At 53.2% G+C, this 69,012-nt stretch overlaps 4 protein-coding genes and 1 long non-coding RNA gene across 6 annotated transcripts; all 5 read left to right on the top strand.

Annotated features, from left to right (window-relative positions):
* Positions 1-3,803: 3,803 nt before the first annotated feature.
* Positions 3,804-17,262, top strand: LOC144739872 (phospholipase A-2-activating protein-like). The gene is made up of 5 exons (XM_078622761.1): positions 3,804-3,983; positions 7,123-7,197; positions 12,197-12,364; positions 14,851-15,128; positions 16,030-17,262. Exons 1-5 carry the CDS (start codon positions 3,977-3,979, stop codon positions 16,396-16,398), a joined length of 897 nt encoding a protein of 298 aa, XP_078478887.1. The 5' UTR covers positions 3,804-3,976; the 3' UTR covers positions 16,399-17,262.
* A 3,165-nt stretch (positions 17,263-20,427) lies between these two features.
* Positions 20,428-29,218, top strand: LOC144739871 (leptin receptor overlapping transcript-like 1). Of its 2 annotated transcripts, XM_078622759.1 has the most exons (5): positions 20,494-20,515; positions 23,651-23,755; positions 26,530-26,605; positions 27,202-27,394; positions 29,046-29,218. In XM_078622759.1, the coding sequence occupies exons 3-5, from the start codon at positions 26,568-26,570 to the stop codon at positions 29,160-29,162; spliced, it is 348 nt and encodes a 115-aa protein (XP_078478885.1). In that variant the 5' UTR covers positions 20,494-20,515; positions 23,651-23,755; positions 26,530-26,567; the 3' UTR covers positions 29,163-29,218. The 2 variants fall into 2 exon arrangements, with proteins under 2 accessions (XP_078478884.1, XP_078478885.1); XM_078622758.1 differs by lacking the exon at positions 23,651-23,755 and having other exon boundaries at positions 20,428-20,515.
* Positions 29,219-32,027: 2,809 nt separating this feature from the next.
* LOC144739870 (uncharacterized) lies at positions 32,028-35,249 on the top strand. Its single transcript, XR_013589529.1, has 2 exons — positions 32,028-34,079; positions 34,337-35,249. It is a non-coding gene; the product is annotated as an uncharacterized LOC144739870 (long non-coding RNA).
* A 9,009-nt stretch (positions 35,250-44,258) lies between these two features.
* On the top strand, positions 44,259-55,639 carry LOC144739868 (protein mago nashi homolog). The gene is made up of 5 exons (XM_078622756.1): positions 44,259-44,404; positions 48,206-48,264; positions 49,819-49,929; positions 52,251-52,333; positions 52,888-55,639. Exons 1-5 carry the CDS (start codon positions 44,308-44,310, stop codon positions 52,985-52,987), a joined length of 450 nt encoding a protein of 149 aa, XP_078478882.1. The 5' UTR covers positions 44,259-44,307; the 3' UTR covers positions 52,988-55,639.
* An 8,408-nt stretch (positions 55,640-64,047) lies between these two features.
* Positions 64,048-68,704, top strand: WDR83OS (WD repeat domain 83 opposite strand). The gene is made up of 3 exons (XM_078622757.1): positions 64,048-64,438; positions 67,267-67,372; positions 67,829-68,704. The coding sequence occupies exons 1-3, from the start codon at positions 64,362-64,364 to the stop codon at positions 67,928-67,930; spliced, it is 285 nt and encodes a 94-aa protein (XP_078478883.1). The 5' UTR covers positions 64,048-64,361; the 3' UTR covers positions 67,931-68,704.
* The last annotated feature ends 308 nt before the right edge of the window (positions 68,705-69,012 follow it).

Below are 69,012 nucleotides of genomic sequence, written 5' to 3'. Positions count from 1 at the left end.
AGGTCACGGGACAGACCCAGCAGGCGCCATGGGTTGTACTGCTGTGCCAGGCTAGGTGCAGGAGGAGGTCACGGGACAAACCCAGCAGGTGCCATGGGTTGTACTGCTGTGCCAGGCTAGGTGCAGGAGGAGGTCACGGGACAGACCCAGCAGGTGCCGTGGGTTGACTGCTGCTGTGCCAGGCTAGGTGCAGGAGGAGGTCACGGGACAGACCCAGCAGGTGCCATGGGTTGTACTGCTGCTGTGCCAGGCTAGGTGCAGGAGGAGGTCACGGGACAGACCCAGCAGGTGCCATGGGTTGACTGCTGCTGTGCCAGGCTAGGTGCAGAAGGAGGTCACGGGACAGACCCAGCAGGTGCCATGGGTTGACTGCTGTGCCAGGCTAGGTGCAGGAGGAGGTCACGGGACAGACCCAGCAGGCGCCATGGGTTGTACTGCTGTGCCAGGCTAGGTGCAGGAGGAGGTCACGGGACAGACCCAGCAGGCGCCATGGGTTGTACTGCTGTGCCAGGCTAGGTGCAGGAGGAGGTCACGGGACAGACCCAGCAGGCGCCATGGGGTTGACTGACTGAGATGGCTGTCCCATGCACCACCTGCGCCCCCTACCGTGCCAACTTGCTCACACACACACAGACACACACACACAGACACACACACACAGACACACACACAGACACACACACACACAGACACACACAGAGACACACACAGACACACACACAGACACACACAGACACACACACACACACAGACACACGGACACACACAGACACACACAGACACACACACAGACACACACACACAGACCAGCACACACACACACAGACCAGCACACACACAGACACACACACACACAGACCAGCACACACACACAGACCAGCACACACACACAGACCAGCTCACACACACAGACCAGCACACACAAACAGACACACACACACAGACACACAGACCAGCACACACACACACAGACCAGCACACACACACACAGACCAGCACACACACACAGACCAGCACACACACACACAGACCAGCACACACACACACAGACCAACACACACACAGACCAGCACACACACACAGACACACAGACACAGACCAGCACACACAGACCTGCACACACACACAGAGACCAGCACACACATAGAGAGACCAGCACACACACAGACCAGCACACACACACAGACACACACACACAGACCAGCACACACACACAGACACACACACACAGACCAACACACGCACAGACCAGCACACACACACAGACACACACACAGAGACCAGCACACACACAGAGAGACCAGCACACACACACAGACCAGCACACACACACAGACACACACAGACCGCACACACATACAGACACACACACAGACCAGCACACACACACAGACACACACAGACCGCACACACATACAGACACACACACAGACCAGCACACACACACAGACACACACAGACCGCACACACATACAGACACACACACAGACCAGCACACACACACACAGACCAGCACACACACACGCACACAGACCAGCACACACACACACGCACACAGACCAGCACACACACACACACACAGACCTGTTCTTCACCTTGCGTTGTGGCCGAAACGTCGTGAGAATTTTATTTTATTATGTTTAATTTTTATTATATCATTACTTCCCTTCTACGTGACTTTACCGAAAGAACCAAGAAGATGAATCCCTGCAGTCACGAAAGCTTTAAATCGTGGGTGGTTCAGTTTACCACGAGGTATGTGCCCGCGTTGATTTGTTGAACCTTTCTTGCTACTATTTGCACGACGACCGTGCGCGTTGCTTTGTCGCTGTTGCACATGTGTTTTGTACTAACGTTGCACTTGTGACCAAGAGAGCCTTGAAGCTCATCTCTCTATCTCTATAAATAAATAAAAGGCAAAGTTGTGATTATGTGCGTCTGTTCACAGTGTTTTGCGTACTTCCCGACATACAACAAACTTGAAATTTGGGTACTTTCCAGACTGTACACCACGCAAACATTATAAAAAAACACTTTTGTGTTTTTTTTTTTTGGGGGGGGGAGCTCAATAATGCACATTTCTTTTGCACGGCAAGTGAGCTGTGACGTCACATATGTCACGTGACCCGCGCACGTGGAAGCGTCACGCGTTGTAGTGTAGCGGGCAGCGCTACGCTGCGCTGCGAACCCGGCGACCCGAGTTCGATTCCCGCTCACGGCCATCACCGGTGACGATTATTTGAACCGGTCCTGGGCCTCCACTAGGGCGACTCAGCAGAGGTGGGACAAAGTCATTGTTATGCAAGTCACAAGTAAGTCTCAAGTCTTTGCTCTCGAGTCCCGAGTCAAGTCGAGTCAAAGATGAGGCAAGTCCAAGTCGAGTCTGAAGTCATCAAAATCATGACTCGAGTCTGACTCGAGTCCAAGTCGCATGACTCGAGTCCACACCTCTGCGACTCAGCCTCAAACGAGTCCCAGGCGTAGCCGGGTAGTAAAGCTCGTCTCTATATGTAACACATTCCTGCGGAGGGAGCTGGTAGGAACGTTGGGTTGCTCGGTCAATGGCCTGCAGGGTCAACGGCGGCGTGGTGTATTCCGCAAATATGGCCGACTGTGAGGGCGGGCACAAGCCGGCGTGAGTAGGTGAAACGTTGAGTTTTATAAGGGCACCACGGGGTGGCCAGCCCCTCCCCACCCAGCCCCACCCTCTCCTCCCCTGCCAGCCCCTCCCTCCCCACCCAGCCCCTCCCTGCACGACGGACGGACACAATAATCCCATGTGGGCTGGTGTAACCAGGAGGTTCCTACCAGTAAAAGGGAAATTAGTGATTATGTGTGTTTGTTCAAAATGTTTAGCATACTTCCCGACATGCAACAAACTGCAAATTTGCCATGTGGGTAGTTTCCAGACTGTACACCATGCAAACATTATAAAAATACACTTTTGTATTTTAGGAGGGGGGGGGGGGCGCAATAATGCAAATATTTTGCACGGCAATTGAGCGGTGCCGGTCACATCTGTGATGTCACACGCAGTGGGTCTGCTGATGTCACGCGTAGGCCGTGTATTAATCCAAGACAAGTATCCAAGTGCCGGGCGTAAAGCCGAGCAGTGAAGCTCCAACAGTTATAACTAGACAGACCTTGCTGCTATCGCTGTTATTGTTGTTGTTGTTATACTGGTAGGAACGAAGTGAACCAGCCTACAATACATTATATCGTCCGTCCGTCCGTCCGATGTCCGATTAGGTGTAGCAACATCGCCCCCCTACTGCAAACACTTGGCAGGACCCTACAAAAACCTTGAGACTCAGTGAGGCTTTCCTGGCTAAACAAGTGTAACATTCCCTTATAATAATTCCCTGAGATAGTTTTTAATTAAAACATTTAAATTCAAAATTAACTCGCAGCGGCCTAAAGCCTACAGCTAGGCCTAAAGCCTAGAACTAGGCCTCAAACTCTCCCTTTCGTATCGTACCCCCGCCATTTCATTTTATTACAGCCATTCATTTGTTCGTTCCTACAAGCCCACCCCGCAGGGACCTGTTAAATAGAGAGACCGTGCTGCTATTGCTGCTGTTATTGCTCTTGCTATTGCGACGATGATTCTGTAAAGAGAAGTGAAACACATTCGCGCGCGTCGATCGCATGGGCGTCTCCCATTGGTCAGTTCGTCACGCGGTGGCGGTGGCGGTTGTGGGTGGGGTAAGTGGGGGCGGGGGCGGGCGGGGGCAGGGGGAGGGGCTTGTGGTGCGGCTCGACCAATGGGGAGGGCGCAAGATGACGCGTCGGGTCGATGCACGTGACCACCCCCCCCCGCCACCAGCACGTGACTTCAAGGACCATCTCACCGAGTTGAGTGATTCTTGCAGTCACGAAAGTTTCGATCCCGGAGGGACTCTCATCTCGTTCGACGGAGCGCCCCAGAGGGAGAGAGGCAGAGGAGGAGAAGGGGGGGAGGTGGGGGACGTCGACCATGGCAGGTCAGGGAGAGAGCGAAGCGGTCAAAGGGGGGAGGAGGAGGAGGAGGGTTGGTGGGGCGGTGGGGGATTTCCGTGGGGATTTCCGTGCGGATTGTCCCTCGCTCTCTCTCTCCTTTTTTGTTAAAGTTACACGGTTTGAAGTTTAAAAATAATAATGCAAAAGCGCTTCAGCTTTTAATTGTAAACAAAGTAAACGTTGACAGGAAGTCGTGGGTTCGATCCCGATCTCTGACGACGCCTGCTGCTGCTGTATATTTGGAGTTTGCGTGTCTCTCTCTCTCTCATCATCACGGTGGCTAGGAGATGTTGACTACCTCGCCTGGTGTACAGGAAGTCGTGGGTTCGATCCCGATCTCTGACTTTGCCTGCTGCTGTATATTTGGAGTTTGCGTCTCTCTCATCATCATCTACTACACGTGTAGTAGTAGCTACTACTCGTGTAGTAGCTACTACTACACTTAGTAGTAGTAGCAGCTGCATGTGTAGTAGCTACTACACGTGTAGTAGTAGCTACTACACGTGTAGTAGTGTAGTAGTAGCTACTACACGTGTAGTAGTGTAGTAGTAGCTACTACACGTGTAGTAGTGTAGTAGTAGCTACTACACGTGTAGTAGCAGCTACTACACGTGTAGTAGTGTAGTAGTAGCTACTACACGTGTAGTAGCAGCTACTACACGTGTAGTAGTGTAGTAGTAGCTACTACACGTGTAGTAGCAGCTACTACACGTGTAGTAGTGTAGTAGTAGCTACTACTCGTGTAGTAGCAGCTACTACACGTGTAGTAGTGTAGTAGCAGCTACTACACGTGTAGTAGTGTAGTAGTAGCTACTACTCGTGTAGTAGCAGCTACTACACGTGTAGTAGTGTAGTAGTAGCTACTACACGTGTAGTAGCAGCTACTACACGTGTAGTAGTGTAGTAGTAGCTACTACACGTGTAGTAGCAGCTACTACACGTGTAGTAGTGTAGTAGTAGCTACTACACGTGTAGTAGCAGCTACTACACGTGTAGTAGTGTAGTAGCAGCTACTACACGTGTAGTAGTGTAGTAGCAGCTACTACACGTGTAGTAGTGTAGTAGCAGCTACTACACGTGTAGTAGTGTAGTAGCAGCTACTACACGTGTAGTAGCAGCTACTACACGTGTAGTAGTGTAGTAGTAGCTACTACTACTAGTGTAGTAGTAGCTACTACTACTAGTGTAGTAGTAGCTACTACTACTAGTGTAGTAGTAGCTACTACTACTAGTGTAGTAGTAGCTACTACTCGTGTAGTAGCAGCTACTACACGTGTAGTAGTGTAGTAGTAGCTACTACTCGTGTAGTAGCAGCTACTACACGTGTAGTAGTGTAGTAGCAGCTACTACACGTGTAGTAGTGTAGTAGTAGCTACTACTCGTGTAGTAGCAGCTACTACACGTGTAGTAGCAGCTACTACACGTGTAGTAGCAGCTACTACACGTGTAGTAGTGTAGTAGCAGCTACTACACGTGTAGTAGCAGCTACTACACGTGTAGTAGCAGCTACTACACGTGTAGTAGTGTAGTAGCAGCTACTACACGTGTAGTAGTGTAGTAGTAGCTACTACTCGTGTAGTAGCAGCTACTACACGTGTAGTAGCAGCTACTACACGTGTAGTAGCAGCTACTACACGTGTAGTAGCAGCTACTACACGTGTAGTAGCAGCTACTACACGAGTAGTAGCTACTACTACACTAGTAGTAGTAGCTACTACTACACTAGTAGTAGTAGCTACTACTACACTAGTAGTAGTAGCTACTACTACACTACTACACGTGTAGTAGCTGCTACTACACGTGTAGTAGCTGCTACTACACGTGTAGTAGCTACTACTACACTACTACACGTGTAGTAGCTGCTACTACACTACTACACGTGTAGTAGCAGCTACTACACGTGTAGTAGTGTAGTAGTAGTAGCTGCTACTACACGTGTAGCTGCTTGTGCTACTGGGATAATCCGGCACTGCACGGCAACGCGTAGCACGTGACCCCCCGTAGCACGTGACCCCCCCCCCCAGCACGTGACCCCCCCGTAGCACGTGACCCCCCCCCCCAGCACGTGACCCCCCCCGTGGCACGTGACCCCCCCCCAGCACGTGCCCCCCCCCCGTGGCACGTGACCCCCCCAGCACGTGACCCCTCCCAGCACGTGCCTCCCCCCAGCACGTGACCCCTCCCAGCACGTGACCCCTTCCAGCACGTGACCCCTCCCAGCACGTGCCCCCCCCCCCCAGCACGTGACCCCTCCCAGCACGTGACCCCCCCCCCAGCACGTGACCCCTTCCAGCACGTGACCCCTCCCAGCACGTGCCCCCCCCCCCAGCACGTGACCCCTCCCAGCACGTGACCCCTCCCAGCACGTGACCCCTCCCAGCACGTGACCCCCCCCCCCAGCACGTGACCCCCCCCCCCAGCACGTACCCTCCCCAGCACGTGACCCCTCCCAGCACGTGACCCCCCCCCCAGCACGTGACCCCTCCCAGCACGTGACCCCTCCCAGCACGTGACCCCCCCCCAGCACGTGACCCCTCCCAGCACGTGACCCCTCCCAGCACGTGCCCCCCCCCAGCACGTGACCCCCCGCAGCACGTGACCCCCCCCAGCACGTGACCCCTCCCCAGCACGTGACCCCCCCCAGCACGTGCCCCCCCCCCCCCGCAGCACGTGACCCCCCCCAGCACGTGACCCCCCCCATCACGTGCCCCCCCCCCTGCAGCACGTGACCCCCCCCCCAGCACGTGACCCCTCCCAGCACGTGACCCCCCCCCAGCACGTGACCCCCCCCAGCACGTGCCCCCCCCCAGCACGTGACCCCCCCCCAGCACGTGCCCCCCCCCCCCCGCAGCACGTGACCCCCCCCCAGCACGTGACCCCCCCCCAGCACGTGCCCCCCCCCCCGCAGCACGTGACCCCTCCCAGCACGTGACCCCTCCCAGCACGTGACCCCCCCCCCAGCACGTGACCCCCCCCCAGCACGTGCCCCCCCCCCCCCCCCGCAGCACGTGACCCCCCCCAGCACGTGACCCCCCGTCGCGAGTTGTCTTCGTGGTCGATGGAAGCCGGCGGCGAGCGGTGGTGGGTGACCCTCCGTGGGTGACGGGTGACGATGCCTTGCAGGCGACAAGCTGTGCGACTACTTTCCCCAGACAGAGGTGGTCACCTTCGACCAAGCCAATCCCTCGGCCATTCTTGGTGAGTGCCCGGTTTGTGTGTGTAGGTGTGGGTGTGTAGGTGTGGGTGTGTAGGTGTGGGTGTGTAGGTGTGGGTGTGTAGGTGTGGGTGTGTGTGTGTGGGTGTGTAGGTGTGGGTGTGTAGGTGTGGGTGTGTAGGTGTGTGTGTGTAGGTGTGGGTGTGTAGGTGTGGGTGTGAGTGTGTGGGTGTGAGTGTGTGGGTGTGTAGGTGTGGGTGTGTAGGTGTGGGTGTGAGTGTGTGGGTGTGTAGGTGTGGGTGTGTAGGTGTGGGTGTGAGTGTGTGGGTGTGTAGGTGTGGGTGTGAGTGGGTGTGTGTGAGTACCGGTGTGAGTGTGGGTGTGTGAGTGTGGGTGGGTGTGAGTGTGGGTGTGAGTGCGGGTGTGTGTCAGTACCGGTGTGAGTATGGGTGTGTGTATCAGTGTGACTGTGAGTGAGTGTGTGAGTGTGGGGGTGAGTGTGGGTGTGTGTATCAGTGTGACTGTGAGTGAGTGTGTGAGTGTGGGTGTGAGTGTGGGTGTGTGTATCAGTGTGACTGTGAGTGAGTGTGTGAGTGTGGGTGTGTGTATCAGTGTGACTGTGAGTGAGTGTGTGAGTGTGGGTGTGAGTGTGGGTGTGTGTATCAGTGTGACTGTGAGTGAGTGTGTAAGTGTGGGTGTGAGTGTGGGTGTGTGTATCAGTGTGACTGTGAGTGAGTGTGTGAGTGTGGGTGTGTGTATCAGTGTGACTGTGAGTGAGTGTGTGAGTGTGAGGGTGAGTGTGGGTGTGTGTATCAGTGTGACTGTGAGTGAGTGTGTGAGTGTGGGGGTGAGTGTGGGTGTGTGTATCAGTGTGACTGTGAGTGAGTGTGTGAGTGTGGGTGTGAGTGTGGGTGTGTGTATCAGTGTGACTGTGAGTGAGTGTGTGAGTGTGGGTGTGAGTGTGGGTGTGTGTATCAGTGTGACTGTGAATGAGTGTGTGAGTGTGGGGGTGAGTGTGGGTGTGTGTATCAGTGTGACTGTGAGTGAGTGTGTGAGTGTGGGGGTGAGTGTGGGTGTGTGTATCAGTGTGACTGTGAGTGAGTGTGTGAGTGTGGGGGTGAGTGTGGGTGTGTGTATCAGTGTGACTGTGAGTGAGTGTGTGAGTGTGGGGGTGAGTGTGGGTGTGTGTATCAGTGTGACTGTGAGTGAGTGTGGGTGTGAGTGTGGGTGTGTGTATCAGTGTGACTGTGAGTGAGTGTGTGAGTGTGGGGGTGAGTGTGGGTGTGTGTATCAGTGTGACTGTGAGTGAGTGTGTGAGTGTGGGGGTGAGTGTGGGTGTGTGTATCAGTGTGACTGTGAGTGAGTGTGTGAGTGTGGGTGTGAGTGTGGGTGTGTGTATCAGTGTGACTGTGAGTGAGTGTGTGAGTGTGGGGGTGAGTGTGGGTGTATGTATCAGTGTGACTGTGAGTGAGTGTGTGAGGGTGGGTGGGTATGAGTGTGGGTGTGAGTGTGGATGTTAGTATCGGTGCGGGTGTGAGTGCGGGTGTGGGTGTGAGTGTGGGTGTGAGTGTGGGTGTGAGTGTGGGTGTTAGTGTGGGTGTGAGTGTGGGTGTGAGTGTGGGTGTGAGTGGGTGTGAGTACTGGTGTCGGTGTGAGTGTGGATGTGAGTGTGGGTGTGAGTGTGAGTGGGTGTGAGTGTGGATGTTAGTATCGGTGTAGGGTGGGTGTGGGTGGGTGTGAGTATGAGTGTGGGTGTGAGTGTGCGTGTGAGTGTGGATGTTAGTGCGGGTGTGAGTGTGAGTGGGTGTGAGTGTGAGTGGGTGTGAGTACTGGTGTGGGTGTGAGTGGGTGTGAGTACTGGTGTGGGTGTGAGTGGGTGTGAGTACTGGTGTGGGTGTGAGTGTGGGTGTGGGTGTGGGTGTGAGTGTGGGTGTGGGTGTGGGTGTGAGTGTGGGTGTGGGTGTGGGTGTGGGTGTGGGTGTGGGTGTGAGTGTGGGTGTGAGTGTGGGTGTGGGTGTGAGTGTGGGTGTGGGTGTGGGTGTGAGTGTGGGTGTGGGTGTGGGTGTGAGTGTGGGTGTGAGTGTGGGTGTGAGTGTGGGTGTGAGTGTGGGTGTGAGTGTGGGTGTGAGTGTGGGTGTGAGTGTGGGTGTGAGTGTGGGTGTGAGTGTGGGTGTGGGTGTGGGTGTGAGTGTGGGTGTGAGTGTGGGTGTGAGTGTGAGTGTGGGTGTGAGTGTGGGTGTGAGTGTGGGTGTGAGTGTGGGTGTGGGTGTGAGTGTGGGTGTGGGTGTGGGTGTGAGTGTGAGTGTGGGTGTGAGTGTGGGTGTGAGTGTGGGTGTGGGTGTGAGTGTGGGTGTGGGTGTGAGTGTGGGTGTGAGTGTGGGTGTGAGTGTGGGTGTGAGTGTGGGTGTGGGTGTGAGTGTGGGTGTGGGTGTGGGTGTGAGTGTGGGTGTGAGTGTGGGTGTGAGTGTGGGTGTGAGTGTGAGTGTGGGTGTGAGTGTGGGTGTGGGTGTGAGTGTGGGTGTGAGTGTGGGTGTGAGTGTGGGTGTGAGTGTGGGTGTGAGTGGGTGTGAGTACTGGTGTGGGTGTGAGTGGGTGTGAGTGTGGGTGTGGGTGTGGGTGTGAGTGTGAGTGTGGGTGTGAGTGTGGGTGTGGGTGTGAGTGTGGGTGTGGGTGTGAGTGTGGGTGTGGGTGTGAGTGTGGGTGTGAGTGTGGGTGTGAGTGTGGGTGTGGGTGTGGGTGTGAGTGTGGGTGTGGGTGTGGGTGTGAGTGTGGGTGTGAGTGTGGGTGTGAGTGTGGGTGTGAGTGTGGGTGTGAGTGTGGGTGTGAGTGTGGGTGTGAGTGTGGGTGTGAGTGTGGGTGTGGGTGTGGGTGTGGGTGTGAGTGTGGGTGTGAGTGTGGGTGTGAGTGTGAGTGTGGGTGTGAGTGTGGGTGTGAGTGTGGGTGTGAGTGTGGGTGTGGGTGTGAGTGTGGGGTGTGGGTGTGGGTGTGAGTGTGGGTGTGAGTGTGGGTGTGAGTGTGGGTGTGAGTGTGAGTGTGGGTGTGAGTGTGGGTGTGGGTGTGAGTGTGGGTGTGAGTGTGGGTGTGAGTGTGGGTGTGAGTGTGGGTGTGAGTGTGGGTGTGAGTGTGGGTGTGAGTGGGTGTGAGTACTGGTGTGGGTGTGAGTGGGTGTGAGTGTGGTGTGGGTGTGGGTGTGAGTGTGAGTGTGGGTGTGAGTGTGGGTGTGGGTGTGAGTGTGGGTGTGGGTGTGAGTGTGGGTGTGGGTGTGAGTGTGGGTGTGAGTGTGGGTGTGAGTGTGGGTGTGGGTGTGAGTGTGAGTGTGGGTGTGGGTGTGGGTGTGAGTGTGGGTGTGAGTGTGGGTGCGAGTGTGGGTGTGGGTGTGAGTGTGGGTGTGGGTGTGGGTGTGAGTGTGGGTGTGGGTGTGAGTGTGGGTGTGAGTGTGGGTGTGGGTGTGAGTGTGGGTGTGGGTGTGAGTGTGGGTGTGGGTGTGAGTGTGGGTGTGAGTGTGGGTGCGAGTGTGGGTGGGTGTGTGTGGGTGTGAGTACTGGTGTGGGTGTGGGTGTGAGTGTGGGTGTGAGTGTGGGTGTGAGTGTGAGTGTGGGTGGGTGCGAGTGTGAGTGTGGGTGCTAGTGTGAGTGTGGGTGCTAGTGTGAGTGTGGGTGAGTGTGAGTGAGTGTGTGAGTGTGTGTGAGTACTGGTGTGGGTGTGAGAACGCTACCAGCGGTGTCAAGATCGGCCTCTATGGAGGAGGCTCGTGAACGACGCTGCTGCTGCTGCTGGGAAATTAGAGGCAGTCGCCCTCCACCAACAACAACGGAGGGCAGAGGAGCGACGCTCACAACAACGTGCGGAGCGCTTGGCGGCTAAAGCGCAGCGAGTTGGCACAGTAGGGGGGGTACAGCTGGTGGTGCATCTACCGGTCATCTCAGTCAGTCTGTCCCGTGACCTCCTCCTGCACCTAGCCTGGCACAGCAGCACAACCCATGGCACCTGCTGGGTCTGCCCCGTGACCTCCTCCTGCACCTAGCCTGGCACAGCAGCAGTCGACCCATGGCACCTGCTGGGTCTGTCCCGAGACCTCCTCCTGCACCTAGCCTGGCACAGCAGCACAACCCATGGCATCTGCTGGGTCTGTCCCGTGACCTCCTCCTGCACCTAGCCTGGCACAGCAGCAGTCGACCCATAGCACCTGCTGGGTCTGTCCCGTGACCTCCTCCTGCACCTAGCCTGGCACAGCAGCAGTCGACCCATGGCACCTGCTGGGTCTGTCCCGTGACCTCCTCCTGCACCTAGCCTGGCACAGCAGCAGTCGACCCATGGCACCTGCTGGGTCTGTCCCGAGACCTCCTCCTGCACCTAGCCTGGCACAGCAGCAGTCAACCCACGGCACCTGCTGGGTCTGTCCCGTGACCTCCTCCTGCACCTAGCCTGGCACAGCAGCAGTCGACCCATGGCACCTGCTGGGTCTGTCCCGTGACCTCCTCCTGCACCTAGCCTGGCACAGCAGCAGTCGACCCATGGCACCTGCTGGGTCTGTCCCGAGACCTCCTCCTGCACCTAGCCTGGCACAGCAGCAGTCGACCCACGGCACCTGCTGGGTCTGTCCCGAGACCTCCTCCTGCACCTAGCCTGGCACAGCAGCAGTCGACCCACGGCACCTGCTGGGTCTGTCCCGTGACCTCCTCCTGTCAGCAGCGAGCTTTCGACACTTCACGTGGCCTCAACGTGCACCTAGCCTGGCACAGGCGCCGTGGTGACGTCACCGCCACTTAGCGGCGAATGGGTGTGAGTGTCGGTGTGAGTGTCAGAGTTCCGAGTGTGAGCGTGTTGGTGTGTGTGCGGCTTGCGTGTTGGTGTGTGTCCGTGTGCGCGTGCACTCCCGTGCCGAACCGGGAGCGGTGGCGCAGCGGTTAGCGCTCGTTCACGGCCCACAACCGGCGACGATTTTTATCTGAAACCGGCCCTGGGGGCTCCCCTAGGTCGACTCGGCCTCAAATGAGTGCCTGGGCGTGCGGTGCGTGCGTCTTTGCGTGCGTGCGTCGACAGCCAAGATCAACGACCTCAACAAAAAGGTTCCCCAGCTCCTCCGCGCTTCGGACAGCGACCTGCGGGACCTGCGCTCCCTCATGGAACGCGCCATCGACCCCGGCAGGGAGGACGCCGTCACAGAGACCCAGCTCGACGCGCTCGAGCTCCTGCTCAACTGGCCGGATGGTACGACCCAGAACCACCTTTCCGCCCAACCACCCAACCACCCAACCACCCAACCACCAAACCACCAAACCACCAAACCACCCAACCACCAAACCACCAAACCACCCAACCACCCAGCCACCAAACCACCAAACCACCAAACCACCAAACCACCAAACCACCAAACCACCCAACCACCCAACCACCCAACCACCAAACCACCAAACCACCCAACCACCAAACCACCAAACCGCCCAACCGCCCAACCGCCAAACCGCCAAACCGCCCAACCGCCCAACCGCCCAACCACCAAACCACCAAACCACCAAACCACCCAACCACCCAACCACCAAACCACCCAACCACCCAACCGCCCAACCGCCCAACCGCCCAACCGCCCAACCGCCAAACCGCCCAACCGCCCAACCGCCCAACCGCCCAACCACCCAACCACCCAACCACCAAACCACCAAACCACCCAACCACCCAACCACCCAACCACCAAACCACCCAACCACCAAACCGCCCAACCGCCCAACCGCCCAACCGCCCAACCGCCACAAACTGCCAGAAACCGCCAAACCGCTAAAAACCGGCGTCGTTCACAGGAGGGCTCACCCAATCGCACGCGAGATGATGGTTTGACCCCAGTGGGCCCACAGATACCGAATTGCACTATTTTCATATTCTTTGGATCTTTCGGTAAAGTCACGTAGATAGGTTCAAAACATTATGAAATAAACGTAACACGATCGTCGGCAGGTCATCGGGTGACGATCGCTCGTGTTGCGATGGAGACGTCGTAGTTTTTTTTTCCGTTTATTTTATTATTTTTTGAACCTATCTACGTGACTTTACCCAAAGACCCAAAGAATATGATTTCCTGCAGTCACGAAAGCTTTAAGTCAAGAACTTATTGAACTATAAACAAATTGTTATTTTATTTCACCAGATAGCTGGGCCTAACTGAGGCTTTCTTACCTGGTCAAAGAAAGAGGGGCGCTACGGTGGGCTAGTAGATGTTAACTACCTCGCCTGGTACACAGGAGGTCGTGGGTTCGATCACGACCCTGACGCCTGCTGCTGTATATTTCGAGTGTGCGTGTGTCTCTCTCTCATCATCATCATCATCACGGTGGCTGGGAGATGTTAACCACCTCGCCTGGTACACAGGAGGTCGTGGTTTTGATCCCGACCCTGACAATGCCTGCTGCTGTATATTTGGAGTGTGCGTGTCTCTCTCTCTCATCATCATCATCATCACGGTGGCTAGTAGATGTTAACTACCTCGCCTGGTACACAGGAGGTCGTGGTTTTGATCCCGACCCTGACAATGCCTGCTGCTGTATATTTGGAGTGTGCGTGTCTCTCTCTCTCATCATCATCATCATCACGGTGGCTAGGAGATGTTAACTACCTCGCCTGGTACACAGGAGGTCGTGGGTTCGATCACGACCCTGACGCCTGCTGCTGTATATTTCGAGTGTGCGTGTGTCTCTCTCTCATCATCATCATCATCACGGTGGCTGGGAGATGTTAACTACCTCGCCTGGTACACAGGAGGTCGTGGTTTTGATCCCGACCCTGACAATGCCTGCTGCTGTATATTTGGAGTGTGCGTGTCTCTCTCTCTCATCATCATCATCATCACGGTGGCTAGTAGATGTTAACCACCTCGCCTGGTACACAGGAGGTCGTGGGTTCGATCACGACCCTGACAATGCCTGCTGCTGTATATTTGGAGTGTGCGTGTCTCTCATCATCATCATCATCACGGTGGGCTAGGAGATGTTAACTATCTCGCCTGGTACACAGGAGGTCGTGGGTTCGATCACGACCCTGACAATGCCTGCTGCTGTATATTTGGAGTGTGCGTGTCGCTCTCTCTCATCATCATCATCACGGTGGCTAGGAGATGTTGACTACCTCGCCTGGTACACAGGAGGTCGTGGTTTTGATCCCGACCCTGACAATGCCTGCTGCTGTATATTTGGAGTGTGCGTGTCTCTCTCTCTCATCATCATCATCACGGTGGCTAGTAGATGTTAACCACCTCACCTGGTGTACAGGAGGTCGTGGGTTCGATCACGACCCTGACGCCTGCTGCTGTATATTTGGAGTCTGCGTCTCTATCATCATCATCATCAACCCTCGCGTTCTCTTCTCTCCGAGCTCTTCCGTCTCCCTGTCGCCGTGTTCCAACGTCCCCTCCTCTCCCTCTCCCCGTGCCCCCCCCCCCCCCCGTGTCTCGGCCTTCCCGCGTCACACCCTTCGTGTGTCTGTGTCTGTGTCCCCCCTGCCTGCCCCCTGTTCTCTCCCCGTCTATCCCCGTGCCCCCCGTGCCACCAACCCACCACCCTCCCCGTGCCCCCCCCCCCCGTGTCTCACCCTCCCCCCGTGTCTCACCCTCCCCCCGTGTCTCACCCTCCCCCCGTGTCTCACCCCCCCCCCCCCCGTGTCTCACCCCCCCCCGTGCCCCCCCCCCCCCCCCGTGTCTCCCCCCCCAGAGTTCCTCTTCCCCGCGCTGGACATCCTGCGCCTCTGCCTGCGCCTGGACGTCCCCAACAAGCACTTCCTGGGCGCCGCCTGCGGCCCAGCGCAGCTCTCCCGCCTCCTGGCGCTGATCTCGGCGCCCGGAGCCGGCGCCGCCGCCCCGATGCTGGCGCTGCGAGCGCTTTGCAACGCCTGCAGCCGCGAGCCCGGGCGCCGGCTCATGCGGGAGCGGCGCTCGCGGGTGGTGGAGGGGGCGCTGGAGCTCGTCGGCTCCGACAACCGCAACGTGCAGGTGCCCACAGCGCTGGCACCGAGACTGTGGCACAGGGATTATGGCACAGAGACTGTGGCACAGAGACTGTGGCACAGGGATTATGGCACAGAGACTGTGGCACAGGGATTATGGCAGAGACTGTGGCACAGGGATTATGGCACAGAGACTGTGGCACAGGGATTATGGCACAGAGACTGTGGCACAGAGACTGTGGCACAGGGATTATGGCACAGAGACTGTGGCACAGGGATTATGGCACAGAGACTGTGGCACAGGGATTATGGCAGAGACTGTGGCACAGGGATTATGGCACAGAGACTGTGGCACAGGGATTATGGCACAGAGACTGTGGCACAGGGATTATGGCACAGAGACTGTGGCACAGAGACTGTGGCACAGAGACTGTGGCACAGGGATTATGGCACGGAGACTGTGGCACAGGGATTATGGCACAGAGACTGTGGCACAGGGATTATGGCACAGAGACTGTGGCACAGGGATTATGGCACAGAGACTGTGGCACAGAGACTGTGGCACGGGGATTATGGCACAGAGACTGTGGCACCGAGACTGTGGCACAGGGATTATGGCACAGAGACTGTGGCACAGAGACTGTGGCACAGGGATTATGGCTCTGGCACTGAGACGATGGTACAATGACTCTAAAGCAAATGATTCTGACCCGAGCTGTAACTTGGAAGGTGCCTTCACGAGGTGCCCCCATGTCCCCACGTCCCCACTTCCCTATGTGACCATCTCCTATCGTTTACACTTTCCTGCTATCTCCGTGTCTCCCGCCGCATCTCCCCCTGCATCCCCCCCCCCCCCCCCGCGTCTCCCTGCGTGTCCCCAACCCATACCCCCACGTGTCCTCCCTTCATCTCTCCCCGTGTCACCACCCCACTCCGTGCCTCTCCAGGTCGCGCTGGCCACGCTGTTGCTCAACTACGCCGTGCTGCACAGCGAGCCCTCCTCCTCCTTCTCCGCCATCTTCGCGTCCAGGAGGAACGCCGCCGCCACCGGCGACGAGGCCGACGAGGCGATGACCCAGCTGCTGTCGGCGGCCGTGGCGCTGCTGGAGCGGCGGCCGGACCCCGAGGCGTCGTTCCGACTGCTCGTGTGCGTCGCCACGCTGGTGCTACGCCGCGGCGGCCGCGACGGCGGCGACGCCGCCCGCAGGCTGAGCGACGCGCTGGGGGTGAGGGCCCACGCCGAGCGGTGCGCCGGCCTGCCGGGGGCGCCGGCCAAGCTCGCCGAGTGCGCGCGCTCGCTGCTGGCCTTCCTGTGATCGGCGCGGGTTGGTAGCGGTTTGGCGGTTGCTGGCAGTTTTTGGCGGTTGGGTGGTTTTGGTGGATTTTGTGGTTGGGTGGTTTGGTGGTTTGGTGTTTTTGGTGGATTTTGTGGTTTTGGTGTTTTTGGTGGTTGAGTGGTTTGGTAGTTTAGTGGTTGGGTGGTTGGGCGGTTTGGCAGTTGGGCGGTTTGGTGGTTTGGTAGTTTAATGGTTGGGTAGTTTGGCGGTTGGGTGGTTGGGCGGTTGGGCGGTTGGGCGGTTTGGCAGTTGGGCGGTTTGGTAGTTTAATGGTTGGGTAGTTTGGCGATTGGTTGGTTGGGTGGTTGGGCGGTTGGGCGGTTTGGCAGTTGGGCGGTTTGGTAGTTTAATGGTTGGGTAGTTTGGCGGTTTGGTGGTTGAGTAGTTTGGCGGTTTGGTGGTTGGGTGGTTAGGTGGTTTGCGATTTAGTGGTTGACGGTTTGGCGGTTTGGCAGTTGTTGGCGTTTTGGCGGTTGTAGGGCGGTTTAGTGGTTTGGCGGTTGGCTTACGACTCGGGCATTCCATGCTCGGAGGAGTGTCCTATACCGCTGTATCCTAGTGGCGGTGTGGATGTGGGGGGGGGCCTCACGATTCATCCAATTAACCAAAATGTAATCATCTTTTCTGGCTCTGATGTTAAAGGTCAGGAGCAGAGCGTGGCGACGTCTCCATGCCATGCTGGGTTTTAAACCCCACGGGGTCTCCTCTACCGATGGATAGGGGTGGTGGTGGGGGGGGAGGGGCAGGAGGAGATTTCGTACCAAGTCATTAAAAAGTTCATGGTCTCACGATAAAGTGCAGTAACATCTGGACTTAGCCTTGAAAGCGTGGGGGTTGTTAGAGTTGAGGGGGGGGGGGTGGGGGGGGGGAGTGTGTGGGGGTGGGGTGGTGGGAATCTGTCAGAGGTCACAACCGGGTACCCGATACCCGTATCCTACCCGATAGCCGGCTACCCGTACCCAGCCGGGTACGGGTACCCATTTGCGACCCTGGTGCGGCCGGGTACGGGTACCCGTTTGCGACCCTGGTGCGGCCGGGTACGGGTACAGGTAGACCGTGAGTCACTGGTGAGTCACCGTGTGTCACTCATTTCCCAACGTCTTGTCTCTTCTCACAATTCAAGTTCCTAGAATCAACCCAGCCGCGCCTGCAACATGGCTTCATCCCAGAGGTCGCAATCAGGTACCCGATACCCTACCCATACCCGTACCCGGCCGGGTACGGTTAGGGTACGGGTACGGCCGGGTACGGGTAGGGTACCCGTTTGCGACCCTGGTGCGGCCGGGTACGGGTAAGGAATCAAAACCCGTTTGCGACCTCTGGACCTCCGTAAAAGTTGCGCTGGTTTATTTGGTTTATTTGGTTTGTTTGGTTAATTTGGCCGTGAGCGTTAAACGGGTCTCTGCTGGGGTTCGTAGCGCAGCGACGCTAACTCGCTACCACACTCCCGCTCCCCACACGAATAAGCACGCGTACTCTCTGACACGCACACACACACATATGTACGTGTGCACACGCATCGAGGTATGCTCTTGACTGTCTATAACTGAATTTGCACTTTGCCGGTGGATTGTGTGTGCAGTACCCGAATGACAGTTCGCATTTAGTCTGCACCCTGTGTCGTCTGAACGTGATTGCATGTGTACGTGCTATGGACGTACACGTGATGTGGAGCAATCTAAATAAAAATTAACCCGATAAAACAAAGTTTTTCACTATAAATCTTTTATATGCGTGGCATCGGTTTTATTTTATTATTCATTTCTGTTTTTCTTGAGTAAGAGTTTAATTTTTATTTTATTTTTCCTAAAAAGTGGAAAATTTTGGAAAAAAATTTCACGAAAAAAATTGTCACGCACAACGAGTCTGTGTGCAAAATGTCAGCTCGATTGGATCACGGGAAGTGGGTTAAAAAACGACCGAAAGATTTGCACGGTCGTAAGCGCGCAAGCAAGCAAGCAAGCGAACTTAATATAAAGGATTTCAAAAAAACGTCCGTCGGCTATAATTATCTGTACACTGCCTACCGTGGCATAGCGACATCTCCCCAGTGGCGATGTTTACCACACACCGCACCAGGTACTCATTTGCGGCTGAGTCGACCTAGTGGAGGCCCAGGACCGGCTCAGATGCCCGTCACCGATGGTGTTGGCCGCGAGCGAGAATCGAACCCGGGTCGCCGGGTTCTTAGCGCGGCGTAGCGCTAACCGCTACGCCACCGCTCCTCGCACGCACACAGGTAGACACACACGTAGACAAAGACACAGACACACAGACACACGTCTGCGTGCGCAAGATCTCACACCGTGCCCGTGCGGTGCTCCCCAAGCTGCGTTGGCTCCCGGTCGCCGGACGAACTCGTCACGGGGTCACGGGGGGGTCACGCTCGTTGCACGCGGTTCGAGGTGCTCGCCGGAAATGAACCGAGACGCCTCGCCGAGGAGCCGAAGCCATCGTCGCGCGAACTCCGGTGGTCATCTCCGCGGAGGCCGCGGCGGCGGGTTTTGCTTGGCCGTCGAGCAAAGACGGTGGCCGCCGCATCATCGCGCGCGGCGCTTTCACGTGCGCCTCTGCGGCCGTCTGGAACGCTCTTCCGATGTGAAATCATCTGGATTGAACGTGGATTTCTTCAGGGCTGCTTTTTGTAGGTTTAGTTCGTTGGCCTTCCCCCCCCACCGCATATTGGCACGGTTGGCTCGCGTACGGTTCGGAAGAAGTTCAGCGTCTTGGTTCTTTCGGTAAAGTCACGTAGAAGGGAAGTAATAAAATAGTAAAAATAAAACATAATAAAATAATTCTCACGACGTTTCGGCCACAACGCAAGCAGCCATCCTCAGGTGAAGAATGAATTCATTTTTATACCAGGTAAAGGCCCTTACCGAAAGAACCAAGAAGATGAATCCCTGCAGTCACGAAAGCTTTAAATCGAAATTTATTTTTATCATTTTATTACTTCCCTTCTACGTGACTTTACCGAAAGAATCAAGAAGATGAATCCCTGCAGTCACGAAAGCTTTAAATCGAAATTTATTTTTCTTATTTTATTACTTCCCTTCTACGTGACTTTACCGAAAGAACCAAGAAGATGAATCCCTGCAGTCACGAAAGCTTTACATCGAGGGGGGGTTAAGAAATGTGACGTCACATCAAAATGTGCAACTTTAACTAAATATAGACAACACGTTCTACTTAATTAAACCCAACTCGCTCGTCATGAATCGTGGAACCAAATCTTCGTATAAATGACATTGTGAATATGATGATTCAGAGCCGTTCATCTTCTTAACCTGGGAGATGCCCTTTCTGTGTGTGTGGGGGGGGTAGTGAGTCATTGGCAGATTTTTTTGTGGACGGAAAAATCGAAATCGCAAATTAAGCCACGGGAAACGAAAGTTTTCATTAAACCCCGACGCAGTTGTGTCACGCACCTCCCAATGTATTCATTGGCATTGTTACAGTTATTTAACGATCGTTAAAGCAAAGGGGTGCAAGGCTACAGTCAAGGTTTAAAGAACCTCTGATCGATAGTAACATCGATGTCAAATTTATGCAAATTTTATGCGCGGAATGTAATTTATGCTAATTTATGCTAATTTATGCGCGAGCTTCCGAACCCCGCCCCCCTCATTACAATTCATAGCGCGCACAAGTCCGCCGCCGTCCTCTGATTGGCCAAGGCTTGCGTGACGTGCGACGTTGGCGCGACCAATGAGCGGCGGTGACGGGCGGGGGCGATGCGCATCTGCACTGGGAAATCGAGAGGGTCGCCGTTCTCGCACCATTATAATTCACAGCGCGCACAAGCCCGCACGCTGTCCCCTCATTGGCCGAGGCTTGCGTCACGTGTTACCTTGGCGCGACCAATGAGCGGCGGTGACGGTGGGTGGGGGAGGGGGGCGGGAAGTTTCACCGTACCCGCCCCCTCATTACAATTCGTAACGCGCACAAGCCCGCACGCTGCCCCCTCATTGGCCGAGGCTTGCGTCACGTGTTACCTTGGCGCGACCAATGAACGGCGGTGACGGGCGGGGGCGATGCGCATCTGCACTGGGAAATCTAGAGGGTGGCCCTGGACGGACAATGGCGGGCATCAGAGGTGAGGGAGGGAAATTTTCTTCCTCAGCGGGTTCTGTAACAAGATTGGCGATGGTTGTGGGCTCTTAAATGCACGTTTTTATTTACTCGTCGTATTGCTGTGTCACGAGGCGTATCGCGTGCTGGGTTTTTATTTTTAAACAAAACTGTTGATTTTTTTTTTTATCGAGGGATAGGCCCTCACTAAAGCTACGTGAAATCTATGTTTATACCAGGTAAAGACCCTCACTAAAGCTCCATCAAATCTATGTTTATACCAGGTAAAGACCCTCACTAAAGCTTCATCAAATCTATGTTTATACCAGGTAAAAACCTTCACTAAAGCTCCATCAAATCTATGTTTATACCAGGTAAAGACCCTTACTAAAGCTTCATCAAATCTATGTTTATACCAGGTAAAGACCCTCACTAAAGCTCCATCAAATCTATGTTTATACCAGGTAAAGACCCTCACTAAAGCTTCATCAAATCTATGTTTATACCAGGTAAAAACCTTCACTAAAGCTCCATCAAATCTATGTTTATACCAGGTAAAGACCCTTACTAAAGCTTCATCAAATCTATGTTTATACCAGGCAAAGACCCTTACTAAAGCTCCATCAAATCTATGTTTATACCAGGTAAAGACCCTCACTAAAGCTTCATCAAATCTATGTTTATACCAGGTAAAGACCCTTACTAAAGCTTCATCAAATCTATGTTTATACCAGGTAAAGACCCTCACTAAAGCTTCATAAAATCTATGTTTATACCAGGTAAAGACCCTTACTAAAGCTTCATCAAATCTATGTTTATACCAGGTAAAGACCCTCACTAAAGCTCCATCAAATCTATGTTTATACCAGGTAAAGACCCTCACTAAAGCTTCATCAAATCTATGTTTATACCAGGTAAAAACCTTCACTAAAGCTCCATCAAATCTATGTTTATACCAGGTAAAGACCCTTACTAAAGCTTCATCAAATCTATGTTTATACCAGGTAAAGACCCTCACTAAAGCTCCATCAAATCTATGTTTATACCAGGCAAAGACCCTTACTAAAGCTCCATCAAATCTATGTTTATACCAGGTAAAGACCCTCACTAAAGCTTCATCAAATCTATGTTTATACCAGGTAAAGACCCTTACTAAAGCTTCATCAAATCTATGTTTATACCAGGTAAAGACCCTTACTAAAGCTTCATCAAATCTATGTTTATACCAGGTAAAGACCCTCACTAAAGCTTCATCAAATCTATGTTTATACCAGGTAAAGACCCTCACTAAAGCTTCATCAAATCTATGTTTATGCCAGGTAAAGACCCTCACTAAAGCTTCATCAAATCTATGTTTATACCAGGTAAAGACCCTTACTAAAGCTTCATCAAATCTATGTTTATGCCAGGTAAAGACCCTTACTAAAGCTTCATCAAATCTATGTTTATACCAGGTAAAGACCCTTACTAAAGCTTCATCAAATCTATGTTTATACCAGGTAAAGACCCTTACTAAAGCTTCATCAAATCTATGTTTATACCAGGTAAAGACCCTTACTAAAGCTTCATCAAATCTATGATTATACCAGGTAAAGACCCTCACTAAAGCTACATCAAATCTATGTTTATACCAGGTAAAGACCCTCACTAAAGCTCCATCAAATCTATGTTTATACCAGGTAAAGACCCTCACTAAAGCTTCATCAAATCTATGTTTATACCAGGTAAATACCCTTACTAAAGCTTCATCAAATCTATGTTTATACCAGGTAAAGACCCTCACTAAAGCTGCATCAAATCTATGTTTATACCAGGCAAAGACCCTCACTAAAGCTGCATCAAATCTATGTTTATACCAGGTAAAGACCCTTACTAAAGCTCCATCAAATCTATGTTTATACCAGGTAAAATCCCTCACTAAAGCTACATCAAATCTATGTTTATACCAGGTAAAGACCCTTACTAAAGCTTCATCAAATCTATGTTTATACCAGGTAAAGACCCTCACTAAAGCTGCATCAAATCTATGTTTATACCAGGTAAAGACCCTCACTAAAGCTCCATCAAATCTATGTTTATGCCAGGTAAAGACCCTTACTAAAGCTACATCAAATCTATGTTTATACCAGGTAAAGACCCTTACTAAAGCTCCATCAAATCTATGTTTATACCAGATAAAGACCCTCACTAAAGCTCCATCAAATCTATTTTTATACCAGGTAAAGACCCTTACTAAAGCTACATCAAATCTATGTTTATACCAGGTAAAGTCCCTCACTCAAGCTCCATCAAATCTATGTTTATACCAGGTAAAGACCCTTACTAAAGCTGTATCAAATACATTTTTTTACCAATAAGGTCTGAATTGGTCCGTAATAAACTAGGCACTGATAAGGGAGTTGACAAGTATAGAAGAAGCCGAATGACTCTTAAACGCGTGGTGATGTTGATTCTAAATGTGGAGGGGGGAAAAATCCTTAGCCACCGTGATGATGATGAGAGAGAGAGAGACACGCAAACTCCAAATATACAGCAGGCATCGTCATGGTTGGAATCGAACCCACGACCTCCTGTATACCAGGCAAGGTAGTTAACATCTCCTAGCCACCGTGGTGCCCTAATTAACACATTCCTGCGGAGGGAGCTGGTAGGAACGTTGGGTTGCTCGGTCAATGGCCAGGGTCAACAGCGGCGTGGTGTATTCCGCAAATATGCCCGACTGTGAGGGCGGGCACAAGCCGGCGTGAGAAGGTTAAACGTTGAGTTTTATAAGGGCACCACGGGGTGACCAGCCCCGCCCCACCCAGCCACTCCCCACCCAGCCCCTCCCCACCCAGCCCCTCCCCACCCAGCCCCTCCCCACCCAGCCACTCCCCACCCACCCTCCCCACCCAGCCCCTCCCCACCCAGCCACTCCCCACCCTCCCCACCCAGCCCCTCCCCACCCAGCCACTCCCCACCCTCCCCACCCAGCCCCTCCCCACCCAGCCCCTCCCCACCCAGCCACTCCCCACCCAGCCCCTCCCCACCCAGCCCCTCCCCACCCAGCCCCTCCCTGCACGACGGACGGACACGGGCTGGTGTAACCAGGAGGTTCCTACCAGTATCAGTAACCTACGAATGTTCTCTAACCCATGTGTTCTTTCAATTTCATTCCCAGCGTACGCCTCTCCTATCATGATCATCATCAGGATCCATGCACTGTTGGATGAACATGCATGATCGCTGCGTCCCCCTAACTTCTCCGCTCGCTGTCATTCCGAGCGTGCGTCTCTCTCCCCGTGATATTATGTTATCGGCCGTGTTGCTCTATCCACTGCTGAATGAAGATGATGTCCTGAGCCTGCATAATAACCTCTTTAAAACAACAATCTCTTTGTGTAATTCCGAGCTTACATGCGAGGCCACAGCCCTCTCTCCACCACCATCAACATCACGAGGCCGTGCTACTCTATCCACTGCTGGATGAAGGCCCCCCCCCCCCCGCAAAGATGAAGCCTCCCACGAATCATGCGACGATATTAACGACACACCCAGCAGTAGCTAGGAGATGTTAACCACTTCGCCTGGTAAACAAGTAGGTCATGGGTTCAATTTGGACCCTGACAATGCCTGCTGCTGCTGTTTATTTGGAGTTTGCGGCGTCTCTCTCCCTGTGGTCGCATGGATATTTATCTGGATATTTATCTTGGATCCTCCGTTTTTTTCCCCTACCACATTTAGAATGAACGTCACGCGTTTAGCGTATTTGGCGCTGCTATGAATTTCCACGTGATGATGACAAGCGTTGGACTGTCATTTGTGGTAGCCGGGTCTCTTCTGATAAAGGGATCAGTGGGGCCTTATCTGTTAAAATAAAAAAATTATTTAAATAGTTTAACTTAAACTAAACTAATAGGGTTTTTTAAATAATTAAAACAAAACGTAATGAAATAATATAATTCTCACGACGTTTCGGCCACAACGCAAGCAGCCGTCCTCGGGTGAAGAATGAATTATTTTATTACGTTTTGTTTTTATTATTTTATTACTTCCCTTCTACGTGACTTTACCGAAAGAACCAAGAAGAATAATAGGGTTTTTCCCCTTTTTTTCTGGCACCAAAACTGACACCTTTTGCGAGGAATCATGCTTACATTAACCACAACACTTGCAGTCAAATGCAAACAAAAAACACAACTCTGATAATGTATGCATTGTCTTTGAAACTGATTGGTCCACACCAGAGACAGCTTTCTTTAGAGCCTCGTCTCATATGGTGTTCGACCAGATGACACCGAACACCATATGAGACGAGGCTCTAAAGAAAGCTGTCTCTGGTGTGGACCAATCAGTTTCAAAGACAATGCATACATTATCAGAGTTGTGTTTTTTGTTTGCATTTGACTGCAAGTGTTGTGGTTAATGTAAGCATGATTCCTCGCAAAAGGTGTCAGTTTTTGTTGCCAGAAAAAAGGGGAAAAACCCTATTAGTATATTTTGATGCTGGCAAAGGAGGTCCCATGATGTAGTTAATTTAACCTATGTCATTTAGGTGCTTTGCTGCATGCCACACGTTCCATAATAATTTACGAAGGCCAGTTCAGCTAGTGGCAATGTTTTACTACACGCCCCGCACGAGGTAGTCATTCAATGCCCATTCGACCTTAAAACTAAACAAAACTAACTTGTATTAAACCACTAAGCTATGTAGAGCTCTTTTTGAGAAGCGACCTGGCCACTAATGATAACTCACCGAAGTCACTTATCATCAGCACGTAGAACTTTATAGCATTAATTCTAGATTTGAAGCTTTCGTGACTGCAAGGATTCATACTCTTAGGTTTTTTCGGTAAAGTCACGTAGGTAAAACATTAAAAAAGTAAAATAAAAATCACGACGACAGCTGCCGTGGCTGTGACGGTTCCACCTGAAGACGGAAGCTTGTGTTGCCTCCGAAACGTCGTGATTTTTATTTTATTTTACTTTTTTTAATGTTTTACCTACGTGACTTTACCGAAAAAACCTAAGAAGATGAACTTCATAGCGGCCAACTACTCTTGAAACGCGTGTTGATTCTAAAAGTGTAGGGAAAAAACTGGAGCACTCGGAGAAAAATGCACGCCACCACGGGGAGAGAGGGCCGAGAGAGAGACTGAAACTCCAAATATATAGAGCAGGCGTTGAGTGTGATGACTTTCTGCATACTAGGCAAGGTATTTACACTATGAGACATCTCCTTTACCAGTGGCAAAATATAGTAATAGGTTTTTACCCTTTCAACTGGTACAAAAACTGACACCTTTATACAAGGCATCATGTTTGCAATAACCACAACACAAGCAGTCAAAATGCAAACAAAAAGAAACAACTCTGATGATGATAATGATATGCACTGTCCTTGAAGTTGATTGGTCCACACCCGAGACAGCTTTTCTTAGAGCCTAGTTTCCATTGGTGTTGGACCAGATGAAAGGGTAAAAACCTATTACTATATTTTGCCACTGGTAAAGGAGATGTCTCATAGTGTAAATGCTTACCCCAAGCTCTCAATACTCTGATAGTGCGCTGTCTTTGAGTTGTACCATCTGGTCCAACACCAATGGAGACTAGGCTCTAAGGAAAGCTGTCTCGGGTGTGGACCAATCAACTTCAAGGACAGTGCATATCATTATCATCATCATCAAAGTTGTTTCTTTTTGTTTGCATTTTGACTGCTTGTGTTGTGGTTATTGCAAACATGATGCCTTGTATAAAGGTGTCAGTTGTTGTACCAGTTGAAAGGGTAAACACCTATTACTGCTAGGCGAGGTAGTTAACACCTTTCCACCATGGCCTCGGGGAGGCCCAGGACAGGTTCAAATGTTCGTCAGGACGACGGGTTGACATGTTCACCGTGTATGGGTCTCTTCGTTTGTCTAATGGCCTCTTAATATTTAATCGAATGTAAGTCCGCGCTCTAAGCTGTTTGTCAAAGTTGTCCGTTGGCTTTGGGTGAGTGCAGGCTGATGAGCGCGCGCGTGTACTTGTTGTGTCTGCGTCTTTCTGCGTGTGTTGCAGCGCTGGTGGGGTTGTCGTTTGGCGGAGCGGTGGGGCTCATGTTCCTGATGTTGGCCTGCGCTCTTCCGGAATACCAGTGAGACGCCCGCTCTGTCGCGCGACAAGCAGACGCACGCAGTCACGCGCTCACTCGCTCAGTCACATGCTCACTCGCTCAGTCACACGCTCACTCGCTCAGTCACATGGTCACGCGCTCAGTCACATGCTCACTCGCTCAGTCACATGGTCATGCGCTCACTCGCTCAGTCAGATGCTCACTCGCTCAGTCAGATGCTCACTCGCTCAGTCACATGCTCACACGCTCAGTCACATGGTCATGCGCTCACTCGCTCAGTCACATGGGCATGCGCTCAGTCACATGGTCATGCGCTCACTCTTTCGGTCACATGCTCACTCGCTCAGTCACATGGTCATGCGCTCACGCGCTCAGTCACATGGTCACGCGGCCCGTCGCACGATCACACACTCGTGTGATCTCTCAGCCTCGTTGTCCCCGTGCGTCTCGGCGTGTACTATCCGCTCTTCGTGTGTCACGTGTCTCCGCATGTGGCGTTCCCGTGCGTCTGTATAACGCGTCTCCGCGTGTCCCCCGTGCGTCTCGGCGTGTACCCGCCCCGCTCCCTTCGTGTCTTAACGTGTCCCCCGTGCGTTGTCCCCCGTGCGACGTCCCAGCGTCTACTGGCCGCTGTTCGTGCTCATCTTCTACGCGCTCGTGCCGGTGCCGCAGTGCGTGGCGCGCCGCCTCGGCGACGAGGGCGGCGGCGACGCCACGAGCAGCGCGTGCCGCGAGCTGGCGCTGTTCTTCACCACGGGCATCGTGGTGTCGGCCTACAGCCTGCCCGTCATCCTGGCCCGCGTCGACACGGTACGGTGCACGCGTGTGTGCGTGCACGCGTGTGTGCGTGCACGCGTGTGTGCGTGTGTGCGTGCACGCGTGTGTGCGTGTGTGCGTGCACGCGTGTGTGCGTGCACGCGTGTGTGCGTGTGTGCGTGTGTGCGTGCTAGCGTGCGTGCGTGCTAGCGTGCACGCGTGTGTGCGTGCACGCGTGTGTGCGTGCACGCGGAGAGAGAGGGACGCAGAGGGAGAGGCGAGGAGAGGGAGAAACGAGACGCCGTAGAGGCTTTAGTTGTGTCGGCCTACAGCCCGCGCAACGTTCCCGCCCGCGTGGACACGGTACAGGATACGTACACGGACACGTGCGCTAGCGTGCGTGCGCGTGTGTGCGTGCACGCGGAGAGAGAGGGATGCACAGGGAGAGATAAAGGGAGAGAAAAACGAGAGACAGACAAGAGACAGAGAGACTTTGTTGTGTCGGGCCTACAGCCTGCGTATCGTCCTCGCCCGCATGGACACAGTACGGCACACACACACGCACACTAGCGTGTGTGTGTGTGTGCACAGGGAGAGAGGGGCGGACGCAGAGGGGGAGAGATGAAGAGAGGGAGAAACGAGAGACGGAGAGACTTTGTTGTGGCAGCCTGCGCATCGCGATCGCTCGTGTAGACACAGTACGGGGTGCACGTACAGTGTGTACAGTGTTTGCGTGTGTGTGCACTGGGGGGAGGGGTGGGGCGACAAGATACGGAGGCGGGGTCACGTCAGCCTACGGGCCCTCACCCATCGTGCCTGACGTGACAGCAAAGGCAAAGATCCCCCGTGTAGCCTTAACAGACTGTAGGGGCAAGTGCTGTCAGCGAGCACCTATGAAGGCCGGCGCTGTGGCACACGAGGGGGGTGGGTGACCAGCACCACGCCCGGCCGCCTTTGTCTCCCCAGTGGCGATGTTTACTACACGCCGCACCAGGTACTCATTTAAGGCTGAGTCGACCTAGGGAAGGCCCAGGACCGGTTAAGATAATCGCCACTGGGTGTTGGCCGTGAGCGGGAATCGAACCCGGGTCGCCGGGTTCGTAGCGTAGCAGCGTAGCGCTAACCGCTGCACTACGTGAGAGCGCGCACGTGCGCACACGCGTGCGTTGGGGAGAGCGAGCGAGAGACGGGTCACGACGCTTCACTGGTGTTCGCGAAGCGTCGTTATGGGGCGGCTCCGGCAAATTGAACCAAATCCTGGCAGTCGCCTGATGATTCTGCTTGAAGCACACATCCATCGTGAATCCCTGTGCCTCCCCGTGCACCTCACGTGAACCCGGGTGTGACCCGAGTTCGATTGCCGCTCACGACCAACACCGGTGACGATTATCCGAAACGGTCATCGGCCTCCCCTAGGTCGACTCAGCCTCAAATGAGTACCCGGTACGGTGTGTAAACATCGCCACTGGGGGAGACAAAGGCGGCCGGGCGTGGTGCTGGCCGCCCGTCCCCCCCTGGTGTGCCACGGTGCCGGTGGCGATTATCTGAACCGGTCGTGGGCCTCCTCTAGGTCGACTCGGCCTCAAATGACCACCTCGTGCAGCGCGCACTAACAACGTCGCCACCGGGGGGAGACGCGTCGCCGGCCTCCGGCCTGGTGAAGGCTACACGGGTGATCTTTGTCATTATGCCTGCCCCCCCGCAGATCAAGTGGGGGGCGTGTGCCCTGGTGCTCACCGCCAACTCGGTCGTCTTCCTCACCATCCTCGCCTTCTTCCTCGTCTTCGGACGCACAGACGACTTCGCCTTCCAGGCCTGGTGACGGCGGCGATCGCCGGAGACGCTGCGGTGTGGCGGGGAGGGGGGGTGGTGGTGGTGGTGGTGGTGATGGGGGTGGTGGGGGTGGTGGGGGTGGTGGTGGTGGGGGTGGTGGGGGTGGTGGTGGTGGTGGTGGGGGGTGGTGGTGGTGGGTGGTGGTGGTGGGGGTGGTGGTGGTGGTGGGGGTGGTGGTGGTGGGGGTGGTGATGGGGGTGGTGGGGGTGGTGGGGGTGGTGGTGGTGGGGGTGGTGGGGGTGGTGGTGGTGGTGGTGGGGGGTGGTGGTGGTGGTGATGGTGGTGGGGGTGGTGGTGGTGGTGGGGGGGGTGGTGGTGGTGGGGGTGGGGGTATTGGTGGTGGGGGTGGTGGGGGTGGTGGTGGTGGTGGTGGTGGTGATGGTGGTGGTGGTGATGGTGGTGGTGGTGGGGGTGGTGGGGGTGGGGGTGGTGGGGGTTGGGTTGGAGGTGCTGGTGTGTGGTGCGGGGTGGCGGTGGGGGGGGGGGACATGGTTATTTTGGTGGACGTGGGGGCGTACGTAAGGAACGGGGGGGGGGGGCAGGGGGGGCGGTTAGGAATCTCAGGGGGTCGTCGTTAAACGCCGAGGAGATGGGTCCGCGCCAGCCTCACGGCACCCGCCGTGACCTCCACAAAAATAAAATAGAAACACATTTGCGGCTCTCGCCGCCGGTGCTGCCCTGGGTTCAAGGCCGTTGAAGCGACGACAGCTTCCGACAGCGACAGTCAACCTGACCACCTTAACGTCAGCAGCGATTGGGGGGGGGGGGGTGGTCTGGTGGTCCCTTAACGCTGTCGAGATAATGGCCGCCCCTTGCCCGCCTGCCTCTCCCCCCCCCCCCCACCACTTCTCCTCCTGGGAAAAATCCTCGCTCGCGACGGCCGAGTTGGGTGGCTTGCCGACGTGACTACCGCTGTCGGCGGTCGCAAGCCGCTTCCTAACAGCTGAAGGTTTGCTGCCACAACGGCCGCAAACAGTCAAGCGTGGAGTACACAAACCGAGGGTGTGTACAATAGCGGGCGTGCGCGTGTGTGCGCGCGTGTGCGCGTGTGCGCGGTGCGCGTGGTGCGTGTGTGCGCGTGTGCGCGTGTCCGCGTGCGCGTGTGTGCGTGTGTGCGTGGTGCGCGTGCGCGTGTGCGTGTGTGCGTGGTGTGCGTGTGCGTGTGCGCGTGTGTGCGTGTGCGGTGTGTGCGTGTGTGCGTGTGTGCGTGTGCGCGTGTGCGTGTGTGCGTGTGGCGTGTGTGCGTGTGTGCGTGTGCGTGTGCGCGTGTGTGCGTGTGCGTGTGTGCGTGTGCACGTGTGTGCGTGTGCGTGTGTGCGTGTGCACGTGTGTGCGTGTGCGTGTGGTGCGTGTGCACGTGTGCGTGTGTGCGTGTGTGCGTGTGTGCGTGTGTGCGTGTGCGCGTGTGTGCGTGTGCACGTGGCGTGCATCTGTGGTTAGCGCCGCTGCGCTCCGAACCCGGCGACCCGAGTTCGATTTTCCATCTCCGCGGCCGAAAGCGGTGACGGTTATCTGATCCCGCGGCGGGTCCTGGGCCTCCCCTAGGTCGCCTCGGCCTTGAGTGAGTTTGTGAACATCAACACCGGGGAGACACAGGCGGTCGGGCGTGCCCACTCGCTCGCAGCACTTGCCCCGATGGTCCGTCAAGGCTACACGGGGGGTGGGGGGGGGTCTTTGTCTTTGTTACACAACCTACCACGCACCCGCGGATTGTAACTGGCGAGGTGTGGATCGGCCGGTGAGGGAGAATACGAGAGTCTACGGATCGGAACGGAGGAGGAGGAGGAGGAGACGCAGCCGCTGTGTTTAAGAGAGCTTAGCCTTAGCGTTTAGACTTAAGGCGTGAGACGCGGGGGGGGGGGCGGTGCGGATGATACATTTGTCCTTTAAGCAGTGGGAGGTCGCTGTTATTCTTTGGCGGAGGGCGGCGTTTCTTGTGCCGTGGAAACTCGCAATTGTCCACCGAGGATCTGTGAAATCCTTTTCGCTGTCCATCGTAGTCTGTTACTGGGTTCGTCGCGTCTTGGGTTACGGATGCGACAGACATGTTACGTCTGTTGTTGTTGTTGTTGTTTGTTTGTTTGTGTCATTGTAATCCCGTCTTTGTGAGCTCGCGCTTTCACCCACGGCCGCCACCGCGTGTGTTTTACGTCCCGATGACTTTGGCTAGAAGCGTGCGTCCACTTTGTGTCATTGGTTGCACCTTAGACGCTACCGTAACCTTCCGTGTGTGTGTTTGTGTGCGTGCGTGCGTGTGTGCGTGCGTGTGTGCGTGCGTGCGTGCGTGCGTGCGTGGCGTGCGTGTGTGGCGCGTGCGCGTGCGTGTGTGTGTGTGCGTGCGTGTGTGTGTGCGTGTGTGTGCGTGTGTGTGTGTGTGTGCGTGTGTGTGTGTGCGTGTGTGTGCGTGCGTGTGTGTGCGTGCGTGTGTGTGTGTGCGCGCGTGCGTGTGTGTGTGTGCGTGCGTGTGTGTGCGTGTGTGTGTCTGTGCGCGTGCGTGTGTGTGCGTGCGTGCGTGTGCGTGCGTGCGTGCGTGCGTGCGTGCGTGTGTGCGTGCGTGGTGTGGCGTGCGTGCGTGTGTGTGCGTGCGTGCGTGCGTGCGTGTGCGTGCGTGCGTGCGTGCGTGCGTGCGTGCGTGCGTGCGTGCGTGCGCGCGGCGGTGTGTGTGTGTGTGCGTGCGTGCGTGCGTGTGTGTGTGGTGCGTGCGTGCGTGCGGCGTGTGTGCGTGCGTGTGTGTGCGTGCGTGTGTGTGTGTGTGGTGCGTGCGTGTGTGTGTGCGTGTGTGTGCGTGCGTGTGTGTGCGTGTGTGCGTGTGTGTGTGGTGTGCGTGTGTGTGTGTGTGTGTCTGTGCGTGTGTGTGCGTGCGTGTGCGCGAGCACCTATTTTACGGGGAGCCGGGTGGCGTCGCGGTTAGCCGGCGCGCTCCGCTTCGAGCCCGGTTATGATCCGAGTTCGATTCCCGCTCACGGCCACCACCGGTGACGATTATTTTAACCGGTCCTGGGCCTCCCCTAGGTTGACTTTGCCTCAAATGAGCACCCGCCGCTGCGGTGTGTAAACATCGCCGCTGGGGGAGACAAAGGCGGCCGGGCGCGGCTGCCGGCCACTCCACCTCCCTCGTGTGCCAAGCCGCCATTCATAGTGCACTTGCCCCCACACGGTCTGTTAGGGCTACACGGGCGGGGGGGACCTTTGTCTTTGCACCTATTTTAATCTCGTGTGTTTCGTGGGTAAGGTGGGGGGGGGGGTTTGACCCCCGTGAACTCCGGTGGGCGTTTGTGTTGCTTTGTTGGTGGCGTGGAGCGATCGTGTAGCGGTGCGTAGCGCTGCGCTACGCACCGATCTAACAGAAAAGCACCCCCCTCTCTGTTACGGACAAGTCTGTTTGGTTTAACCGGCCGAGGTTACTCAGCCCGGGAGTCAACAGGATGGGAGTCTTTCATTTTGCGAGCCGTGGCTGGGAGCCTAGTGGTGGAGTGGGCGTGACTATGTACAAGTGGGCGTGGCTGTGTACAAGTGGGCGTGGCTATATACAAGTGGGGGGGCGGTGGGGTGGGAGCCTAGTGGTCGGAGTGGGCGTGGCTATGTACAAGTGGGCGTGGCTGTGTACATGTGGGCGTGGCTGTGTACATGTGGGCGTGGCTGTGTACAAGTGGGTGGGGGGGCGGTGGGGTGGGAGCCTAGTGGGTGGAGTGGGCGTGGCTGTGTACAAGTGGGCGCGGCTGTGTACATGTGGGCGTGACTGTGTACATGTTGGCGTGGCTGTGTACAAGTGGGTGGGGGGGGCGGTGGGGTGGGAGCCTAGTGGTCGGAGTGGGCGTGGCTATGTACAAGTGGGCGTGGCTGTGTACATGTGGGCGTGACTGTGTACATGTTGGCGTGGCTGTGTACAAGTGGGTGGGGGGGCGGTGGGGTGGGAGCCTAGTGGGTGGAGTGGGCGTGGCTGTGTACAAGTGGGCGTGGCTGTGTACATGTGGGCGTGGCTGTGTACATGTGGGCGTGGCTGTGTACAAGTGGGCGTAGCTGTGTACATGTGGGCGTGGCTGTGTACAAGTGGGCGTGGCTATGTACAAGTGGGCGTGGCTGTGTTTTTAGAAGGTAAATGATCGAAGACACAAATTAAGCACGTTAAGTTACAACTTGTTTCATCAAGCCCTATGTATTTATTAAGATTATTACGTAATTTTTTTTTACAATTGAGAACCAAAAGGGGGGGGGGGGGGGGGTGCAAGGCCGCAGCAGAGGTTAAGAACCACCGCTTGAGGTCTTTGCGTGCCGTGTGCATGTGTGGGTGTATGTGGTGGTGGTTAGCGCTACGCTGCGCTACGAACCCGGCGACCCCAGTTCGATTGCCGCCCACGGCGATTATCCGAACCGGTCCTGGGCCTCCCCTAGGTCGACTCGGCCTCAAATGAGTAGCTGGTGAGGTATGTAAACATCGCCACTGGGGAGACAAAGGCGGCCGGGCGTGGTGTTAGCCACCCCCCCCCCCCCCCCCCCCCCCCGTGTGCCGTGTCGGCAAGTGCTCGCTAACAGCACTTGCCCCAACGCTCTGTCCAGGCTACACGGGGGATCTTTGTATTGGTCGGGGAGCGGTCAGCGGTTCGCGCGCCGCGCTACGGACACCGCGAGAGTTGGATTCCCGCTCGCGGCCACCGACGCCAGTGTGACGTTCATCTGCTGCTCGTGCTTCAGTTTGTCTCCCTTCCCACGCACCCTCCGGTGAAGCGCGCTTGGCCGCAGACGGTGCGCAAGGAGCGCAACGTGCACCGGAACCGTTCATGGGCCTCCACCCCAGAGGTCGCAACCGGGTACCCGATACCCGTACCCTACCCGATACCCGGCTACCCGTACCCGTTTGCGACCCTGGTGCGGCCGGGTACGGGTACGGGTAGGCCGTGAGTCACTGGTGAGTCACCGTTTGTCACTCATTTCCCAACGTCTTGTCTCTTATCACAATTCAAGTTGCTAGAATCAACCCACCCGCGCCTGCAACATGGCTTCATCCCAGAGGTCGCAATCAGGTACCCGATACCCGTACCCTACCCGGCCGGGTACGGGTAGGGTACGGGTACGGCCGGGTACGGGTACCCGTTTGCGACCCTGGTGCGGCCGGGTACGGGTACGGAATCAAAACCCGTTTGCGACCTCTGCTCCACCCCCAAGGCGACTCGGTCCCCAAGCGAGGACCTGGCCCCAACGAGGACCTGGCGTGCAAACGTCGCCGCTCGCCGGGGAGACGAGAGGCGGCCGTGCGCTGCGGTGCGGACCACCCGCCTCCCCCCCCGCAGCCTTCACCGGTGCTACTCAGCACTTGCGCCTCCTCCTCCTCCTCAGGGGGGATCTTTGAGGCACTATCGATCAACGGATTGTCGGAAGCCAGGGCGACGGAGGTGGAACGCGCGTGCGCACGGGCGCGTGATGTTTTGCTGCTCTCTGTCGCCACCCTCGCGCTTTGACAGGCGACCGCAAACAACGGCGCTTGTGCCGGAGGCGCCGCGTTTGTTCCCCGTGCTGGTAGGCCTCGCCAAGGTAAGGTAATTGTACCCCTTTTTACCGGGTAAAAGGGTAAAGGTAAAGGTGTCGACATGCCAAGGGGTAAGGGTAATGGGTAGGGTAAAAGGTAGGCTCGTTGATTTTTTACCTTACCTGCTAAAGGGTAAAAGGTAGGGTAGAGTGATTGTATTGTGGTAAGGTAAAAGGTAGGGTAAAAAGGTAGGCTCGTTGCTTTTTTACCTTACCTGCTAAAGGTTAAAAGGTAGGGTAGAGTGATTGTATTGTGGTAAGGTAAAAGGTAGGGTAAAGGTAGGCTCGTTGCTTTTTTACCTCGCCTGCTAAAGGTTAAAAGGTAGGGTAGAGTGATTGTATTGTTGTAAGGTAAAAGGTGGGTGTAAAAAGGCAGGCTCGTTGTTTTTACACTTTTACCTTGCCGAGGCCTACGTGCTGCACGGCGGCTTGTCTGTGTACAAAGTTCGCGTACGATACATTACGTGTACATAATCCCGTCGTTGATCCATGCGTGTGTAGACAGCGGAGCGTATGTATGTGTACGTGCTAAAGTTAATAAAAAGCCTTTTGGGTGTCTCGGTCGTCGATGAAGGATTGCGTCTCTCTCGCGAGCGTGCGTCCGCGGCGTGCGCGCTTTCGGCCGGCTCGGTTGCCAGAGGTTCGCGGTTCGGCTCCGGCTTGGCCCGCCCTGGTTAATGCCGCGCGGAGTAATCACATCCTCTCTCCATCTCGTTCCATGTCCCCCCCCCTCCTCCTCGTTCGCAATATTTTCTGTCTCTCTTCCTGTCTCTCTGCCTCCCTGTATCCAATACCGTGTCTGGTTTCTCCCTCCTTGCACCCCTCCATTGGAATCTGCTTCCGCTGTACATAGAGCAATACTGCACCATAGACTCAAAACTGACCGTAGACTCAACACTGTCCGTAGACTCAACACTGCACCCTAGACTCAACACTACCCATAGACTCAACACTGCACCATAGACTCAACACTGCACCATAGACTCAACACTGCACCATAGACTCAACACTGCACCATAGACTCAACACTGCCCATAGACTCAACACTGTCCGTAGATTCAACACTGCCCCATAGACTCAACACTGCCCCATAGACTCAACACTGCACCAAACACTGCCCCATAGACTCAACACTGACCCATAGACTCAACACTGCCCGTAGACTCAACACTGCCCATAGACTCAACACTGTCCGTAGACTCAACACTGCCCCATAGACTCAACACTGCCCCATAGACTCAACACTGCACCAAACACTGCACCATAGACTCAACACTGCACCATAGACCCAACACTGCCCCATAGACTCAACACTGCCCCATAGACTCAACACTGCCCATAGACTCAGCACTGCACCATAGACTCAACACTGCCCATAGACTCAACACTGCCCCATAGACTCAACACTGCACCATAGACTCAACACTGCCCATAGACTCAACACTGCCCGTAGACTCAACACTGCCCATAGACTCAACACTGCCCATAGACTCACCACTACACCATAGACTCAACACTGCACCATAGACTCAACACTGCCTGTAGACTCAACACTGCCCACAGACTCACCACTGCACCATAGACTCAACACTGCCCCATAGACTCAACACTGCCCATAGACTCAACACTGCCCATAGACTCAACACTGCCCCATAGACTCAACACTGCCCATAGACTCAACACTGCCCCATAGACTCAACACTGCCCATAGACTCAACACTGTCCGTAGACTCAACACTGCACCATAGACTCAACACTGCCCATAGACTCAGCACTGCACCATAGACTCAACACTGCCCATAGACTCAACACTGCACCATAGACTCAACACTACCCGTAGACTCAACACTGCACCATAGACTCAACACTGCACCATAGACTAAACACTGCACCATAGACTCAACACTGCCCATAGACTCAACACTGCACCATAGACTCAGCACTACCCATAGACTCAACACTGCCCATAGACTCAACACTGCACCATAGACTCAACACTGCCCATAGACTCAACACTGCACCATAGACTCAGCACTACCCGTAGACTCAACACTGCACCATAGACTCACCACTGCCCATAGACACATCACTGCACCATTGACTCACGACTGCCCCTGGTACATGAATCAGTCCCCCCTCCTTCACCTCCTCGTCTCCATCGCCCGCTCCCTCCTCCCTCTTCACCTCCCCATCGCCCCTCCACTCCTTTCCGTCCCTCCCCTACAGCCCCCTCTCGTCACCCCTTAAGCCCCCCACTCCTCCCTCCATCGCCGCTCTTCTCACTCATTCCACAATCACTTTTTGTCGCAACGCGCCCCGCAACACATTCGAATCGCCCCATTCCGTGCCACCGTTCCTTTGAAGCAAGTCATCGCCTTGAGTGCAGGGGGGGGGGGGGGTTCTCTTTGAATGTTCAATTAGATTAAGGGGCCGTCCATAAATGACGTCACGCACCTAAGGGGGGGGGGGGGGGGTCAGACATTTGTGACGATGTGTGACGGGGGGGGGGGGTTTGGGAAATGTGACGTCACATCAAAATGCGCCACTTTAAATGTAGACGACACGTTCTACTTAATTAAATAGACTTTTTAATAAATGTTTTCTCCTACAACATCAGAGTGCAGCGCCACATTAAATACGCACTACAATGACAATAGTTTAAAGCGATTTGGAGCGTGATAATTGTTGTTTTACCCTTCTATCTGGCAACAAAACTGACACCTTTTTTACGAGGAGTCATGTTTGCATAGACCACAATACCTGCAGTCGTAATGCAAACAAAAAACATAACTCTGATAATGTACGTGCACTGTCCTTGAAGTTGATTGGTCCACACCCGAGACAGCTTTCCTTAGAGCCTAGTCTCACATGGTGTTGGACCAGATGACGCCAAAAGGCGCACAACTCAAAGACAATGCACCATCAGAGTATGAGAGCTCGGGGCAAGCATTTACACCATTGGCACCTCATTTGCCAGTAAACAATATGAGAATTGTTTTTTTACCCTTCTATCTGGCAACAAAAAAACATATGTTTTTTGTGGCATTATGACTGCAGGTATTGTGGTCTATGCAAACATTACGCAGAGATATATACTCAGAAATACACAGAGACTCAAAGAGATGCATAGACTCAGAAATACTGTACAAAGAGACTCATAGAGATATAGACTCAGAAATACACAGAGATACACAGAGACTCAAAGAGATGCATAGACTCAGAAATACTGTACAAAGAGACCCATAGAGATATAGACTCAGAAATACTCAGAAATACACAGAGACTCAAAGAAATGCATAGACTCAGAAATACTGTACAAAGAGACTCATAGAGATATAGACTCAGAAATACACAGAGATACACAGAGACTCAAAGAGATGCATAGACTCAGAAATACCGTACAAAGAGACCCATCGAGATATAGACTCAGAAATACACAGAGATACACAGAGACTCAAAGAGATGCATAGACTCAGAAATACTGTACAAAGAGACTCATCGAGATATAGACTCAGAAATACACAGAGATACACAGAGACTCAAAGAGATACATAGACTCAGAAATACTGTACAAAGAGACCCATAGAGATATAGACTCAGAAATACACAGAGATACACAGAGACTCAAAGAGATGCATAGACTCAGAAATACAGTACAAAGAGACTCATCGAGATATAGACTCAGAAATACACAGAGATACACAGAGACTCAAAGAGATACATAGACTCAGAAATACTGTACAAAGAGACTCATAGAGATATAGACTCAGAAATACACAGAGATACAGAGACTCAAAGAGATGCATAGACTCAGAAATACTGTAAAACGAGACTCATAGAGATATAGACTCAGAAATACACAGAGATACAGAGACTCAAAGAGATGCATAGACTCAGAAATACTGTAAAACGAGACTCATAGAGATATAGACTCAGAAATACACAGAGATACACAGAGACTCATAGAGATACACCGAGACTCATAGAGATACACCGAGACTCATAGAGACTCACAGAGACTCATAGAGACTCGTAGAGATACACAGAGACTCGTAGAGACTCAGAGATACACAGAGACTCACAGAGACACACATAGAGATACACAGAGACTCATAGAGACTCACAGAGACACATAGAGATACACAGAGACACATAGAGATACACCGAGACTCAGAGATACACCGAGACTCATAGAGACTCACAGAGACTCATAGAGACTCGTAGAGACTCATAGAGATACACAGAGACTCGTAGAGACTCAGAGATACACAGAGACACATAGAGATACACCGAGACTCATAGAGATACACAGAGACTCATAGAGACTCACAGAGACACAGAGATACACCGAGACTCATAGAGATACACAGAGACTCATAGAGATACACCGAGACTCATAGAGATACACAGAGACTCATAGAGATACACAGAGACTCATAGAGATACACAGAGACTCATAGAGACTCACAGAGACACACAGAGATACACAGAGACTCATAGAGACTCGTAGAGAATCATAGAGACTCATAGAGACTCATAGAGATACACAGAGACTCATAGAGACTCGTAGAGAATCATAGAGACTCACAGAGACACATAGAGATACACAGAGACTCATAGAGACTCGTAGAGAATCATAGAGACTCACAGAGACACATAGAGATACACCGAGACTCATAGAGATACACAGCGACTCATAGAGACTCACAGAGACACATAGAGATACACAGAGACTCATAGAGACTCACAGAGACACACAGAGATACACAGAGACTCATAGAGACTCACAGAGACACACAGAGACTCGTTGAGACACACAGATACTCATTGAGATACAGAGACTCATAGAGACTCACAGAGACTCATAGAGATACACAGAGACTCATAGAGACTCACAGAGACTCATAGAGATACACAGAGACTCATAGAGATACACAGAGACTCATAGAGACTCACAGAGACACACAGAGACTCGTTGAGACACACATATACTCATTGAGATACAGAGACTCATAGAGACTCACAGAGACTCATAGAGATACACAGAGACTCATAGAGACTCACAGAGACACATAGAGACTCACAGAGACACATAGAGATACACCGAGACTCATAGAGATACACAGAGACTCATAGAGATACACAGACTCATAGAGACTCACAGAGACACATAGAGATACACCGAGACTCATAGAGATACACAGAGACTCATAGAGATACACAGAGACTCATAGAGACTCACAGAGACACATAGAGATACAGAGACTCATAGAGACACACAGCGACTCATAGAGACACACAAAGACTCATAGAGATACACAGAGACACACAGAGATACACAGAGACACATAGAGATACACCGAGACTCATAGAGACTCACAGAGACTCATAGAGATACACCGATACTCATAGAGACTCAGAGACTCACAGAGACACATAGAGATACACAGAGACTCATAGAGACTCACAGAGACTCATAGAGATACACAGAGACTCATAGAGACTCGTAGAGACTCCAAGAGATACACAGAGACTCACAGAGACACATAGAGATACACCGAGACTCATAGAGATACACAGAGACTCATAGAGATACACAGAGACTCATAGAGACTCGTAGAGACTCCTAGAGATACACAGAGACTCATAGAGACTCAGAGACACATAGAGATACACCGAGACTCATAGAGATACACAGAGACTCATAGAGACTCACAGAGACACATAGAGATACACAGAGACTCATAGAGATACACAGAGACTCATAGAGACTCACAGAGACACATAGAGATACACAGAGACTCATATACACAGAGACTCATAGAGATACACAGAGACACACAGAGATACACAGAGACACATAGAGACTCACAGAGACTCATAGAGATACACCGATACTCATAGAGATACACAGAGACTCACAGAGATACACCGAGACTCATAGAGACTCACAGAGACTCATAGAGATACACCGATACTCATAGAGATACACAGAGACTCACAGAGACACAGAGATACACAGAGACTCATAGAGATACACAGAGCCACACAGAGATACACAGAGACTCATAGAGATACACCGATACTCATAGAGACTCACAGAGACTCATAGAGACTCACAGAGACACACAGAGATACACAGAGACTCATAGAGATACACAGAGACTCATAGAGACTCACAGACTCATAGAGATACACCGATACTCATAGAGATACACAGAGACTCACAGAGACACATAGAGATACACAGAGACTCATAGAGACTCACAGAGACTCACAGAGATACACCGATACTCACAAAGAAACACAGAGACTCACAGAGACACATAGAGATACACAGAGACACATAGAGATACACAGAGACTCATAGAGACTCACAGAGATACACAGAGACTCACAGAGACTCATAGAGATACACAGAGACACACAGAGATACACAGAGACTCATAGAGATACACAGAGACTCATAGAGACTCACAGAGATACACAGAGACTCACAGAGACTCATAGAGACTCACAGAGACACACAGAGATACACAGAGACTCATAGAGATACACAGAGACTCATAGAGACTCACAGACTCATAGAGATACACCGATACTCATAGAGATACACAGAGACTCACAGAGACACAGAGATACACAGAGACTCATAGAGACTCACAGAGACTCACAGAGATACACCGATACTCACAAAGAAACACAGAGACTCATAGAGACTCACAGAGATACACAGAGACTCACAGAGACACATAGAGATACACAGAGACACATAGAGACTCACATAGACTCACAGAGATACACAGAGACTCATAGAGATACACCGATACTCACAAAGAAACACAGAGACTCACAGAGACACATAGAGATACACAGAGACACATAGAGATACACAGAGACTCATAGAGACTCACAGAGATACACAGAGACACACAGAGACTCATAGAGATACACAGAGACTCACAGAGATACACAGAGACACATAGAGATACACAGAGACTCATATACACAGAGACTCATAGAGATACACAGAGACACACAGAGATACACAGAGACACATAGAGACTCACAGAGACTCATAGAGATACACCGATACTCATAGAGATACACAGAGACTCATAGAGACTCACAGAGACACATAGAGATACAGAGACTCATAGAGACTCGTAGAGACTCATAGAGATACACAGAGACTCATAGAGACTCACAGAGATACACAGAGACTCACAGAGACTCATAGAGATACACAGAGACACACAGAGATACACAGAGACTCATAGAGACTCACAGAGATACACAGAGACTCACAGAGACTCATAGAGACTCACAGAGACACACAGAGATACACAGAGACTCATAGAGATACACAGAGACTCATAGAGACTCACAGACTCATAGAGATACACCGATACTCATAGAGATACACAGAGACTCACAGAGACACATAGAGATACACAGAGACTCATAGAGACTCACAGAGACTCACAGAGATACACCGATACTCACAAAGAAACACAGAGACTCATAGAGACTCACAGAGATACACTGAGACTCACAGAGACACATAGAGATACACAGAGACACATAGAGACTCACAGAGACTCACAGAGATACACAGAGACTCATAGAGATACACCGAGACACATAGAGACTCACAAAGAAACACAGCGACTCACAGAGACACATAGAGATACACAGAGACACATAGAGATACACAGAGACTCATAGAGACTCACAGAGATACAGAGACACACAGAGACTCATAGAGATACACAGAGACTCACAGAGATACACAGAGACACATAGAGATGCACAGAGACTCATATACACAGAGACTCATAGAGATACACAGAGACACACAGAGATACACAGAGACACATAGAGACTCATAGAGATACACCGATACTCATAGAGATACACAGAGACTCACAGAGATACACCGAGACTCATAGAGACACATAGAGATACACAGAGACTCATAGAGACTCACAGAGACTCACAGAGATACACAGAGACTCATAGAGATACACAGAGACTCATAGAGATACACAGAGACACATAGAGATACAGAGACTCATATACACAGAGACTCATAGAGATACACAGAGACTCATAGAGACTCACAGACTCATAGAGATACACCGATACTCATAGAGATACACAGAGACTCACAGAGATACACCGAGACTCATAGAGACACATAGAGATACACAGAGACACATAGAGATACACAGAGACACATAGAGATACACAGAGACTCACAGAGATACACAGAGACTCACAGAGACTCATAGAGATACACAGAGACACATAGAGATACACAGAGACTCATAGAGACTCACAGAGATACACAGAGACTCACAGAGACTCATAGAGACTCATAGAGATACACAGAGACTCATAGAGATACACATAGACTCATTGAGATACAGAGACTCATAGAGACTCACAGAGACACATAGAGATACACAGAGACTCATAGAGATACACAGAGACTCATAGAGATACACAGAGACTCATAGAGACTCGTAGAGACTCATAGAGATACACAGAGACACATAGAGATACACAGAGACTCATTGAGATACACAGAGACTCATAGAGACTCACAGAGACACATAGAGACACACAGATACTCATTGAGATACACAGAGACTCGTAGAGACTCATAGAGACAGAGACACACAGATACACAGAGACTCATTGAGATACACAGAGACTCATAGAGACGCACAGAGACACATAGAGACGCACAGAGACACATAGAGACACACAGATACTCATTGAGATACACAGAGACTCGTAGAGACTCATAGAGACACACAGAGACTCATAGAGACTCATAGAGATACACAGAGACTCATAGAAATACATAAAGACTCAGAGATGCATAGAGACGCATAGAGATACACAGAGACTCATAGAGATACACCGAGACTCATAGAGACTCGTAGAGACTCATAGAGACTCACAGAGACTGATAGAGATACACAGAGACTCATAGAGATACACAGAGACTCATAGAGACACACAGAGACTCATAGAGATACACAGAGACTCACAGAGACTCATAGAGATACACAGAGACTCATAGAGATACACAGAGACTCACAGAGATACACAGAGACTCATAGAGATACACAGAGACTCACAGAGATACACAGAGACTCACAGAGATACACAGAGACTCATAGAGATACACAGAGACTCATAGAGATACACAGAGACTCACAGAGATACACAGAGACTCACAGAGATACACAGAGACTCATAGAGATACACAGAGACTCACAGAGATACACAGAGACTCACAGAGACACATAGAGATACACAGAGACACACAGAGACACATAGAGATACACAGAGACTCACAGAGATACACAGAGACTCATAGAGACACATAGAGATACACAGAGACACACAGAGACTCACAGAGACACATAGAGATACACAGAGACTCATAGAGACTCACAGAGATACACAGAGACTCATAGAGACCCACAGACACGCAACACAATCCGGATGTGGGCGTGGCTTGAACCGGAAACGGAACCCCCCCCCCCCTCCATCACCCTCTCTTCCCCCCCCCCACACACACATGCAAGGCCGTAATGGCGTCGATCAGCAGCGACTTCTATTTGCGCTACTACGTCGGCCACAAGGGGAAGTTCGGACACGAGTTCCTCGAGTTCGAGTTCAGACCCGACGGTACGAGTCGTTCTCCACACTCACACAAACTCTCACCCCCGCCTCCCGCTCCCGCCGAGTCGCTCCCGCGTGGGTCCAAGCCCCCCCGGGAGTTCCTCGCCCACACCGCCGCAAGACGCTAGGCGAGCCGCGGGCTTCGGGCCTACCAACGAGCGGGAATTGTTGAGCTGATGTCGGCTTTGACGCGTTATTAGTTTCGGATTTGGATCTTTCGGATGCGTCGTTGAGTAGAGCCCCCGGAGGGGGGGGGGTTTAGTCGGGACCCGTTGCGTTTTGTTTGCGTGTATTGGGGACACCACGGTGGCTGGGAGATGTTGACTGCCTCGCCTGGTGTACAGGAGGTCGTGGGTTCGAGCCCAATCCCTGACGATGCCTGCTGCTGTGTATTTGGAGTTTGCGTGTCTCTCTCTCTCATCATCATCACGGTGGCTAGGAGATGTTAAGTGCATCGCCTGGTGTACAGGAGGTCGTGGGTTCGATCCTGACCCCTGACGACGCCTGCTGCTGTGTATTTGGAGTTTGCGTGTCTCTCTCTCTCATCATCATCACGGTGGCTAGGAGATGTTAAGTGCATCGCCTGGTGTACAGGAGGTCGTGGGTTCGAGCCCAATCCCTGACGATGCCTGCTGCTGTGTATTTGGAGTTTGCGTGTCTCTCTCTCTCATCATCATCACGGTGGCTAGGAGATGTTGACTGCCTCGCGTGGTGTACAGGAGGTCGTGGGTTCGAGCTCAATCCCTGACGATGCCTGCTGCTGTGTATTTGGAGTTTGCGTGTCTCTCTCTCTCATCATCATCACGGTGGCTAGGAGATGTTGACTACCTCGCCTGGTATACAGGAGGTCGTGGGTTCGATCCTGACCCTGACGATGCCTGCTGCTGTATATTTGGAGTTTGCGTGTCTCTCTCTCTCATCGTCATCACGGTGGCCAGGAGATGTTAAGTGCATCGCCTGGTGTACAGGAGGTCGTGGGTTCGAGCCCAATCCCTGACGATGCCTGCTGCTGTGTATTTGGAGTTTGCGTGTCTCTCTCTCATCATCACGGTGGCCAGGAGATGTTGACTACCTCGCCTGGTGTACAGGAGGTCGTGGTGGGTTCGATCCTGACCATGTAACGCCTGTATATTTGGAGTTTGAGTTTGCGTCTCTCTCCGTGGTGAGATGTTAACTACCTCGCCTGGTGTACAGGAGGTCGTGGGTTCGAGCCCAATCCCTGACAATGCCTGCTGCTGTTGGAGCTTGCGTGTCTCTCTCTCTCATCATCATCACGGTGGCTGGGAGATGTTAACTACCTCGCCTGGTGTACAGGAGGTCGTGGTGGGTTCGATCCCGACCCTGACCCCTCGCTTCTGAAAAAGAGCGATGTCGTTCAGTGGGCCTTACCTGGTTAAACGAAATGTGTTTAGTTTTAATGTACAGGGTGCACCAGGTGTCTTGTAACACCCAATTTACCCTAAACATAGATTTTTTTTTCCCCCTTCCTTTCTGTTTCATATGAACCTTTAAACAAGTAAACCCCTAAAAACAAAGTTTTTCACTATAAATCCTTTATATGCGTGGCGGCTAGAGTCCTCTCGTCCTCTGGCTTGAGATGGCTGCCACCTATGGGTCAGATGATTGCCTGCCACCATTAAGCAATTGGTAATTAAATATTTAATTTGTTTTCCCCTAAAAAGTGTAAAATGTTTGGAATTTTTTTTTCACGAAAATTAATTGTCTCGCACAACGAGTCTGTGTGGAAAATGTCAGCTCGATTGGATCACGGGAAGTGGGTTAAAAAACGACCGAAAGATTTGCACGGTCGTAAGCAAGCAAGCACGCAAGCAAGCACGCAAGCAAGCAAGCAAGCGAACTTAATATAAAGGATTTAAAAAATTGTACATTTTAGAGAATTAAAATGGGGGGGGGGGGGGGGGGTGTCACGACATCTGGACCGCCCTGTAAAGTGCGCGTGAGATGCCGTATTGAGACTTGAGTAGCAAAAGCAGCTGGCTGTGTTGATGATGTGTTATGATCCACTGAGCCATAACAGAATGGGCTTCATTATTAAGGGTTCAGATAAAGAGTACAGTATTTCGTGTTTTCGCTGGCGGCTTCTATACCGCTCACATTTCCGAAGACAAACCGCGGTTTTTTTTTAAGCGTAACCAATTTGTAAATCTTCCAAGCTCGTGGTTTTTGTTGTTGTTCAAAGGGCTAGAACAACAACAACGCAACACGTCCATCAATAACAGCGTGGCCTTAAAAGGGAAGAACAATTTAATATACATAATAGGCGACGTTTCGGGCAACCGACCAAATATATTTCGATTTAAAGCTTTCGTGACTGCAGGGATTCATATTCTTGGTTCTGTCGGTAAATTCACGTAGAAGGGAAATTAAAATAATATTTTTATTGATTATGTTTTATTTGTATTATTTCCCTTCTATGTGACTTTACCGAAAGAACCAAGAATACGACCAAATCTATTTTCCCTTTCAAGGCAGCATATATATATTTTTAAATCCTTTATATTAAGTTCACTTGCTTGCTTAGGACCGTGCAAATCTTTCGGTCGTTTTTTAACCCACTTCCCGTGATCCAATCGAGCTGACATTTTCTACACAGACTCGTTGTGCGTGACAATTAATGTTCGTGGAAATTTTTTTCCAAAATGTTACACTTTTTAGGACAAAATATTATATTTAATTACCAATTGCTTAATGCTGCCATGCAATCATCTGACCCATAGGTGGCAGCCATCTCAAGCCAGAGGACGAGAGGACTCTAGCCGCCACGCATATAAAGGATTTATAGTGAAAAACTTTGTTTTTACGGGTTATACTTGTTTATTTTTATGTTTACCTCTCTACATTAAGCGCTGTGAAGAAGGACCCCTGCCCCAAACGTCGCCTATTCTATATTTTGGCTACCACGGTGTGACCGACGAAAGTGTGTGGGGAGTTTGTGCCGCTAAGTTTCGCGTGTGCATCGGTGGCGGCGGCCAGGCCAGAGATGATTTAGTTTGCACGCTTTTATTTAACTTGCCCTGTTGTCTCCGTATACTCTTTTTAAATCTTTGACGCTGAATGTCTTCGGATACGACGAAGCCCAACGACCCGAAACCTTTGTACACGCGGCAGACTCCCTCCTCGTCGTCATGTTTGTGTGACAATTCAAGATTTCATTTAAGGCTCCGGTCCACGTCCTCCATTCTGCCACCGATCAATGGACACACTTTTGTTTTCACTCAAAAGTGCAAACTAAATTCTTTAAAATTCTGAATATGTTGTGCTCATGAATAAAATTACACATCTTCTTGGTTCTTTCGGTAAAGTCACGTAGAATGGAAATAATAAAAATAAAACAATAAAATAATTCTCACGACGTTTCGGCCACAACGCAAGCAGCCATTCAGACTCTGTCGTCTCGACGGACCTGTTCTTCACCTGAGGACGGCTGCTTGCGTTGTGGCCAAAACGTCGTGATAATTATTTTATTATGTTTTATTTTTACTATTTTATTATTTCCATTCTACGTGACTTTACCGAAAAAAACCAAGAAGATGAATCCCTGCAGTCACGAAAGCTTTAAATCAAAAATTGCACATATCGAAAGGAAGCCACCCACTTTTATTCAGCACATCAAATGTGATTCATTCCGCATTGAAAACCTTGTTTTTTTTCACCTAACATTTTTGTTAGACGTGTTTGCGTGCTGCAACCTTTGAGTGTGGAATCTCACACGCGCGTGTGTTGTGTCTTCCCCCTTCTACCCGCACCACCACTCCTCCACCCGCCTGTGGCTGCCCTACACCGTAGGTAAACTCCGGTACGCCAACAACAGCAACTACAAGAATGACGTGATGATCAGGAAAGAGGTGAGGCAAACGCTGCGTGGTGTGCATCTATATCCGTGTGTGCAGGGACTCATCTACTTACAAACCAGTTAGGTTCCAGAAGGTGTCTGTTCGTAAGTTGATTCGTTCGTAAGTCCAACTTTACGCCCGTCGATTCCAATCATGTACACTAAACATGGGGAATGGCTTTACAATTTGTATAATCTCATGTAGATGTAGATGCCACTGGTTCTTCACGTTCTGCAGATGTAGATGCCACTGGTTCTTCACTTTCTGCAGATGTAGATGCCACTCGTTCTTCACGTTCTGCAGATGTAGATGCCACTGGTTCTTCACGTTCTGCAGATGTAGATGCTACTGGTTCTTCACGTTCTGTAGATGTAGATGCCACTGGTTCTTCACGTTCTGCAGATGTAGATGCCACTGGTTCTTCACGTTCTGCAGATGTAGATGCCACTGGTTCTTCACGTTCTGTAGATGTAGATGCCACTGGTTTTTCACGTTCTGCAGATGTAGATGCCACTGGTTCTTCACGTTCTGCAGATGTAGATGCCACTGGTTCTTCACGTTCTGCAGATGTAGATGCCACTGGTTCTTCACGTTCTGCAGATGTAGATGCCACTGGTTCTTCACGTTCTGTAGATGTAGATGCCACTGGTTCTTCACGTTCTGCAGATGTAGATGCCACTGGTTCTTCACGTTCTGTAGATGTAGATGCCACTGGTTCTTCACGTTCTGCAGATGTAGATGCCACTGGTTCTTCACTTTCTGCAGATGTAGATGCCACTGGTTTTTCACGTTCTGCAGATGTAGATGCTACTGGTGTCTTCATGTTCTGCAGATGTAGATGCCACTGGTTCTTCACGTTCTGCAGATGTAGATGCCACTGGTTCTTCACGTTCTGCAGATGTAGATGCCACTGGTTCTTCACGTTCTGCAGATGTAGATGCCACTGGTGTCTTCACGTTCTGCAGATGTAGATGCCACTGGTTCTTCACGTTCTGCAGATGTAGATGTCACTGATTCTTCACGTTCTGCAGATGTAGATGTCACTGATTCGTCACGTTCTGTAGATGTAGATACCACTGGTTCTTCACGTTCTGCAGATGTAGATGCCACTGGTTCTTCACGTTCTGCAGATGTAGATGTGTAGCGGACCTGGCAGAGACCTCAGTTCGATTCCAGCTCACGGCCACTAACACCAGTGACGATTATCTGAACCGGTCATGGGCATCCCCTGAGTCGACTCAGCCTCAAATGAGTATCTGGGGGCGGTGTGTAAACATCTCCACTTGGGGTGACAAAGGTGGCCCGGACGTGGGGCTGGCCACGCACCCCCACCCCCTTGTGTGGCGTGCCGGCCTGTATAGGTGCTACTCGCTAACAGCACTTGCCCAGACAGTCTGTTGAGGCTACACGGGGGATCTTTGATGGTGTCCCGTTTTCGGGAGTTCTTCCCCTAGAATTGGCTCGCGTGCAGGAGGCAATTATATCCAGCGGTGGATCGGTCGGTGGGTGACGGTGACGGCTGTGTGTGCCTCAGGCGGGTGACGGTGGCGACTGTGTGTGCCTCAGGCGTACGTGCACAAGTCGGTGATGGAGGAGCTGAAAAGAATCATCGAGGACAGTGAGGTCACCAAAGAGGACGACTCCATGTGGCCCCCACCCGACCGCGTCGGACGACAGGTGCCGGGGCACGGCCCGAGAGACGCGGGGAGACGCACTGGGACACGCGGAGAGAGACGCACTCGGACACGCGGAGACACACGCGGGGAGACGCACTGGGGGACAAGGGGAGATGCACGGTGGAGAGACGCTGCGGGGAGACGCACTGAGACACACGGGGAGACGCACTGAGACACACGGGGAGAAGCACTGGGACACGCGGGGAGAGGACGCACTGGGGGACACGGGGAGACGCACTGGGGGACACGGGGAGAGACGCACTCGGACACGCGGAGACACACGCGGGGAGACGCACTGGGGGACAAGGGGAGACGCACGGTGGAGAGACGCTGCGGGGAGACGCACTGAGACACACGGGGAGACGCACTGAGACACACGGGGAGAAGCACTGGGACACGCGGGGAGAGGACGCACTGGGGGACACGGGGAGACGCACTGGGGGACACGGGGAGAGACGCACTGGGACACACGGGGAGACACACGGTGGAGAGATGCTGCGGGGAGACGCACTGAGACACACGGGGAGACGCACTGAGACACACGGGGAGACACACTGGGACACACGGGGAGACGCACTGGGGGACACGGGGAGACACACGTGGGGAGAGGACGCACTGGGACACGCGGGGAGACGCACGGTAGAGAGATGCTGCGGGGAGACGCACTGGGGGACACGGGGAGACGCACTGGGACACACGGGGAGAGGCGCACTGGGACACACGGGGAGAGGCGCACTGGGACACGCGGGGAGAGACGCATGGTGGAGAGACGCACGGTGGAGAGACGTTGTGGGGAGACACGTGGGGCGATACAAAATGGAGAAACGTAGGGGAACGCGTTGGGAGACACGGGACCCACGGAAGGAACTAATACAAAACCCACACGGGTAGAGACACTGGGGAGACATGGGGGTAGAGACACGGGGGTAGAGACACGGGGGTAGAGACACGGGGGTAGAGACACGGGGGTAGAGACACGGGGGTAGAGACACGGGGGTAGAGACACGGGGGTAGAGACACGGGGGTAGAGACACGGGGGTAGAGACACGGGGGTAGAGACACGGGGGTAGAGACACGGGGGTAGAGACACGGGGGTAGAGACACGGGGGTAGAGACACGGGGGTAGAGACACGGGGGTAGAGACACGGGGGTAGAGACACGGGGGTAGAGACACGGGGGTAGAGACACGGGGGTAGAGACACGGGGGTAGAGACACGGGGGTAGAGACACGGGGGTAGAGACACGGGGGTAGAGACACGGGGGTAGAGACACGGGGGTAGAGACACGGGGGTAGGGAGACAGTGGGAGACAGTGGGAGACACAGTGGGAGACACGGGGGAGACGTGTGGGAGACACGAGACACAGTGGGAGACACGGGGGTAGAGACACAGTGGGAGACACGAGGAGACGTGTGGGAGACACGGGGGTAGAGACACAGTGGGACACACGGGGGTAGAGACACAGTGGGAGACACGGGGGTAGAGACACAGTGGGAGACACGAGGAGACGTGTGGGAGACACGGGGGTAGAGACACAGTGGGAGACACGAGGAGACGTGTGGGAGACACGGGGGTAGAGACACAGTGGCAGACACATTGGGAGACACATTGGGAGACACATTGGGAGACAAGGGAGTAGACATGGGGGTAGAGACACAGTGGGAGACACAGTGGGAGACACGTGGGAGACACGGGGGAGACACAGTGGGAGACACGGGGGTGATACACCGCAGCGGTTAGCACTGCGCTGCGCGAGGAACCCGCCGACTCAAGTTCGATTCCCGCTCACGGCCAACACCAGTGATGACGATCTGAACCGGTCCTGGGCGTCCTCTAGGTCGACTCAGCCGAAAATAAGGACCTGGTGTGATGCGTAAACATCTCTCTCCTCATCTCTCTCATCTCTTTCACGCCCTTGCCGCTGCACAGGAGCTGGAGATCGTGATTGGCGATGAGCACATCTCTCTCTCATCTCTCTCCTCATCTCTCATCTCTCCTCATCTCTCTCATCTCTCTCTCTCCTCATCTCTCTCATCTCTCCTCATCTCTCATCTCTCTTTTCATCTCTCCTCATCTCTCTCTCGCCCTTGCCGCTGCACAGGAGCTGGAGATCCTGATTGGCGATGAGCAAATCTCTCTTCTCATCTCTCTCTCTCCTCATCTCTCTCATCTCTCCTCATCTCTCTCATCTCTTCTCATCTTTCTCATCTCTTCTCATCTTTCTCATCTCTCCTCATCTCTCTCATCTCTCTCTCTCCTCATCTCTCTCCTCATCTCTCACCTCATCTCTCCTCATCTCTCTCTCGCCCTTGCCGCTGCACAGGAGCTGGAGATCGTGATTGGCGATGAGCACATCTCCTTCACCACCTCCAAGATCGGCTCGCTCATCGACGTCAACCAGTCCAAGTGAGAGTCCCGCTCGCTCGCTCGCGGAGCCGTGCACCTAGCCTGGCACAGACGTGATCGTGATGCCGACCACCACGAGCGGCGAGTGACGGTTCTTCGTGATGTATTTATTTGTGTGTATTCTTAGGTTTTTTCGGTAAAGTCACGTAGGTAAAAACATTATGCAGTCTATTCTTAGTCTCAAGCCTCGCCTTACCATATTAATAAAAAGTATGCGGCCCTTGCCCCACCACCTTCTCCAACCATTATATATACGGAGTGGTAGCTCCATTATATAAACGCAGTGGTAGCTCTTGCAATCTCTCATTCACTTGATACAGCTGTCGTGGCTGTGACGGTTCCACCTGAAGACGGAGGCTTGTGTTGCCTCCGAAACGTCGTGATTTTTTATTTTTTGTTTTACTTTTAAATGTGTTTTACCTACGTGACGTTACCGAAAAAACCTAAGAATATGAATCATTGCAGTCACGAAAGCTTCAAATCTAGAATTATTCGTGCGCGTGTGTCTGTTTCATCGAATCTCGCTTTGCGTTTGTCCTCCCCGTGTCTCCCAGGGATTCGGACGGGCTCCGCGTTTTCTACTACCTCGTCCAGGACCTCAAGTGCCTCGTGTTCAGTCTCATCGGACTCCACTTTAAGATCAAACCCATCTAACGCGTGCGCACACACAGACACACACAGACACACACAGACACACAGACACACACAGACACACACACACACACAGACACACACACACACAGACACACACACAGACACACACAGACACACACACAGACACACACAGACACACACAGACACACACACAGACACACACAGACACACACAGACACACACAGACACACACACAGACACACACAAACTCGGACATCTGCAGACACGCGTGCGCACACACAGTTAACACCCATGTAGCGCGACTCAATAACACACACACACACGCAGGTGTGTGATCCGGTGATGAACCCACAATATTCACTCCCATGAATTCCCAACTCCCGAGCTGTGCGGCAGGGCAAGGGCTAACCCTGAGGACGCTTTACCAAAGTGAAAGTGAAGCTAAAGAGCAGAGGTCGCAAACCGGTTTTGATTCCTTACCCGTACCCGGCCGCACCAGGATCGCAAACGGGTACCCGTACCCGGCCGTACCCATACCCTACCCGTACCAGGCCGGGTATCGGGTAGGGTACGGGTATCGGGTACCCGATTGCGACCTCTGGGATGAAGCCATGTTGCAGGCGCGGGTGGGTTGATTCTAGGAACTTGAATAGTGAGAAGAGACAAGACGTTGGGAAATGAGTGACAAACGGTGACTCACCAGTGACTCACGGCCTACCCGTACCCGGCCGCACCAGGGTCGCAAACGGGTACCCGTACCCGTACCCGGCCGGGTACGGGTAGCCTGGTATCGGGTAGGGTACGGGTATCGGGTACCCGGTTGCGACCTCTGCTAAAGAGGGAGTGAAGTGAAGGGGGGGCGTGGGGGGGAGGCTGGGTGGTGATCGAGGCAGGGGAACACGGGAGAAGGGAGAAAACCCCCCCTCCCCCCCCACTGCTGAGACACATCCCTGGACACATCCCTGGACACGTGTCTCCCGCGTGAGCTCTCAAGGCCAGATCTTTCACTCGGCTGCAACCAGCTGAGGGGTGACGTCGCCCTTGGTGACGGTCGGTCCAAGCTCTTCGTGCCGACGGCGACGGGCGGTGAATTACGCGACGGCGAATTTCGGAGCGACGAGTGGGTTTATCAAATACTTCAAACTTCTTTTTTTAATTGTCCGAATAAATGGGCACGAGGTTTTTGCTACCTTGGCGGTGGTTGCCGATTTTTCTGCTTTGGCCAGTGGACTAAAAGTAACTTGAGTCCAGCCCTAACAACAAAAACTACGAAACTAAACTTTTTATTTTTTGCCAGGGTAAGGCCCATTGAGCCAATGAGTTATCTTGCAGAAGCACAAATGATGATAGCTCAGCGGGGAGTGGCTTATCACGTGGACATTCATAGCAGCAGCCAAATACTCTAAACGCACGCTCATTCTAAATGCGGAGGGGGAAAATCAAAAGGACAATGGATAAAAAAAAAGTCCACGCGACCACGGGGATAGAGGGAGACACACAAGGTCCCAATATACAGTAGGGTCGAACCCACGAACTCCTGGCGTACCAGGTGAGGTAGTTAACATCTCACCATCACGGTGCCTCTGTTGAGTTCCGAGGGAAATCCGCGGCAGCACAAACGAGCGCCAGGAAGGAACACAGGCCGGGTGTTTTCTTCACATTTGCTCGGGCACCGCGGGTGCTAGGAGATGTTGACTACCTCGCCTGGTATACAGGAGGTCGTGGGTTTGATCCCGAACCTGACGGCTGCTGCTGTATAGTTGTAGTTTGCGTCTCTCATCATCACGGTGACTAGGAGATGTTGACTACCTCGCCTGGTATACAGGAGGCCATGGGTTTGATCCCTACCCTGACGCCTGCTGCTGTATATTTGTAGTTTGCGTCTCATCATCACGGTGGCTAGGAGATGTTGACTACCTTGCCTGGTATACAGGAGGTCGTGGGTTTGATCCCGAACCTGACGCCTGCTGTATATTTGGAGTTTGCGTGTCTCTCTCATCATCATCATCACAGTGGCTAGGAGATGTTGACTACCTTGCCTGGTATACAGGAGGCCATAGGTTTGATCCCTACCCTGACGCCTGCTGTATATTTGGAGTTTGCGTGTCTCTCTCATAATCATCACGGTGACTAGGAGATGTTGACTACCTCGCCCGGTATCCAGGAGGTCGTGGGTTTGATCCCTATCCTGACGCCTGCTGCTGTATAGTTGTAGTTTGCGTGTCTCTCTCGCCGTGGTCGCATGGATTTTTCTCCGGAGTCCTCCGGTTTTTCCCTACACGTTTAGAATCGGCATCGCGCGTTTGCATTTCGCTGCCCTACATTTATCACGTGACCACGATAGGCCGCCACTTGGCTGGGCTATAGTTTGCGATGGCGAGGTCGCTCATGAAAAAAATATATAGCAGCTACATAGCTGAGTGGGCTTTACCTGGAAAAATAAAGAACTTGAGTTGAAAAATGTGAGTAGATTGGGTTAATGTTTAACCCATGGCGACTTCCTGAAGGTGGAGCTCGAAACGATCTTTTTTTTTTGCGCTGGATGGGTTTTAACTTGAGTCTCGCGACAGATTTTTTGTTTGTTTTGTTTGTACCATCGCGGCTGTTGGGAGGTTTGGCGTCGTTTTCATACATTGTTGCATTGGGCGATGACGGCGAATCGTTGAAATAAAGCTCGAGGTTCACTGTTGAGTCTAGATTTGAAGCTTTCGTGACTGCAGGGATTCATCTTCTTGGGTTTTTTCGGTAAAGTAACGTAGGTAAAAAATTAAAATTAATAAAATAAAAATCACGACGTTTCGGAGGCAACACAAGCTTCCGTCTTCAGGTGGAACCGTCACAGCACGCTCGCTGAATCAAGGTTTATTAATTTTTTACCTACGTGACTTTACCGAAACAAACCAAGAAGATGAATATAACTTTCGATGTAAAGCTTTCGTGACTGCAGGGATTCATCTTCTTGGTTCTTTCGGTAAAGTCACGTAGAATGGAAATAATAAAAAAATAGAACATAATAAAATAATTCTCACGACGTTTCGGCCACAACGCAAGCAGCCGTCCTCAGGTGAAGAACAGGTCTGTCGAGAAGACAGAGTCTGAATCACACACTCCAGGCTTGGAGCGACTATTTAAGCTGGGATGGAGGGGGGAAGGGCGCCTTGACAAAATAATTTGCATATCACGAGGAATTTAGCATATTTATGGGAAATTCAGATATGCGATTAGTACTACTTGTGAAATGCGTAGGAGGTTTAGCGGGGGGTTTAAAAAATGTTGAGTCTAGATTTGAAGCTTTCGTGACTGCAAGGATTCATCTTCTTGAGTTTTTTCGGTAAAGTAGGTAAAAATGTTAAATTAATAAAAGTAAAATAAAAATCACGACGTTTCGGAGGCAACACAAGCTTCCGTCTACAGGTGGAACCGTCAAAGCACGCTTGCTGTATCAAGGTTTATTAATTTAAATATTTTTTACCTTACGTGACTTCACCGAAAAAACCCAAAAATATGAATATAACTTTCGATTTAAAGCTTTCGTGACTGCAGGGACTCATCTTCTTGGTTCTTTCGGTAAAGTCACGTAGAATGGAAATAATAAAATAATAAAAATAGAACCTAATAAAATAATTCTCAGAATTATAATTCTCAGAATTATTTTATTATGTTTTATTTTTATTAATAATAAAACCTAATAAAATAATTCTGAGAATTTGTTATTAGTTAATTCTGAGAATTATTTTATTACGTTTTATTTTTATTATTTTATTACTTCCCTTCTACGCGACTTCACCGAAAAAACCCACGAAGATGAATATAACTGTTGAGTGTTCCTGTTTGTTTCGCTTCGGCACCGATGACGTCACTGAACTATTGTGTACCCCCGTTGAAAGTCGCAGGCCGCGTTATTCCCCGGTTCGTTTGGAACAAACTTTGAAAACCCTCGGAACGACGTCACGTCGCCACATTGACAAGCGGTGACTCGGGTGCGTTGGGCTGGGTAAGCGTGCGAACGAAGTGGATTTGATTTTTTTGTTAAATCCTTTATATTAAGTTCGCTTGCTTGCTTGCTTAGGACCGTGCAAATCTTTCGGTCGTTTTTTAACCCACTTCCCGTGATCCAATCGAGCTGACATTTTGCACACAGACTCGTTGTGCGTGACAATGCATTTTCGTGAGAAAAAAAATTCCAAAATTTTACACTTTTTAGGGAAATGTTTTTAAATATTTAATTACCAATTGTTTAATGCTGCCAGACAATCATCTGACCCATAGGTGGCAGCCATCTCAAGCCAGAGGACGAGAGGACTCTAGCCGCCCCGATGCCACGCATATGAAGGATTTATAGTGAAAAACTTTGTTTTTACGGGTTTACTTGTTACTGAACGTGTGGCCATCTGTGTGGGGATCAAGCGATTAAGAGTTTTTATTCTTAAAAGTCTTCTGTGGTGGCGGTTAGGCTAAGAGTTGTTTTACGTGGTGGTTTAGCTGCTGCAGCTCCATACTATTAACATTCCTTCCCTTTATTAATGCTAACCCTACTCCCTCCCTTTGATGCTGCTAATCCTGCATAATGCACGGGCATTATATGGCTTTGAAACCCCACGCCCACCTCCTACGCATTCCACAAGTAGTGACTAATCCCATATCTGCATTTCCCATAAATATGCTAAATTCCTCTTGATATGCAAATTCATTTGTCAAGGCGCTCTTCCCCCTCTAACCCAGCAGCTTAAATATACGCTGCCAAGCTTGGTGGTGCTCATTCAGATGCGGTCTTTCCGACAGACCTGTTCTTCACCTGAGGACGGCTGCTTGCGTTGTGGCCGAAACGTCGTGTGAGAATTATTTAATTATGTTTTATTATTTCCCTTCTACGTGACTTTACCGAAAGAACCAAGAAGATGAGTCTTCCGTGGTTTATGACTTTCTTCCGAGAGTGCAAACGGAGCATGCTTTGACTTGCATTAGGAGTTAATGAGGAGTTGACGTGGATTCCAATCGGAGTTGTGTCAATATATTCAGACCGGAAAAATCCGATGAGCTATGAAGCTTTTTTCACAGGTGTCCAGTCGAGGCACGGGGTCAGAAAGTTCGATTCAAGAACACATGACGGTTGCATGTCATTGTAGGAATCGGAATGTATACTGGAGGAATCCGATGAGCTATGAAGCTTTTTTCACAGGTGTCCCCTCGAGGCACGGGGTCAGAAAGTTCGATTCAAGAACGTATGACGGTTACATGTCATTGTAGGAATCGGAATGTATCCTGGAGGAATCCGATGAGCTATGAAGCTTTTTTCACAGATGTCCAGTCGAGGCACGGGGTCAGAAAGTTCGATTCAAGAACACATGACGGTTGCATGTCATTGTAGGAATCGTAATGTATACTGGAGGAATCCGATGAGCTATGAAGCTTTTTTCACAGGTGTCCCCTCGAGGCACGGGGTCAGAAAGTTCGATTCAAGAACACATGACGGTTACATGTCATTGTAGGAATCGGAATGTATACTGGAGGAATCCGATGAGCTATGAAGCTTTTTTCACAGGTGTCCCCTCGAGGCACGGGGTCAGAAAGTTCGATTCAAGAACGTATGACGGTTACATGTCATTGTAGGAATCGGAATGTATACTGGAGGAATCAGATGAGCTATGAAGATTTTTTCACAGGTGTCCAGTCGAGGCACGGGGTCAGAAAGTTCGATTCAAGAACACATGACGGTTACATGTCATTGTAGGAATCGGAATGTATACTGGAGGAATCCGATGAGCTATGAAGCTTTTTTCACAGGTGTCCCCTCGAGGCACGGGGTCAGAAAGTTCGATTCAAGAACACATGACGGTTACATGTCATTGTAGGAATCGGAATGTATACTGGAGGAATCCGATGAGCTATGAAGCTTTTTTCACAGGTGTCCCCTCGAGGCACGGGGTCAGAAAGTTCGATTCAAGAACGTATGACGGTTACATGTCATTGTAGGAATCGGAATGTATACTGGAGGAATCAGATGAGCTATGAAGATTTTTTCACAGGTGTCCAGTCGAGGCACGGGGTCAGAAAGTTCGATTCAAGAACACATGACGGTTACATGTCATTGTAGGAATCGGAATGTATACTGGAGGAATCCGATGAGCTATGAAGCTTTTTTCACAGATGTCCAGTCGAGGCACGGGGTCAGAAAGTTCGATTCAAGAACACATGACGGTTGCATGTCATTGTAGGAATCGGAATGCAGAGGTGTGGACTCGAGTCATGTGACTTGGACTCGAGTCAGACTCGAGTCATGAATTTGATGACTTGCGACTCGACTTGGACTTGCATAACAATGACTTTGTCCCACCTATGAGATGTGGACTCGAGTCATGTGACTTGGACTCGAGTCAGACTCGAGTCATGAATTTGATGACTTGCGACTCGACTTGGACTTGCATAACAATGACTTTGTCCCACCTATGAGATGTGGACTCGAGTCATGTGACTTGGACTCGAGTCAGACTCGAGTCATGAATTTGATGACTTGCGACTCGACTTGGACTTGCATAACAATGACTTTGTCCCACCTCTGTCGGAATGTATACTGGAGGAATCCGATGAGCGATTAAGATATTTTCCCACACGTCCAGTAAGTAAATCAGAGAGTGCTTGAGCAGGACACGTCTAAAACAAAACTTTAAACTTGTTTATGTTACCAGGTAAAGCCCACTGAGTTATTTAGCTTTTTTTTTTAGAAGCGACCAGGACATCACAAATGACAGCTCAACGCAGTGGCTTGTCACGTGGACATTTCTAGCAGCCAAATACTCAAAACGCGCGTTGATTCTAATTGTGGAGGGATAAACCAGAGGGCAGTGGATTCAAATCCACGCAAACTCCAAACATACAGCAGCAGGCATCGAACCCACGACCTCCTGTACACCAGGCGAGGCAGTTAACATCTCCTAGCCACCGTAGCGCCCTTACGTCACTGCGGTCAAGACGAATGTCTGAGCTGCAGCCTCAGGAGGATACAACAGCCGCCTGTGCCAGGCTAGGTGCACGTTGAGGCGCTCGCTGGCAGGAGGAGGAGGTCACGGGACCAGACTCGGGTGGTGCCGTGCGGTTGACTGAGATGACTGGCAGATGCACCAGCTGTGCCCCCTACCACGTTACGACAACCAGCCACCGCGTGTCCCCTGTGCCAGGCTAGGTGCACTTTGAGGCTGTCACGTGAAGTGCACCAGCAGCCTGTGGCTCGCTCCCTCGCTGTGCCACAGGAGAGCACGCAGAGATGGAGGAATCAGAAAAATAAAAAAAATCAAATCCCTTGGTGCACCTAGCCTGGCACAAGCGCCGCGGTGACGTCACCGCCAGCTGATGCTGTGGATCTTATTGTTGTCATCGCAACGCGGGGATCGCGACTCGCACCCCCCCCCCACCCCCTTCGGAAAAGGCGACCTTCATCCAGCAGTGGATCAAAGTCGACGCCGATGCTGAACATTTACCAAACGCGTTCCACGTTGACAACACGTGCGCGCGGGGTGGATCTCCGGGCTACCCGTAGTCGCGTTCCGTTTTTGGAGGGGGGTGAGCGAGGGGGTGGGGCGTGAGCGAGGGGGAGGGGGGTGAGTGGGGTGGGGGGTGAGGTGGGGGGTGAGTGGGGTGGGGGGTGAGGTGGGGGGGTGAGCGAGGGGGTGGGGCGTGAGCGAGGGGGAGGGGGTGAGTGGGGTGGGGGGTGAGGTGGGGGGTGAGTGGGGTGGGGGGTGAGGTGGGGGGTGAGGGGTGAGTGAAGTGGGGGGTGAGGTGGGGGGTGAGGTGTGGGGTGGGGGGTGAGGTGGGGGGTGAGCGAGGGGGTGGGGGGTGAGCGAGGGGGTGGGGCGTGAGCGAGGGGGAGGGGGTGAGTGGGGTGGGGGTGAGTGGGGTGAGTGGGGTAGGGGGGTGAGGTGTGGGGTGGGGGGTGAGTGGGGTGGGGGGTGAGGTGGGGGGTGAGTGGGGTGGGGGGTGAGGTGGGGGGTGAGCGAGGGGGTGGGGCGTGAGCGAGGGGGAGGGGGTGAGTGGGGTGGGGGGTGAGGTGGGGGGGTGAGTGGGGTGGGGGGTGAGGTGGGGGGTGAGGGGTGAGTGAAGTGGGGGGTGAGGTGGGGGGTGAGGTGTGGGGTGGGGGGTGAGGTGGGGGGTGAGCGAGGGGGTGGGGGGGTGAGCGAGGGGGTGGGGCGTGAGCGAGGGGGAGGGGGTGAGTGGGGTGGGGGTGAGTGGGGTGAGTGGGGTAGGGGGGTGAGGTGTGGGGTGGGGGGTGAGTGGGGTGGGGGGTGAGGTGGGGGGTGAGTGGGGTGGGGGGTGAGGTGTGGGGTGGGGGGTGAGTGGGATGGGGGGTGAGTGGGGTGGGGGGTGAGGTGGGGGGTGAGGTGGGGGGTGAGGTGGGGGGTGGGGAGTGAGTGGGGTGGGGGTGAGGTGGGGGGTGAGGTGGGGGGTGAGTGGGGGGGTGAGTGGCATGGGGGGTGAGTGAGGGGGTGGGGGGGTGAGTGCGGGGTGAGTGGGGTGGGGGGTGAGTGAGGGGGTGGGGGGTGAGTGCGGTGCGGGGTGAGTGGGGTGGGGGGTGAGTGAGGTGGGGGGTGAGTGGGGGGGTGAGTGGCATGGGGGGTGAGTGAGGGGGTGGGGGGTGAGTGCGGGGTGAGTGGGGTGGGGGGTGAGTGAGGGGGTGGGGGGTGAGTGCGGTGCGGGGTGAGTGGGGTGGGGGGGTGAGTGAGGTGGGGGGTGAGTGGGGGGGGTGAGTGACGGGGTGGGGGGTGAGTGAGGGGGTGGGGGGTGAGTGCGGGGTGAGTGGGGTGGGGGGGTGAGTGAGGGGGTGGGGGGGTGAGTGCGGGGTGAGTGTGGTGGGGGGTGAGTGAGGGGGTGGGGGTGAGTGGGGGGGTGAGTGTGGTGCGGGGTGAGTGAGTGGGGTGGGGGTGAGTGGGGGGGGTGAGTGTGGTGCGGGGTGAGTGAGGGGGTGGGGGTGAGTGAGTGGGGTGGGGGGTGAGTGTGGGGGGTGAGTGGGGGGTGAGTGAGGGGGTGGGGGTGAGTGGGGGGGTGAGTGTGGTGCGGGGTGAGTGAGTGGGGTGGGGGGTGAGTGAGGGGGTGGGGGTGAGTGGGGGGGTGAGTGTGGTGCGGGGTGAGTGAGGGGGTGGGGGTGAGTGGGGGGGTGAGTGTGGTGCGGGGTGAGTGAGGGGGTGGGGGTGAGTGGGCTGTGGGGTGAGTGAGTGGGGTGGGGGGTGAGTGTGGGGGGTGAGTGGGGGGTGAGTGAGGGGGTGGGGGTGAGTGGGGGGGGTGAGTGTGGTGCGGGGTGAGTGAGTGGGGTGGGGGGTGAGTGAGGGGGGTGGGGGTGAGTGGGGGGGTGAGTGTGGTGCGGGGTGAGTGAGTGGGGTGGGGGGTGAGTGAGGGGGTGGGGGTGAGTGGGGGGGTGAGTGTGGTGCGGGGTGAGTGAGTGGGGTGGGGGGTGAGTGGGCTGTGGGGTGAGTGAGGGGGTGGGGGTGAGTGAGTGGGGTGGGGGGTGAGTGGGCTGTGGGGTGAGTGAGTGGGGTGGGGGTGAGTGGGGGGGTGGGGGTGAGTGAGTGGGGTGGGGGGGTGAGTGGGCTGTGGGGTGAGTGAGGGGGTGGGGGTGAGTGAGTGGGGTGGGGGGGTCAGTGGGCTGTGGGGTGAATGAGGGGGTGGGGGTGAGTGGGGGGGTGAGTGTGGTGCGGGGTGAGTGAGTGGGGTGGGGGGGTGAGTGGGCTGTGGGGTGAGTGAGGGGGTGGGGGTGAGTGAGTGGGGTGGGGGGTGAGTGGGCTGTGGGGTGAGTGAGTGGGGTGGGGGTGAGTGTGGTGCGGGGTGAGTGAGTGGGGTGGGGGGTGAGTGGGCTGTGGGGTGAGTGAGTGGGGTGGGGGGTGAGTGAGGGGGTGGGGATGAGTGGGGGGGTGAGTGTGGTGCGGGGTGAGTGAGTGGGGTGGGGTGTGAGTGGGCTGGGGGGTGAGTGAGTGGGGTGGGGGGTGAGTGAGGGGGTGGGGGTGAGTGGGGGGGTGAGTGTGGTGCGGGGTGAGTGAGTGGGGTGGGGGGTGAGTGGGCTGGGGGGTGAGTGAGTGGGGTGGGGGGTGAGTGGGTTGTGGGGTGAGTGAGTGTGGTGGGGGGTGAGTGAGGGGGTGGGGGTGCGGGGTGAGTGGGGGGGTGAGTGTGGTGCGGGGTGAGTGGGGGGGTGGGGGGTGCGGGGTGAGTGAGGGGGTGGGGGTGAGTGGGGGGGTGAGTGTGGTGGGGGGTGAGTGAGGGGGGTGGGGGTGAGTGGGGGGGGGTGAGTGAGGGGGGTGGGGGGGCGGGGTGAGTGAGGGGGTGGGGGGTGCGGGGTGAGTGAGGGGGGTGAGTGAGTGGGGGGCGGGGTGAGTGAGGGGGTGGGGGGGCGGGGTGAGTGAGGGGGTGGGGGGGCGGGGTGAGTGAGGGGGTGGGGGGGCGGGGTGAGTGAGGGGGTGGGGGGGCGGGGTGAGTGAGGGGGTGGGGGTGAGTGGGGGGGTGAGTGTGGTGGGGGGTGAGTGAGGGGGGTGGGGGTGAGTGGGGGGGGGTGAGTGTGGTGCGGGGTGAGTGAGTGGGGTGGGGGGTGAGTGTGGTGCGGGGTGAGTGAGGGGGTGGGGGGGCGGGGTGAGTGAGGGGGTGGGGGGTGCGGGGTGAGTGAGGGGGTGAGTGAGTGGGGGGCGGGGTGAGTGAGGGGGTGGGGGGTGGGCGGGGTGAGTGGGTGGGGTGAGTGAGTGGGGTGGGGGGTGAGTGTGGTGCGGGGTGAGTGAGGGGGTGGGGGGGCGGGGGTGAGTGAGGGGGTGGGGGGTGCGGGGTGAGTGAGGGGGTGAGTGAGTGGGGGGCGGGGTGAGTGAGGGGGTGGGGGGTGGGCGGGGTGAGTGGGTGGGGTGAGTGAGTGGGGTGGGGGGTGAGTGTGGTGCGGGGTGAGTGAGGGGGTGGGGGGGCGGGGTGAGTGAGGGGGTGGGGGGGGCGGGGTGAGTGAGGGGGTGGGGGGGCGGGGTGAGTGAGGGGGTGGGGGGGCGGGGTGAGTGAGGGGGTGGGGGGGGCGGGGTGAGTGAGGGGGTGGGGGGGGCGGGGTGAGTGAGGGGGTGGGGGGGGTGGGCGGGGCGAGTGGCGGTTGGTTCCGTAGTCCGACTCCGGATCCGCTCCTCGTTGGTGAACTCCACTCCGGCCTCTGACTCCACTCCGGCCTCGCAGCCCTCCCATTGGTCCGCAGGCTCCACGCGTCGACGTTGACGTCATCGCGGGAGTCCAGTCCGGAACCGCCGAGAAACTCCACCCCGGGCTCCCCACCGCACCCAGTTGCACTGTACCTCCTCGCCTTGATGATTGTATCTTAACGTATTTTAATCCCGTACCCTTCGCATTCATCAGCGAATCGCCGTCACACACACACACATCTCTTTAGAATAACACAACGATCAAGGCGAACGCGATGTCGTCCAACAACAGCGGCGGCAGCAGCAGCAGCAACAACAGCAGCGACCCAAAGAAACCCAACAAGATACAGAGGTTCGCTGGCTATGAGAAGGCACTCACAGACACACACACAGCTTTTAATAATTAACCGTGTTTATAAGTATTGTTAGTTAGCCTCTATGGAAATACAGCAGAAAGGGTGCGCGGTGGCTAGGAGATGTTGATGACATCGCCTGGTGTACAGGAGGTCGTGGGTTCGATCCCGACCCTGACGACGCCTGCTGCTGTATATTTGGAGTTTGCGTGTCTCTCTCATCATCATCACGGTGGCTAGGAGATGTTGACGACATCGCCTGGTGTACAGGAGGTCGTGGGTTCTATTCTGACCCTGACGATGCCTGCTGCTGTATATTTGGAGTTTGCGTGTCTCTCTCATCATCATCATCATCACGGTGGCTAGGAGATGTTGACTACTTCGCCTGGTGTGCAGGAGGTCGTGGGTTCGATCCCGACCCTGACGATGCCTGCTGCTGTATATTTGGGGTTTGCGTGTCTCTCTCATCATCATCATCACAGTGGCTAGGAGATGTTGACTACCTCGCCTGGTACACGCCAATTCGTCACTTGTACAGCACAACGGTGTGTTGGAGAGCCAAGCGCAACATTTAAAATCTAGATTGTACAATCACAATATACAATTGCAATGTACAATCATGATTATAGAATTACAATATACAATTACAATGTACAATCACAATATACAATTGCAATGTACAATCATGATTATAGAATTACAATATACAATTACAATGTACAATCACAATATACAATTACAATTTACAATTATGATTATAGAATTACAATATACAATTACAATGTACAATCACAATTTACAATTACAATTTACAATCACAATTTACAATCTAGATTGTACATTTACAATTACCAATCAGATTGTGAATATTGTGGGTTTGGCTTTCCAACACACCAACTGGCCACGTTCCCTTTACGTGACAACCCTCACTGGTTGGCTGTGTCGGGTGGTGGCGGGTTTTAACGACACAACATTTACATATCTACGCGATCGAACCCAACAACAACAACAACAAAAAACAACCTCTATTAATGATCAACGCCCGATTCGTTCGCCAACCGGAATCCAGTGAAGCTCTGCGGGCACCTTGACAGACACGGCGGGGTTCGTAAGTCGAAGAGCGCGTAAGTCGGGGTTCGTAAGTCGAGGAGTGCGTAAGTCGAGGAGTGCGTAAGGCGGATTATGCGTCAGTTGGGGCGTTCGTAAGGCGGGGCGCTCGGAAGTCGAGGAGATCGTAGGTTGGTTGTTCGTAGGTCGGGGAGTTCGTAAGTCGATGCGTTCGTATTCTTGGTTCTTTCGGTAAAGTCACGTAGAAGGGAAGTAATAAAATAATAAAAAATAAAACATAACGAAATAATTCTCACGACGTTTCGGCCACAACGCAAGCAGCTTCCCTTCTACGTGACTTTAGCGAAAGAACCAAGAAGATGAATCCCTGCAGTCACGAAAGCTTTAAATCGAAATTCAAGCGTTCGTAGTTTGTGGCGTTCGTATGACAGATAGTTCGTAAGTCGGTGAGTTTGTATGTTGATGGTTCGTAGGTCGGAGGTGTTTATAGGTTGGGGCGTTCGTAGGTTGATTGTTCGTAGGTCGGGGAGTTCGTAGGTCGGGGAGTTCGTAGGTCGGGGTTCGTAAGTCGGGGGTTCGTAAGTCGGGACCTGTGTAAGTCGGGGTTCGTAAGTAGGGCCGTTCGTAAGGCGAAATATTCATGTCTCGGCCGGTCGTAAGCATGGGCGTTCAGAAGTCGAGGAGGTCGTAGGTTGGTTGTTCGTAGGTCGGGGAGTTCATAGGTCGATGCGTTCGTATCTTGACTGATCGTAAGCATGGGCGTTCAGAAGTCGAGGAGGTCGTAGGTTGGTTGTTCGTAGGTCGGGGAGTTCATAGGTCGATGCGTTCGTATCTTGACTGATCGTAAGCATGGGCGTTCAGAAGTCGAGGAGGTCGTAGGTTGGTTGTTCGTAGGTCGGGGAGTTCATAGGTCGATGCGTTCGTATCTTGACTGATCGTAAGCATGGGCGTTCAGAAGTCGAGGAGGTCGTAGGTTGGTTGTTCGTAGGTCGGGGAGTTCATAGGTCGATGCGTTCGTATCTTGACTGATCGTAAGCATGGGCGTTCAGAAGTCGAGGAGGTCGTAGGTTGGTTGTTCGTAGGTCGGGGAGTTCATAGGTCGATGCGTTCGTATCTTGACTGATCGTAAGCATGGGCGTTCAGAAGTCGAGGAGGTCGTAGGTTGGTTGTTCGTAGGTCGGGGAGTTCATAGGTCGATGCGTTCGTATCTTGACTGATCGTAAGCATGGGCGTTCAGAAGTCGAGGAGGTCGTAGGTTGGTTGTTCGTAGGTCGGGGAGTTCATAGGTCGATGCGTTCGTATCTTGACTGATCGTAAGCATGGGCGTTCAGAAGTCGAGGAGGTCGTAGGTTGGTTGTTCGTAGGTCGGGGAGTTCATAGGTCGATGCGTTCGTATCTTGACTGATCGTAAGCTGGGGCGTTCGGAAGTCGAGGAGGTAGTAGGTTGATCGTTCGTAGGTCGGGGAGTAGGTTAAGTCAAATCGTTCAAAGTTTGTTGCATTCGTATGACGGATAGTTCGTAAGTCGGTTAGTTTGTACGTTGGTGGTTCGTAAGTCGGGGCGTTTCGTAGGTCGGGTGTTCGTAAGTCGGGGTGTTCGTATGTCGGGTGTTCGTAAGTCGGGGTGTTCGTTAGTCGGGGCGATTCGTAGGTCGGGTGGTCGTAAGTCGAGGAGGTCGTATGTCGGGTGTTCGTAAGTCGGGGTGTTCGTAAGTCGGGCGCTGTCCCCCCCGTGTGTGTGTGTTTGTGTGCGCGCGCAGGTACAAGCCCCCGTCAGCAGAGAACTCGCAGACGCTGGAGGATCCCACGCCGGACTACATGAACCTGCTGGGCATGGTGTTCAGTATGTGTGGCCTCATGCTCAAGGTGACGCGCGGCATGGACAGAAGGTCCCCCGTGTAGCCTCTAGCAGACTTGGGGCAAGTGCTGTTAGCGAATAGCAGCAGCGCCTATGAAGGAGACAAAGACAAAGATCTCCCGTGTAGCCTCTAGCAGACTGTCGGGGCAAGTGCTGTTAGCGAGTAGCAGCAGCGCCTATGAAGGAGACACAGACAAAGATCCCCCGTGTAGCCTCTAACAGACTGTCGTGTCTCCCTCTGCCTCCCCGTGTCTCCCTCTGCCTCCCCGTGTCTCCCTCCCCGTGTCTCCCTCTGCCTCCCCGTGTCTCCCTCTGCCTGCCCGTGTCTCCCCCTGCCTGCCCGTGTCTCCCTCTGCCTCCCCGTGTCTCCCTCCCCGTCTCTCCCTCTGCCTCCCCGTGTCTCCCTCTCCCTCCCCGCGTCTCCCTCTGCGTCTCCCCGCGCGCCTCTCCCCACTCTCGTGCAGCTCAAGTGGTGTGCCTGGGTCGCCGTCTACTGCTCGTTCATCAGCTTCGCCAACTCGCGCAGCTCCGAGGACACCAAGCAGATGATGAGCAGCTTCATGTGAGACTCCGAACCAGACACACACGCCACCGCCGCCGCCGGCGAGACTTGGCTGCGACTACGCTTGGTTTATTTGAGCAGGTTAGGCCCCGCTGAGCTATGTAGATGTTTTTTCAGGAGCGACCCCGGCCATGACTAATGATAGCTCGACGAAGTCGCTTGTCATCGTGATCGACGGACGTGGCTTAACATCGCGTGGAAATTTGTAGCGGCAGCCGAATAATATGGGAGCGTAGAGATCCTTAGAGACCCGCAGAGATGCATAGAGGCCCACAGAGACACACAGATACCCATAGAGATACATACAAACCCTTAGAGATACATACAGACCCATAGAGATGATGATGAGAGAGAGAGAGAGACACGCAAACTCTAAATAAACAGCAGGCGTCAGGGTCGGGATCGAACCCACGACCTCCTGTATACCAGGCGAGGTAGTCAACATCTCCTAGCCACCATGATGATGATGAGAGAGAGAGAGAGACACGCAAACTCTAAATTAACAGCAGGCATCAGGGTCGGGATCGAACCCACGACCTCCTGTATACCAGGCGAGGTAGTCAACATCTCCTAGCCACCGTGATGATGATGAGAGAGAGAGAGACACGTAAACTCCAGATATACAGCAGCAGGCATCAGGGTCGGGATCGAGCCCACGACCTCCTGTATACCAGGCGAGGTAGTTAACATCTAGCCACCGTGATCATGATGAGAGAGAGACACGCAAACTCTAAATACACAGCAGCAGGCATCAGGGTCGGGATCGAACCCACAACCTCCTGTACACCAGGCGAGGTAAGTCAACATCTCCTAGCCACCATGATGATGATGAGAGAGAGAGAGAGAGAGAGACACGCAAACTCTAAATAAACAGCAGGCATCAGGGTCGGGATCGAACCCACGACCTCCTGTATACCAGGCGAGGTAGTCAACATCTCCTAGCCACCATGATGATGATGAGAGAGAGAGACACGTACACTCCAAATATACAGCAGCAGGCCTCGTCAGGGTCGGGATTGAACCCACGACCTCCTGTACACCAGGCGAGGTAGTTAACATCTCCTAGCCACCGTGATGATGATGAGA

This window comes from Lampetra planeri, unplaced genomic scaffold (genome assembly GCF_965212315.1).
Source record: "Lampetra planeri unplaced genomic scaffold, kcLamPlan1.2.h2 scaffold_176, whole genome shotgun sequence".
In the NCBI taxonomy this organism is placed as follows: Eukaryota; Metazoa; Chordata; class Hyperoartia; order Petromyzontiformes; family Petromyzontidae; genus Lampetra; species Lampetra planeri.
The sequence above is the reverse complement of the archived record's forward strand: the minus strand, read 5'-3'. Positions and strand labels throughout refer to the sequence as shown.

Bases quoted from the DNA above. Each gene is read 5' to 3' on its own strand.
- LOC144739872 (XM_078622761.1), top strand. The intron at 7,198-12,196 runs GTGAGTGCCCGG...GTGCGTCGACAG, and splicing joins CAATCCCTCGGCCATTCTTG to CCAAGATCAACGACCTCAAC. The intron at 15,129-16,029 runs GTGCCCACAGCG...GTGCCTCTCCAG, and splicing joins CCGACAACCGCAACGTGCAG to GTCGCGCTGGCCACGCTGTT.
- LOC144739871 (XM_078622758.1), top strand. From the start codon at position 20,428: ATGAACGGCGGTGACGGGCGGGGGCGATGCGCATCTGCACTGGGAAAT. The intron at 26,606-27,201 runs GTGAGACGCCCG...GCGACGTCCCAG, and splicing joins TGCGCTCTTCCGGAATACCA to CGTCTACTGGCCGCTGTTCG. The intron at 27,395-29,045 runs GTACGGTGCACG...GCCCCCCCGCAG, and splicing joins TCCTGGCCCGCGTCGACACG to ATCAAGTGGGGGGCGTGTGC.
- LOC144739868 (XM_078622756.1), top strand. From the start codon at position 44,308: ATGGCGTCGATCAGCAGCGACTTCTATTTGCGCTACTACGTCGGCCAC. The intron at 48,265-49,818 runs GTGAGGCAAACG...TGTGTGCCTCAG, and splicing joins ACGTGATGATCAGGAAAGAG to GCGTACGTGCACAAGTCGGT. The intron at 49,930-52,250 runs GTGCCGGGGCAC...GCCGCTGCACAG, and splicing joins CCGACCGCGTCGGACGACAG to GAGCTGGAGATCGTGATTGG.
- WDR83OS (XM_078622757.1), top strand. From the start codon at position 64,362: ATGTCGTCCAACAACAGCGGCGGCAGCAGCAGCAGCAACAACAGCAGC. The intron at 64,439-67,266 runs GTTCGCTGGCTA...GTGCGCGCGCAG, and splicing joins AAACCCAACAAGATACAGAG to GTACAAGCCCCCGTCAGCAG. The intron at 67,373-67,828 runs GTGACGCGCGGC...ACTCTCGTGCAG, and splicing joins TGTGTGGCCTCATGCTCAAG to CTCAAGTGGTGTGCCTGGGT.